Below are 71,476 nucleotides of genomic sequence, written 5' to 3' on the forward strand. Positions count from 1 at the left end.
ATGGGTATATCATTTAGTAGCATACAGTAGTAACCATAGCTGGTGTAGTAATTCCATGTTCATCATAACCATCATTTCATAACACAGTTACTACGATGTTGGAGCTAGCCAAGTTTCTCACTGTCTGGAAGAGACAGCGATTCGAATCGATTTCAACCAGCTAGGAATTTATTCCTAACACAAACCTAGGTAGACCAGATCAACGGTCACCTTAGGTCACCTTTGGTACAACTCAGGTCCACATTTCATTGGTTCGCCTAGCGCTGCACAATCAGGGACAACCAGCTGCTAGGACGTTAAGGCCCAGCCTGCCCTTGGGCTCACGTCTGGCTCCTTGCACATCCTTACTACCATCCAGAGTGCGCACTCTAATAGAATGGGGCTCGGCATGAGTTAAGCTACTCGGCTTCGCTGTCAGAACAAGTTATCTGGCCAGCTAAGTGTGAGGCATGCATTCAATCTTATTAGAAGTGCCAACAATGGTACTGTCCTTAACTGGCACAGATGGAATAACATGAGTCCACCTACACATAGACTCCACCTAGCCTCCATTTACATTACCCCATGGTTCTTTTCTATAATAGCAAATATAGCCAACCGTTCTTCGGTATCCACCTATATCTCGCAGGTGATAGGAAATCACTCGACTTCTACCTGTCTAAGCATGGCTAAGCATATATTCGATCCTAGACCTACATAGGGTTAAAGGTATATGTAACTGGACAAGGTAGTTCTATGCGTTAAGTGTTTCCAATCGACCCTTATAACCTAATGCATCAAACATAACGGACTCAAGTGATATTTTGTAAAACATAGGTGTCGACAAAATATTGTCGGCAGTCCTCCAAGGGGTATCCTACGAAGGTAGATTGATCGGTAGAGGTGCATATAATCAAGAACAAGAAGGCAACAGAGACACAAGAGTTAGACAGGTTTGGGCTGTCAGCACGACGTAATACCCTACTCCTGTGGTTTGTCGGTTTGTATTGGCTATCATATGATATTGCGTGTGTTCAAATTTGTCGTCTAGGGGACTTCTGCCCCTCCTTATATACTCTAGAGGGGTAGAGTTACAAGGAAAATATCCTATTTGGTATTACAATATCTTATTGTAGCCTTGCAATGCACGTCGACCAGTGTCGTGTGTCACACGCCTTGATCTTGTGGGCTAGGCCACCTCTGATGGTGCGGCCCATGTAGTCTATCATGGGTATCCAGGGTTGTATCCACCACAGCTAGTCTCCGAGCGCCTTGTATCCTTTGAGCAGCGCCATCTTGAACAAGTCTGACCAGTTTGACAAGAAGTTGACTAGTTTAACTAGTGATCTGAGCAGTGGAAGTCAAAGCCGACCAGTTTAACTGTTGACTTGGGTGGTGAAAGTCAATGCCGACCAATTTAACTGGTTAGGAGACCACGGAATTAGCTAAGTAAGGCTTGTCAGAAGGATATAAGGGGCTCAAGATAAAATTTGAAAATTCTTCCCCTTAGGAGAAGTGTAGCCACTTAGACCAAATCAATAAGGAGGGTAAATCAAGAAAAGAGCACTTCATTCACCGCTAGGTGAAGTGTAGCCACTTAGTCTCCGAGCCTACTAAAAGATGAAGAATGAATTTTGTAGCAGGGTCAAAGAAAAGAAGTCTGAAAGCTTGCCGACGTCATCTAACATACGCATATCAAGACCCCAAACGTGTTGCCTAAGATCAGCACCCTGATCCAAACAGCATGGAGCAGCTTGATAGCACACCAATGAGATGTAGCAAGATCCGACCGCCAAGGGAGTCCCTAGCTTAGCTGGTGACTCTTACACGAAGAATCCAAACACCAAGGAGTCCCTAGCTTAGCTGGTAAGCCCCTAGCATAGCTGATGATGAAGCCCAAGCAATGAGCCCCCAGCATAGCGGACGATGAAGCGATGAACAGTCTAGCCAACTGGTCAGCGGCGAAGTGAGCATTGAGTAGAAGTGATCGGCAAACAGTCCGATCAACTGGTCGGCGATGAAGTCCAAAAACCTAGAGGTCCGACCAGTTGATCAATGAAGAAGTCTAAGTACCAGGTGGTCCAACCACCTGGATGACAATCCTGCAATACAAATATGTAGAACGGGTAGTACATGATGTAAAAATAAAATATATGAATTTGGTGATGAAGAAAACAGAGCAGAGTAGATAAACATTATGTTTGTATGAAGTGTTGATATTTTAAATATGAGTAACTTCCTACCAGTTGGTTCTGTATCGCATCACTAGCCTCAATTAGCCCATACTCCATAGCGTAGAGTGCTTAGCACCCATTTACGGTATAAGAGCATAGGCGTCACCGAGGAGCCACTGCCGACCACCCATAATGTAGAGGGCTGGCGCTCATGCACGTGTAGGAGTGAGATCGAGAATAGGGTTGTTTTTGGTAACCCAAGTGAGAACATGGCTGGTCGGTGAGTTGATGAAGAATATCTTAAGGATAATTCGTATGGAGAACAAATGGAGATTATTGGAGACATTAATCATGGAGACATATTGGAGAAATAATAATAAGAGAAAACATGGTGAAACTTGGAGAAAATTTTATTAAATTTAGATATAGAAGAGGTACTTATCTTTAGTCAAAATGTTTGGTCAGCGGCGTATGATGTTGTCTGGTCAGGTCTGGAGCTCTTTGGCCTGTCATCATGGCGGCAGTCATGGTTAGCGAGAGGATAGGTGTCTCAAATCTGGTCGACGAATTTGTCCCTTAGGTCATCCTAAGCGATCGGCTTCCGATAGATCAAAACTGGAAGGTGGTCAGTGTCGAACCAGAGTGGTCAGAGCCAATTCCATGAGGGAGAGGAAGTCAACGAGCTTCTGGCTGACTTGATTGATGGATGCAATCAAATCGTCAATGTCGACCTACTTCCTCGAGTAGCGAGGCAGCAGGCGGTGAGTTGGTTTGTTGAAGACAACCTTAGAGACAGTTCTAAGATCGGATCTACCATCGTAGGTATTGGTGTGGTCGGCGCAGAATTGATCTGCACCGGCTTGAAGATCTCTCCATCTCCGTCAGCATTAATGACCTAGGAGATCGATCCGACCGTAAAGATCTAGCCGGACTTTTGAGAGGATAAAGAGCCTAAACAGTGTACCATCTTGTTTGTCATGGAAATAGTATGCACACCCCTACCTAGCATACCAACTATCATCAGAATATCATCAGCAGTCCTCCAAGGGGTATCCCACGAAGGTAGATTGATCGGCAGAGGTGCGCGTAATCAAGAACAAGAAGGCAACAGAGACACAAGAGTTAGACAGGTTTGGGCTATTAGCATGACATAATACTCTACTTCTGTGGTTTGTCAGTTTGTATTGGCTATCGTATGATATTGCACGTGTTCAAATCTATCGTCTAGGGGACCCCTGCCCCGCCTTATATACTCTAAAGGGGTAGGGTTATATGGAAAATGTCCTATTTGGTATTACAATATCTTATTATAGCCTTGTAGTGCATGTCGACCAGTGTCATCTGCCGCACGCCTTGATCCTATGGGCTAGGCCACCTCTAATGGTGCGGCCCATGTAGTCTGTCGTGCGTATCCAGGGTCGTACCCCCCACAATAGGAGACTTAGAATGCTCCGAGACTTGCCTTTGAGGAAAGAGGTTGGCCGGTGATCCAGACACTCAGCGAGGTCCTCGAGAGTTTGCTCCTCTTCTTCTAGAGCTACGGCCTGAGGCGTCTCCTGCCGATCCTCCTCTTCTTCCTCGTTGAACTTCAAAAGAGTTATATCTTCGAACGATCCTATATGCATGAGCATGAAATAAGATATCACAAATACATATATGATGACATGTATAATATGATATGATGTGATGAATGCATTCTCATAAGTGTTTTCAACAGCATTGCATTAAGGGATAACAAGTCATATTTTCTTTTACTGAGTAGGTACATATCTCTTCTCTAGTAACTAAATAAATTCTCATCTAAGCACTTTTCTAGACTTCAAGATAGTAGCCACATATTTTGACCATAACTGGAGTTATACATATCAAAATAATATGGTTTTGGACATTCTAAAAATCTTATGAAATTGCCTATAACTTTCTTTTAATCATCTTAATGTGATTAAGTAGTTATCTTGGTCAAACAAATCAATCCTTCAGATCTATCCAGAGAGCAAGTATTTCTAATAGCAGTCTTCTAACAGCCATAATTCTTAAACCATAAGGCCTATGACTATAAACATTTAACACAAGGTAGATAAGTAAGTTACCTACAACTTTTTTATTAACCATCTTTACAGAAAAGATAATTATCATCGTGAAATCATCACCACAACAAAACTATACATGCAGCCATCTAGTTAAATTATAATTAACTAGTTGCATACAACCAATTACTTCTAAGCTTAACTAATAACATCAACAGACCATATGCATCACAAGCACCACAGAAAACATCATGGTTAAACATAACTAAATTATTTATATCCATTTATTAATTTCCTTAGATAATAAGGTGATTTAAATGATAAATATTTCCAAAGCTCAATAAATCCTGAGAAAATTACAATAGATCACATATGACATTAATAGTCTACTGTACAAATTTCATGCCATTGGTATAAGTATAACTACCTCTACAAAACTAACAAGTTATATAGGCTTATTTTAGCAAAAATAGTTTAGCATAGTGAAAATTTCCAAACAACAAATTTACTATTTTTCTTACATTCCTCCAAGCATAAGAATACTGCGTAAAAATTTACATGATCATATGTTATGTATTTTTACCCCAATTAATTTTACTAGAAACTAGCAATTAATTAGGATTAAATATGAAGACCATATTTCAAGTATGCTTACTATAGGTTTGTATTTTTCCTAGCTAGAGCATGTCAACACAAGACTAGCAAAATTGGAATCATAATTTTATCACCTTTCTAGCTCAAGTTATGCATTTTACAAGATATACACTACTTTAAAAGTACTTATCTTGCTCAATTTAATTCTCCTAGAAAAATACCCTAAACAGTAGATTTCACATTTGTATCAAATACTACACTTCATGAGAAATCCAACAAAATTAGGTTCATCAAAATTGGCTTGCTTGAGATATGAATTTTTGAAACATGTATTTAAATCTGGAAAATAAATCAAAAAATCAAAACATCACACAGGCTGACAGCTGGGGCCCACGGTCAATGAGACCCACCCATCAATGAGACCAAGACAGGGGACAGCGCTGACCAGCGAGAACTCATCGATGGTGAGGTCTCCGACGGTAGCGTCTTCACCATTGCACTCTTCTCACCCCCGCGCATCAACTGGTAGGCTTAGTTAGCTCGGTGGCTCACCGGAGCAAGCTCAACGGTGGCCATGGTGGACTATGGAAGTTGGACAGCGGTACGCTAGCCATCTTCGGCTATGGCACACTCAGATGAGGATGGCTACTCTGTCCTGGTGACATAGCAAAGCTACACGGTGTAGGTGGGGGCTCGAAGTGACGTTGGTGAGCTTGGCCACGTGCATGGTCGTGCGGTAGCGCACGGAGCACAGCGGTGATCTCACTGTTCTGGCTAGACAGCGGCAAAAGATGGGTCTCTGTCATGCCACTAGCTAGGTCTAGGGTTACTCAACCTAAGATGTGAGAGAAAGGAGGGAGACGGTGAACCAACTTGGTGGCGGTGAGCTCGAGTGCCACGGTGGCCATGGCGGACGACACGTGGGGCGACGACTCATTACAACGCAGCTAAGCGGTAACATCACTCCTAGATCTAACCTAAGCATCTAGACTCTAGCATGGTGCTAGACCAGAGAAGATGGAGGCATGCAGTGTGGTGGAACAGCGGGGCCACGATGAGTTGCGAGAGTGGCAGCGCTCCGGTGATGACAGCAGCAACAGCGAGGCTAAATGTCACTATACCTAGGGTCAATAGGTGATGCTGGTGGCTCAAGGAGGTGGAGGTGATGGCATAGTAGCTATGGCTGGGATGAATTGGTTGATGAGGCAACTTCGGTGGTGAGCGGTTGCGACGGAGCTACCGCGGCGCACAGCGAGCTCGGAGTGAAGCTTTGGCGAGGCAGAGCGAGAGGGAGGATGTGAGAGTGGGCGAGTGGAGTGAGCAGCAGGGGCATGGCGCTTATGTTCCCACTCTGGCCTGACCAGCTGGGCCAATGTCAGTGTATGGCTACCACGCAGCGGTCGTGGCCTGTGGCCGGTCGTCCACTACTGTGTGCGCGGACACGGGTTCAGATGCCGCGAAGCCGATTGGCAGCGTGATTTCGACCCCATATATCTCCTAATCCGTTCGTCCATTGCAAAAACTCCATTAATGAAAGTTGTAGAGCTACATGCCATCTACAACTTTGATTTAGGAAGCATCCCCAAATTCACAATGGTTATCCAGTTACAATGCTCCCAAGTGGGGTACATCAAAACTAGAAACAGCATTAGGACTTAGAAAATTTTGCAAGTCTCAAAACACTATTTCCTTGCTACTTGTGAGCCATTTTTTAGCATGCTATGCACTGAATTAGACCTTGACCCAAAAATAAAAGTTGTTACCCTAGTCAAGTACTATAATGTTTATTTAGGTCACACAGTCATACAAACACTCTAAGCTACTGTTCAACTTTGGTCAAACTAGTATCATGAAAATGGCATTTCAAATGAAACTAACACTTGAAGCAAATTTGGCCTATGTCATGAATACAAACATTGTTCCATTTACTATCCTAGATGTGTCTAAGGTGTTTTCATGACCTCACAACCATCTCATACATAGGTCATACATGATTGCAAGCATAAGCATATATATAAATCAACATTTCATGTGACAATGTAAAGAATGAGATGAAATTTCATATGCTCATATTCATGAAGGCTTGGATGATGCTTGTGCTCATGAAATGCATATGCCAAATGCAAAGCTTAACACTAGGGTGTTACAAAGTTAGAGCCATCTATACTTATGGTCTCTACATCATCTACCCCAAATATACATTTGAATCCAAGATCACACAATTGAGCCACAGATAGCAAATTGAAGTTCAAGCTCTCTACTAACAACACATTAGAAATGCCCATATCATTGAATATTGCAATCTTACCAAGCCCTTTGACCTTATCTTTGCCATTGTCACCAAATGTGATACTATCATAACCATCATTTCTATTGGTATTGATTGAGTTGAATATTCTTGCATCACCGATCATGTGTTAAGTGCACTCACTATCAAGTACCCAATGCCTTCCTTCGGCTTTATAATTGACCTACAAAAGAAAATTAATTCTTTTTAGGTACCCAAACTTGCTTGGGTCCTTGAAGGTTAGTGACCAAGCTCTTTGGCACCCAAATGGCTTTCTTCTTTGAGCCCATCCATGGTGCACCAATGAACTTAGCCTTCACACCATTTATACCCTTAGTAAGCACATAGAAAGAATCAAGCTTAATAGAGGATACATTAGCATTCTTGTTCTTGGCCTTACACTCATTCTCTTTATGACTAACTTGATTGCAACTAGTGTAAAACCGACCATTGTTCTTCACAAAACTAGTCTTATGAGGAGCAAAGACCGACTTGCCTTTCTTAGGAGTATAGCCCAATCCCTCTTTATAGAGAGAAGCTCTTTGGCCACCCAAGCATATAAGCAAGCAGTCCTCACCACCATAGGCCCTAGCCAAGGTGTAATTGAGCTCTTTTACCTCCTTCTTGAGTGTCTCATTCTCAACCATTAGTGAGGCATCACAAGTGAAACCATCACTACTAGATGAGGTAGAAGTGAATGTGCTACAAGAAGGGTTAGTGGGAGAAATAGTGATAGGATTATAGAATGATTCATCAATTATATCATAAGTTAAGCCTTTGTCACATGTTACAACAAGCTTCTTCTCATTTTGCCCATCAAGTAGAGAGAAATGAGCTTTTTCAAGCCTCTTGTGAGCCTTGCCAAGCTTCTCATGGGCTTCCCCTAGCCCCTCATGAGATGCATTGATCTCATCAAAGGCTTGCTTAAGGGCTTCTAGTTCCTTTCGCAAGTCTTTGCATTCCCTTCTCTTAATGTCAAAATATTTTTTAGCATCTTCTAACATGTCAATTAGTTCATCTTTAGTGGGTTCATCATCATTATCACTTTCACTTTCACTTTCATTATCATGTTCCTTATCACATCCATCATCATAAGTTTGTACCTTAGTGGCCTTAGCCATGAAGCATGATGGAGTATCGAAGAGAGAAGGCTTCTCATTGATAGCAATGCTTGCAAGAGCCTTCTTCTTGACGGCCTTGTCATCATCACTATCAGCATCATCACTTGAGGAAGCATCACTATTCCAAGTGACCATATATGAACCACCCTTCTTCTTCTTAAAGGTCATCTTGTCCTTCTTTTTTTCCCTCTTGTCCTTCTTCTAGTTCTTCTTATTATCATCATCATTGTCACTATTGTATGGGCATTGAGCAACAAGATGATCCTTGCTTCCATAATTGAAGCACCTTCTTGACTCTTCCTTATTCTTGGATGAAGACTTCTTCCTTCTAGCATTGTAGCCCTTCTTCACCATGAACTTGTCAAATCACTCCTCACTAGAATAGTGACCAATGTGCCAAATCTCAAAGGTAAGCATCTTAAGAACTTATGGGAAAAGTCCTTGTCCTTCACTTCTTCTTCAAGTGCTTTGAGATCATTGACAAGCACTTGAAGCCTATGGAACATCTTCGGCATACTCTCATCATCCTTCATCTTGAAACTAGCAAACTTCTCCTTGAGGATGTATGTTTTGGCACCCTTCATGGCTTGAGTGCCCTCAAATGATTCCTCCAAGTTCTTCCATGCCTCATAAGCTATCTCAATGTTCTTGATTTGCTCAAATGTTCTCTCATCCAAAGCATCATGAATGGCACTAAAAGCAATATCATTGTTTTGGAGTAGCACTTCTTCGACGGCGGTGGGAGCCTCTTCATTGGCAATCTCAATCTTGGTCTCCACCACCTTCCACACCTTTCTATTGATTGACTTGATATATATTGTTATCCTTCCACACCTTTCTATTGATTGACTTGATATATGTTGTTATCTTAGCCTTCCAATAAGGATAGTTGGAGCCATCAAATTAGGGTGGCTTTTTGTTGTTGATTTGAGCCATTTTGATATCAAAGATTGTTAATCCTCAAATCACTGTGACCACTACTCTGATACCACTTGAAAGGTTCTAATGGGTAGAGAGGGGGTGAATAGCCTATTAAAATTTCTACAACAACACTTAACAAATCGGTTAGACAAATATAAGGCGAAGCGAATGTTGCGCTAGCCTACTAGAAATGCAAGCCACCTACCATAATTCTAGTGACTATGATTTCTAAGCACACAAAGGCTATGTCACTACACTAAGTTAGAGTACTCTCAAAGACTAACTAAAGAGCCACACTAACTACTAGACTCGTCACAAGCTTGCTCTCAAAACTAATTACACTTAAGAGCGAAGCAACACTAGAAATGTAAATACAAGAGAGGGGATGTGATGATTATACCATCATGTCAAGGATAGAGCCAATCACAATATGATGGAGCCAATCAATCAAGAAATCCTTGGAACAAGATGACACAAGAATTTTTACTGAGGTTCACTTGCTTGCCGGCAAGCTAGTCCTCATTGTGGTGATTTACTCACTTAGAGGTTCACGCGCTAATTGGCATCATACACTAAACCCTCAATAGGGTGCCACACAACCAACACAAAATGAGGATCACACAAGCCATGAGCAATCCACTAGAGTACCTTTTGGCTCTCCGCTGGGGAAAGGTCAAGAACCCCTCACAATCACCACAATTAGAGCCAGAGACAAGCACCTTCCTCCGCTCGATGATCCTCGCTACACCAAGCCATCTAGGTGGTGGCAACCACCAAGAGTAACAAGCGAATCCCGCAGCAAAACATGAACACCAAGTGCCTCTAGATACAGTCACTCAGGCAATGCACTTGGATTCACTCCCAATCTCACAAAGATGATGACTCTATAATGGAGATGAGTGGGAGAGATTTGGCGAAGCTCACAAGGTTGCTATGTCAATGCCAATGGCCAAGAGAGTGAGCTTGAGCTAGCCAAACACCTTATATAGAGGCTCCATCAAAATAGAGTTGTTAGGCTTTTCACTGTAGCCCAACTCGGGGTGACCGGACGCACCAGCCCCTGCGTCCGATCACTAATCGCCATCCACGTGTCCCCCATGTTCAATGACATCTGCATGAACTCAACGGTCAAGTGACTCAGCACAATGCCTAAGTCACGACCGGATGTGTAGGCAAGCTGGCCGGACGCATCGTGCCCATGTCAGGTCCTCACACGCCTGTGCACCAACACCTAGCGACCGAACACGCCACTAAGTTGACCTGACTCATGCCCAAGCCAAGTCTAGTCACTTCTAGTAAGCATCCAGAGCCGCTTTTTAGCGACCGGACGTGTTCGCTTAGGTATAACCGGACTCAGGCATGAGTCCAGTCCTTCTCCTTTATGCAGCAAACAGTGCGACTGACGTCAGCATACGTCACCACGACCGAACTCATCCTCCTATGTGTTCGGTCGCTTGCTCTCCTCTATGTCCAATCACAGATCGAGAGCAGCGCCACCTCTACACCACTGACCAGACACGTAGGTCTAGCGTCCGATGCTACGTCTGGTTAGTTTTAGTGACTTCCTCAAATTTATAAACTTCACCACCCTCAATCAAATGTGCCAACCACAAAGTGTACCACCTTGTGCACATGTGTTAGCATATTTTTGCAAACATTTTCAAGTGTATTAGCACTTCAATAGATCTAAATGCATATGCAATGAGTTAGAACATCTAGTGGCAATTCGATAACCGCATTTTGATACGAGTTTCACCCCTCTTAATAGTACGACTATCGATCCTAAACGTGATCACACTAGCTAAGTATCTCGATCACTAAACCAAAAAGCTCCTATCAAGTTTTACCTTTGCCTTGAGCTTTTTGTTTTTCTCTTTCTTCTTTTCTAAGTCTAAGCACTTGATCATCATGTCCACACTATCATCATGATCTTCACCATTTGCTTCACCACTTGGAATGTGCTATCTATCTCATAATCACTTTAATAAATTAGGTTAGCATTTAGGGTTTCATCAATTCACCAAAACCAAACTAGAGCTTTCAGAGGGTCTTGTAGCGGTGCGCCATGAACTGTCGCGGTGTCTTGGAGCTAAAGAAGCCTTGGGCATCGTCTGGCTGCTCTCTTCGGACACTCTACGTGTCAGGTGGTGTCAGCTTGGACTGGCCTCACCCGAGTGAGATCTTCTGGAGTCTTCTTGGTGGCGGAGGAGGTCGGCTCCAGGAGCTGACACGTGGGTCCAGAAGCCTACGAGCGCTCAGAGGCCGTGGGAAGCTTTGTCTTCTTATGTCATGCCCTAGACGTGACCCTGTCGAAGGAGCAGTTGGTAGGGCCACGCCTGAGGAGTGGCACCGTGGAGCCCCCAAGCATCGTTAGCTCGGGGCATGTTTTCTTGTGCTTGGGCCTTGGCTAGCTTTGTGAGCCAGGCAGGAGCCAAGGACCAGTCTTGGTCATGTCCTAGATCAGGAGCCCAAGGCTCGGGGAAGCCCCTAAGCCCTAGGAGGAAGTTGTGGTTGAGTCAAGCTCTGTCGAATCTCTTTGCTAGAGGATGCACGTGAGCGTGCCTGATGGGCATAGCCCCTAAGCCCTCGGGCAATCCTGGAGGGGTTGGTCAGGGGGTCTTCTTCATTCAGGAACCATTGGACCCGAGGCTTAACATACCTGTATATTAGGATCTCATCACACACCGAATCACCCACTGAGAACTCTAGCTCGCGGTGATGCTCGTTGTAGTGGCGCTTGGTATACTATTGCGCCTAGAGAAGACGTTCGCGAACCTCCTTAAGGAAGGTGTCATGATCATGAAGCAGTGAGTCCATGGCCTCCGTCTAGGCCACCCCGGTGGTGTGGGGCAGCAAGGGCAGGTACGGTCGACCATAGACAACCTCAAATGGTGTAGCATGAAGTGTCGTATGAAATGATGTGTTATAGCAGTACTCCGCCCATGGGAGCCACTCCACATAGGCCCGCAACCTGTCACCTATAGCACAATGGAGATACATCACAATCACCTTGTTGATGACCTCAGACTAGACATCTGTCTAAGGGTGGAACGCTATGCTCAAGCGAAGCTGCACCCCAACCATCTTGAAAAGGTCATGCCACATGTGACTGGTGAAGACAGGGTCTCAATTGATGACAATGGAGTTGGGGAAGCCGTGTTGATGAACAATAGCCTCGAAGAAGGCGTGGGCAACCGATGCTGCTAAGTACGGATGGCTGAGGGTGATGAAGTACGCATACTTAGAGAAGCAGTCGACGACGGTGTGGATGACAGACTTCCCATGGACCTTAGGAAGGCTATTGATGAAATCCATGGAGATGTCCGCCCACACCTGAGATGGCATGTTGCGAGGCTGCAATAGACCGACTGGTTAGAGTGTTGGCGTCTTGTTGTGCTGGCAAGTGACACAAGCATGGACAAAGTCCTGGATAAGCACATGGTCGCTGGGGATGTAGAAGTCTTCGCATAGGTAGACGAGGGTCTTTTGGATCCCTCATGGCCACTGTGTGAGCTAAGGCGACCACCTGCTGGCATAGGTCCTGCTATGCGGGCACAAATAGGCGCTTGCCATGAAGAAGGAACCCATTGTCGGTGCTCCAGAGTGCCTCAAGGGAGGTGTCCCTCAGCTGCTATAGGAGGTGGTCAGCCTCCATGTCAGTCGCGGTGGCAGCGCAAATGTCATCGAGGAGGCAGAACGACGGGGTAGCTCTGTAGACTTGACGACCATGTCGGCATCATGACGGGAGAGGGCATCGGCCACCGAGTTTAGGTGCCCCGAACGGTACTCAACCATGAAGTCAAACCCAAACAGCTTGCTAATCCACTGATGCTAGGCACAGTGGATAGCCGCTGGTCCAGGAGAAACTTTAGGCTATAGTGGTCGGTCTAGAAGAGGAAGCGGTGCCCCCAGAGATATGGCTTCCAGTGTCGCACAGCCTGAACCAAACTGATCAACTCACACTCATATGCCTCTAGCTTGCGGTGGTAGGCAGCGAAGGGTCAACTAAAGAAGGCCAGGGGGTCGGCCCCCTGGTGAAGCATAGCGCCGAACTCGACTCCCAAGGCATCGCAGTCAATGACAAACTATTGCTTGAAGTCTGGCATTTGCAGCATCAGTCCCAAAGAGAGGGCACGCTTGAGTGCCACGAATGCCTCGACAGCCTCTGGCGTCCTGGTGAACGCCTCCTTGTGCAGGAGGTGGGTCAATGGCGTGGCAATGGTGCCAAAATCCTAGATGAATTTCCTATAGTAGCTGGCCAACCCTAGGAAGCCATGCATGCCCCAAGGTGAGCAGGGCTCTAGGCAAGAAGCGGCGGCATCCACCTTGTCGCTGTCCATCGCGACACCATCGGTGGAGATGACATGGCCGAGGTAGGCGACTGAGGGTGCCCCAAAGGTGCACTTTGACCTCTTGAGGAAGAGGGCATGCGCAAGCAAGGCATCAAAGATGAGGCAGACATGTTGTAGGTGCTCGGACCATGACAAGCTATAGATGAAAATATCATCGAAGAAAACAAGCATGAACCTATGGAGGAAGGGCCGAAGGACATCATTCATGAGCGCCTAGAATGTGGTTGGCGTATTGGAGAGACCAAAAGGCATGACGAGGAACTCGAAGTGTCCGTGGTGAGTACGAAACACCATCTTCTCAATGTCCTCCGGATGCATGCGGACCTGGTGATAGCCAGACCACAAGTCCAGCTTGGTGAAGAACCTGGCACCATGGAGCTCATCCAAGAGTTTGTCAGCCACCAAAATCAGGAACTTGTCCTTTGGTGTCTTTGTCATTTAGCGCCATGTAGTCGATGTAGAAGCGCCAGGACCCATCAGCCTTCTTGACGAGTAGCACTGGCGTCGAAAACGGTGAGGTACTAGGGTGAATGATGCCTTGCTCCAACATGGCGGCGCACTACCGCTCGAGTTCATCCTTTTGAATCTGTGGGTAGTGGTACGGGCAGACAGTCACTGGCAGCGTGCCTGGCAATAAGTGGATCTAATGGTCGTATGGGCGCGCCGGAGGGAGCCCACGGGGCTCATCGAAGATAGCCCCGTACTAGTGAAGGAGCTGATCTAGCAGTGGCCGCTGGTGGCCGCCCATCACCGTGTGGAGGGTTGGTTCCCGGATGTCATTGTGGGGGAGCCCACGCCTTTCCAGAGGACGCACTGATCGCCTCACCTAAAGGACAATCACAGGTCCTCGAAGTCCCACAGAAGGGGTCCGAGGGTACGGAGGTAGTCAACGCCAAGGACGAGGTTAATGCTGAAGTAGCTGATAGAAAAATCCTCCTTGTCGATGCGCATGGCCATGTTACGAGCCACGCTAGAGCAGGCTATGTGATCGCCGTTGGCCACTGTGACCCGCATGTTACTGTCACCTGTCGTTAGCCCAATGCGGCGCATGACGCCAGCGTTGATGAAGTTGTGGGTCGAGCCACTGTCGAGCAGGGCAAGGAGCTTGTGGCCATGGATGTAGACGTGGAGGTGCATTGTCTCCTCCATACGGATGCCATCGACGGCGTAGAGGGAGACGATCAGGGCGATGAGCTGCTCCTCCCACAGAGCCACCTCGGCAACCACATCGTCGGTGGGGTTGTCAACCAGGAAGTCGACAGCCTCGAGGAAGAATAGGCGCTGGCACTGATGGCCCCACACATAGGGCTCATCATAGTTGAAACACAGCCCCTGACAGTGGTGTTCTAGCATCTCGGCGGGCGTCAGGCAGTGGAACGGCCGCTGTGGTGCAGTCTGTGCTGGAGTCGGCTGTTGCTGCTGGCTGGGCACAGCTGCTCTAGGCGTGGCGGCGCTGGGCAGCGCCAACTACTGGTGCTGGGGCCATGCGGGGTGCTACACCAGAGCCTGCTAGATGGCCACGGCACGGCGCTCATATGCCCGAGCCAAGTGCATCACCATCTGCAAGTCCTGGGGCTCCCAAAGTTTGACGTCGACGCGGATGTGCTCCCGGAGCCCCCCCCCCCCCCCCGAACAAGTCCGCCTTCTAGCGCGCCTCCAAGTTGGCGTTGTGGCAGACCAGGGCGTTGAAATGCTCCTAGTAGGCCTCCACCGTATGGTGGAAGGGCAACCGTGCCAACTCGGAGAGGCGGTTGCAACGGACCAGTGGCCCGAAGCGGAGATGACACTGGTCCTTGAAGCGCTCCCAAGTAGGCATGCCCTCATCCTGTTCCAGGGCATAGTACCATGTCTGGGCGGCACCGCGAAGGTGGTATGACATGAGCCAGACGCGATCTGAAGCGAGCGTGCGCTGCCCCCTAAAGAATTGCTCGCAGTGGGTGAGCCAATTCAGGGGGTCCTCCATGCCATCATAGGAAGTGAAATCCAGCTTGCTGAAGCGCGAAATGCCTAGTTCGACAGAAGGCATGGGCGCAAGTGGCGGCACCGGGGCGGTGTAGTGCAGAAACGTCGGCGTGGGTGTCTCTAAAAAATTGGGCAGCGGGGATGGTGAGGGTGGAAACTTAGGAAGGTGGATGGGAACCCCGGAGGATGGGTTGGGGCAGTGGATAGCGTGGTATGCGGAGTGGCAGCGGAAAAGGCAGCGGCGGCGACGGTGGTGGTGGAGTAGGTTGAAAACGCCGACGTGCCATACCCCGGCATCCCGTAGGGAAAGCTCGAGGGCAGGGCGCCCGTAGAAAAAGACGCCCGGTGGCTCTCCACAGTGGCCAGGTGAGATTGCATGGACGCCTACTGTGCGGAGAGGTGCGCCTGCCCAGCGTTGAGGTTGGCCAGCTGCTGGGTGATCTCCGCAAGGGCCTTGGTGATGGCGTCGGGTGCGGGAGGCGGCGCCCCCTGCGTCGCCGGCAGCACGACCGGCTGGATCGACTGGGCGGTGGTCTTGGCGTCCACCGTAGCGGTAGCATCCGAACCTGACATCTCCAACACCAGATTGATAGGATCCTTGATCCTACCGCGGCTGCGAAGAGCGTAGGGATAGGAGACTAGGGGACGAGGACGAGGGACACAGTGAGCAGGAGCCATGGTGGAGGTGAGCGCCGGCGGCGGCAGCACTGCTGCTGTTTGCCCTGGGGCTCACGTGAGAGATAGGGCAGGGAGGCTGGAGAGAGTCACGTAATGGCCCTTGAGGCCAGGCAAATACTTTTGCCTTGCTTAATTAATTCTCAAAGGGTCAAGGGGTATTTATCCCCTCAAACTTACGAGCAAATCAATCTCAAATCCTATAATTATGGAAATAGCAAAAATAACTATAGATGGCATATCTACGAGCGCCTGGGCCTGGGCCTGGGCCGGCGCTGATAGGAGATGCCCGTCGTAACAATGCAAGTATGCAAATATCAAAGAATACAGTTCCTTCTTTCTTTTTTCATTTGCTGTGCTTGGTCGCAGGATCGACATCCAAATTATGCTACACAACTATCTGAATTCTCATTCCTTCTGAGATTTGCACTACAAAAACATCCTATACTTTTCCTAAAAAAACAAAAAGATCCTATAAAGCCAAAGAATGCCATTGAGCAGAACAAACAACCATTTGTTATGTCGTCAATGGGATATCAACATCTAACAATAACAAATGCAAGCCTTGCTGCAAAGAATCACAAGAAAAATACTTGCTAATTCACGCATCATTTGGTGTTCCCTGTACATGCTGTGCTGCAGTTAACATTGGACTCCCTCAGTGTTGCTCTTGCATAATGAGCAAAAAGAATAGCACCAAAGATTTTATACTAAAAATGAGCAGCAAGGAACTGCACTTTTGCAATGCCCAGCTGCATATGGAAAAAATTCATCAAACCGTAACAAACAGTGAAATAATCTACATTATATCTTGGTATTCTGCAACATAACTCAGGTCTCATGCTGGCGTCCGTCAAACAACGTAGATGCTGTTATGGCAACATTGGCAGTTTATGCAGAAAGCATTTCATCCTATTCTCCTTTTGGTATTTGATTGAGCACCGCCTCGTCAGAGGTGTATTTGAGTCATCATAGATACTGCATGCCAGGAGTGATTCTGTTTATCTTCATGATAACCTCATCATTTAAGCAAAGCCCTTGAAGTCTGTGGTTCAAATGCTCAAAAATGAGTGTTGGTGCATTTCATGTCCTATATTAGTCAGTGAATATTGCATTCTGTCAAGAACTTCTCTCCATTAGTCATGTACTTCCTCCAGTAGCTCTTATAATCATGTATCCCCAAGTCAAGCCAAGGTTTCATCACACCATTATAGTGCAGAGTAGCAGCCTTTTCTATATCGACGTGACTAATTCTATAATCATGTCCAAGGCCTGATTGAACCCATGAATCTTCCAAAGGATATACCAGATCTTGAAAGGCAAGTAAACTTGCAGGGAGTGCTTGCAGTCGCTGTGATTTCAGGCTGTCCTTTCGCAACTGCAAAAAAAAGCAAAGTTAATATATGATATGGCAGCTGCCATCTAAAAAAAAGATTTGACCAGGGGGAGAGATGTCCCCCTGATTTTCATCTTAAGAAGCTGGTGCCGTGACTCGAACCCAGGCTGGCTCAGCCAACCACTTCTTTGGCGTGTTGTGCTGACCAGTTGCACCGTGAGAGTGTTGGCAGCTGCCTTCTAGACATAAGAGAATGGCAAAAGGATAGGACTAGAGCTACCACATGTAAAAAAAGGGCAGACCCAGTGCCGGAGGCTCCCACATGAGTGGGTCTAGGGAAGGGAAAAACCGAGGCAAACCTTCCCCCCGCAAAATCTGCAGAGAGGCTGCTTCGAACCCGTGACCTAAACCACAAATTTTCATAAGATAACAATTGATAATTTAATGTGAATGCTGAGTTCTACTGACCTTTTGGAACGATTGATCATACAAACTGGCAATGCTCATGTCCCTCCATTTATCCAATTCAATGACATTCAAGCCAGACAACCACACACATGAATTAGCATTGACATTATGGTCTGCCTTATAAGGTTTCAACTGGCCTAATCTCACTTCACAGAACTGGGCAGCACCGACCACTTTACCACCCATATCGAGGTTCCACAGAGATGATAAGTCTTTCTGGACAATCAAATCATCATCCAGAACAACTACTCTATTCAAGCTAGGAAGAAGGTCGGGCAAGAGGAAATGTGAATGGCCGAAAATAGATATGTACTCAGTTTTCATCTGCCTCTGGGAAGGATCAGAATGATTACGAATTGTGACACGAAATTCCTCTGCAGGCCATAACTGTTGCATCTCAAGGGAATGTATATCCTTAGAGAGCTTCTGGTTGTCCTCAATGTTAGTTACATGAACAGTTGCCTCCAAGTATGAATTTCTATCAAACCAATGCTTCATCGCATAAAAGTTTTGCGCATCAGTGAACAAATGGAAAACAATGTGGTCTGAGTTCTGAAATGTGTTATTGGGCATAAGTTAGTGATCAAGATGAATTCCACACAATAGTTTAGACTATTTGAAAATAATGGTATACCTGGGAGTTCATAACTGCTGAATTGATAGTGGTGGAAGCTGCAAGTACGTTCCTGGAAAATATTACATAGTGATGGAAGGTAGGACTTTCAAGCTCCTGCTCATTTAACTGATCCATATGACTTGATCTGGATTTGAAATATTCTACTGTCAATCTCATGTTCAAGCAATGGTGAGTTTTCGGCGTAGTCTGGACCCCAAGATGATATAGAAATGCACTCTGCCTTGTATGGAAATAAGCTTCATCTTCAGTTATATCAAGTAGCTGCCTAAGTTTCCGTTCAACATTCGAGCATCCTACATCACAAGACTTGGCTCTCTCAATAGTGTGCTCCATCTTCTCCAGCTTCTTTGCAAAACTGAAAAGAGTAACCAGTCATTGCCACCAGAAATATTTTGAGAAATAAAAAAAGACATTGCAGTGCATCATTTTATCGAAATTAAGTCACAAGCATCATAATTGGGTATGCTCATCCTTTATTTCTTGAAGAAATGCAGACACAGAACTAAGACAAGAAGCAAAGTCATGTTAATTGATTGCACTGGCCACATATAATTCATTTATTTAGTGCAAAAGGTTATATGAAAAATAAAGAAACACATATGATTTTAAAGCTAAGGTGAGACTAACAATGGTGGAAGATCAGCATCAGTGATGGTGTCACTCAGCATGCGTTCATGCTCTTGGATGTTTTGCTTCAGTTCACGTGTAAATCTTTCCTGTTGCTTCAATTTTGCAACACTAGGATAATGAGCTCTTGCTATAAAAAGTTGATCTTTAAGCCTCTTGACAATGGTATCCTTCATTGCTTCCCTATGTTCAGTAGACCAGAGGCAGTAACTTCCATATTCATGTTCACAGGACTTGATATTGTCCTCATGCACCGTCTCTTGACCATGGTTCTCTTTCGCATCAACAGTTGTATCCTGTCACAAAACCAATTAAGTTCCCTGTGGTAGAAAAGTAAAAAAAGGATTCTGAAGGATTCACTAGTAAAAACAAAATTGGCAGCCCTGTTCTTAAAGCACAGATCCTCATAAGAGCACATGAGTCATATCCTGCACCAACAACCCGAAAACCGCTGTGGTAATATGTGAACTAATTACACTCGGCCTTCACAACAAGAGGTTTTCTAAAGAACTAATTGCAAATACATGTATGATTATGTCTAACTGATAATATTGTAAAACATTATATGCGACACTAATGTCACCACTAAGGAATACTTGATCATACGTCCTTAGATGTCTGAGTGGTACTATGACCTTGTACATCTCGCAGGACCTAAAAAGCGCAGAGTAGATAAAAAAATTCTTCAGTAACTTTTTTCACCAAGGAATAATGGGTAAATCTTTTTTTTAGATAATGGGTAAATCTTATAGAAGGTGAAAAAACATACAGTATGTTTAAGGGACACAATTGTACATTGCATTGCACCACAATATATATTGTTACCTGATTTAAAGTACTTATAAAGAAAACTATCTTACTAGCAGATGTGAATGTGCAAAATGTAGCCTATCAACTTTATTTGTAAAATCTCACTGAAAGTTGAACCCACAGAAACAACATACAGGATTATTACTGATGCCAGACTGATGGACAACAATAATCCTATCATCACATTTGTGTTTACTGTATATATTCATGAAAATTGTTGACTATGAAGCCCCAGTGATAAATGGTCACGTCAATAGAAGCAAAACAAATTGAGCTCACCATTTTGTGCATGGTAAGCCCTTGAGGCTACTCGCTATTTTTTCAAATATGAAAAATGAAGAGCTGCAGACTACTGAATTCTAAATGTAGGGAAATAAGAGGTTGCAGTTACCTTTGAACTCCAGGACAAGTCCTTCAATTGATACCTTTTGGGGCTACGGGGTCCTGAAATACGACTGACTACAGTAAGATGGATACTAGCAACATCTCACGCTGTTTGTACTCTCCTAACGCTTACCTTTACTTTTGAAGGTGTCATTATTTAGTTCAATTAAAGAGAAAGCACCCTTGAACTTTGCTTTTGATTTGATAGCATGATCCTTGGTAGATTTTGATCTAGTAGATCTCTCAGCCGAAATCCCATTAGATCCAGACACTTTTTTGGAAACATCCTGGATACAGTCAGAAAAAAGAGGAGGTCAGTCAAGATTGAAAAGAAAACATCAGACATTTCAGTGCAGCAGTCTCTTGATGATGGTTTTAGGTGAGCCAGGAAACGTCAATGTGGCAAAGCGATCCATCTAGCTAGATAGTTGTGCAGCAGTTTGCAGATTTGAGCAAAGTTTCATCACCAGCATTGGGCCACACTGCACACAACCCATTGATGTATTTTGATTTCAGTAGTTACTACTGAAAAAAATATATATATTTAGTGAATCACTGCTAACTCAGAGGATATGTAAGAAATAAATATTTCGTGTCCACTCTTCAAATTCAGTTATGGACTGACACAAAGGTGATTACAGAAAATAGATAACAAGGCAAATCAAATTGGGAAGGTACAGCAAGAGGGCATCTTGCCAGCAACAGCAGTTTTGTGTACATTTCATCAGAAGCATGGCATGTCAAGGCACGATGAAAGAAACAATTTTAGGTTGCCACCCACCTACTCCAAGAATAGCAAACTGAGGCATGGGCATGTCAAGGCGTGACGACAGAAACAATTTCGGGTTGCCACCTCCACCTATTCTAAAGAAAGCAACTTGAGAATGGAGACAGAGGCGGTAGGTTGTTAAGCGTCACAGCACGGCAGCACGCACGCAGCGGCGGATGTCCGCACGACACGCGCACACGCACGCGAGCCGCATGAACGCACTAAAATCAGCAGAGGTGGCGAGTAGCTTAATTAATTTCTCCCCGAATGCGGGCCGGCAAAAAAAAAAGAAAGAATTCAACTTGATCACTGTCTCTGACATATAAAACACACAAACAAAATGCTCCACCACTGCACTGCCTCTTGAGCAGTCAGCAGTGTAGCAGGCAGGGATTGTAACCTTGAGCAGCTTGTGCTTCATGGCGCCCCCATTCTCCAGATGCCGCATGCCACGCGCTCCGACGCCGGCCAGCTCCTAGCAACCCCAAGCACAACCAAGGCGTGAGGATTTCAGAAGCTAGGACTCTGCTAAACTTCTTTGAGGACGGTGTAATTAATAAAAAAAAATAAGAAATTTCTGCACGGGGAGAGTGGAGAAGCTTACGTTGCTGATGACCACGGCGGCGCGGTCGTCCGATCCATATCCTGCTGCAAGCAACAACACAACACGGAGCACGCAACGCGACACGCGGAGGGTTAGAAGATCAGCGAGAAAAGGGAGGGGGAGACGACAGATCCGAGGCGCGGACGCACCGGCAGGGCGGTGGAGGACGAGGAGGTAGACGAGCGGGAGCAGAGTGGAGCAGACGACGAGCGCCGGCACGGCCGCCGCCAGCCCGCTGCAGCGGCGCTTGCTGGGCGGCGGCGGCAGCAGCGGAGAGGACGACTGGTGCTGGTGCCCCTTCATGCCGTGGTCGTGGCCGTGCTAGTGGCACTGGCACCTGCTCTGCTCTGCTCCAGTGCTCCTCAACGGAGCGCTGCCGCCAGCCGGGGCCGGAGCCGGGAGGTCAGTGCTGGGTCTGGTGGTGAGGTGGTAATGCAGTTGCTTCCCGCATTAACTGCAAGAAACAAGCTAAAGCTTCCTCGGGCCTCGCGCGTTTAAGCCAGCGGCGTTGTCTGGAACCAACCAGCCAGCCCCCGCGCCGCGCCGCTATGCACCAGGCATCAGTGGAGTGGAGACTGGAGAGCGGGAGACTGGTGGGAAGGAAGGCTGAGGGTGGGGGAGGAGAGCCGGAGAGGAGCGGCCTCAGTGGAGCCCGCCGGCCGACCGTCCAGGGCCCGCGTCTGCCTTTGCAGTTTTGCTTAGGACGCGTTTTGGATGCTTAGGCCCTGTTTATTTTCCAAAAATTTTCACCCTAAAGCGTCATATCAAATCTTACGGCAGATGCATGGAGTACTAAATATAGATGAAAAAAAACTAATTGCACGGTTCTCGGCAAAATCACAAGACGAATCTTTTAAGCCTAAGTAGACCATGAAAAGCCTTAAATGCTACAGTAACCTACATGTACTAATGACCGATTAGTTAGTATCATTAGATTCGTCTCACAGTTTCCTGATGGGTTCTGTAATTTGTTTTTTTATTAGTATTCAAAAACTCCTCCTGATATCCTTCCGACACATCGATGTGACACCCAAAAATTTTCATTTCACGAACTAAACACACCCTTAAACGCAGGTGCTAAAGTTTAAGACGTTACGTTGAATATCACGTGGAGCTGTCACGTAAGTGTTCTGATACTAAGGCCTGGTTTAGTTCCAAAAATTTTCACCCCAAACTATCATATCGAATCTTGTGGCACATGTATGGAGTATTAAATATAGACGAAAAAAATTAATTGCATAGTTTGGTTGGAAATCACGAGACGAATGTTTTAAGACTAATTAGTCCATGATTAGCCATAAGTGCTACAGTAACTAACACGCGCTAATGATTGATTAATTAGGCTTAATAAATTCGTCTCGTAGTTTCCAGGCGAGCTATGTAATTAGTTTTTTTTATTAGTATCCGAAAACCCCTTCCGATATCTCCAAAACATCCGATGTGACATCCAAAAATTTTCATTTCGCGAACTAAACGCAGCCTAAGGTTGTGTTTAGTTCCAAAAAGTTTCCCAAAAAGTGCTACAGTAGCCATCACATCGAATCTTGCGATACGTGCATGGAACATTAAATGTAGATGAAAAAAATAATTGCACAGTTTGGTTGGAAATCGCGAGACGAACATTTTGAGCCTAATTAGTACATGATTGAACACTAATTGCCAAATAAAACGAAAGTACTACAGTAGCCAAATTCTCAAATTTCGCGAACTAAACACAGCTCAATAATAAGGGGTGTTTAGGGGGTGTTTGGTTCAGAGACTAAAGTTTGGTCCCTGTCATACCGGAAGTTAGATGCTAATTAGGAGGACTAAATATGAGTTAATTATAAAATTAATTACACAGACGGAGACTAATTTATAAGATGAATCTATTAAGCCTAATTAATCCATCATTAGCATATATTTACTGTAGCACCATATTGTCAAATCATGGACTAATTAGGCTGGCCCTGTTCGTCTTGGTAAAACTTGACTGAAAAATACTATTCTGGCTGAAATATTATGAGAGAAAAACACTGTTCCGGCTGAAAAAAAAAGTCGAACAAGCCAAATATAAGGTAAGCTGAACAAGGCCTTAATAGATTCGTCTCGCAAATTAGTCTCAATCTGTGCAGTTAGTTTTGTAATTAGTCTATATTTAATACTCTAAATTAGTGTCAAACGTCCGATATGACAAGGACTAAAATTTAGTTCGTGGAACCAAACACCCCCTTAGATTCACCTCCGAAAATTTAGTCGCTGTCCTATCGGATGCTTGACACATGCATGGAGTATTAAATATAGACTAATTATGAAACTAAATGCACAGATTAAGACTATTTTGTGAGACGAATTTTCTAAGTCTAATTAGTCCATGATTTAACAATGTGGTGCTATAGTAAATATGTGCTAATGATGAATTAATTAGGATTAATAAATTCGTCTCGCGGATAACTGACGGATTCTGTAATTTGTTTTTATTAGTATCTGAACACCCCATGCGACGTACCTCATGAACTTTAGTCACTACATCCAAACATCCCCTAAAACAAATTACAGAAGTCCTCATCAATCCGCGAGATGAATTTATTAAGTCTAATTAATTCATCATTAGTACATATTTTCTGTAGCATAACATTGTCAAAATATGAACTAATTAGACTTAAAAAATTTATCTCACAAATTAGTCACAATCTATATAATTAGTTATTCCATACATGTATTCAAATATACAATGTAATAGGGGGCTAATTTTAAGGGAAACTAAACAAGACCATCCCAAATCTCTGCCGTCCTTTTCCATCCTTTGTTTCGTGCCGACGGGAAAAAAATACAGGGACAGCTCGTCAAACTCTCGTTTAAACTTTCTTCTTCTTTTGTTTTGTTTATTGCTCCCTCTTCTCTGTATAATCAGTTTTTGGAGTTATCAGAAACTAAATACTTTTAAAGTTAATTCAATTTATAGAAAAAACATTAAGATCATTAAATTAGCATCATTAGATTAGATATAATATACAATATATTTTCATAATATCATCATTTGGTGCTATAAATATTTATGCTCTTTTCTATAAATTTAATTACACATAAAAATATTCAACTTAAGACAAATATAAAATCGATTTATTTAGATACGAAGGTACACCTCCGTCCAGAAAAGAATATAATTATGGGATCCGTGTCAGTCAAAATAGCTCAAGTTGGACCAAATTTGTATAGAATAGTATTAATATTTATGTCTCCAAATAAATTTATTATAAAAATATATTCTATGACTAATTTAATGATACTAATTTTGTATCAAGAATGTTAGTATTTTTTATATAATTTTGATAAAAAATTAAACCGATTGACTTATCGGGAAGCGAGAATTGTATTTTTTTTTTTTTGAACGGAGCGAGTAGTATCTATCCCTCGTCAAACACAATGGTGCATATTATTCTTCAACAGCATTGATGCGTACACCCTCCGCATCCAAAATAGATGATCTTATGACATTCAAATTTTATCCTATAAAATACTTAATTTTCTCAGCATCGTTGGTACGTACTCCCTCCGCCCATGAAACAGATGATTCTATTGCATTTAAATTTTGTCTCAAAATACTTGACCCTCTCTTTTTCTAATGTACATTCTCTTTTACCAATGGATCTAGGGCCTGTTCGACTGGTATTAAAGTCGGCTGAAGCTGTTTTGTTGTGAGAGAAAAATACTGTAGATTCTAGCTGATAAACCGGCTGATAAGTTCAAGCGAACAGACCCTCTATCTCTATTTCGTGAGGGGTATTTTAGTCTATTGGAAACGTTGATTTTCGTGAGTTATTCTAAAACATCCTTTAATATGGGACGGAGAAGTATGATTGAGCAAGTAATAAAAATTCAATAGGTCAAAGTATGATTCTTCATTCACTATCATGTATAAAAGAAAAGGGAGAAGCGACTTGTAGTATTGAGTCGTGAGCAGCCCAAGTTTAAGGGTTGGTTGCTCTTCTTTTGGGCGGCAGGTGCTTGGTCTCTCCAGCCTTGGCTTTGATAAGTTCGACTAGCACAAACGTCTCATCCCCCCTATATGTTTGTCCTATAAACATAAATTTATTCTTGTGAAATTCATATACCGATATACGAGTTTTATGAAATCGCTGCATTTCAAAGTGCCCAAAAGTCTAAAAATCTATAAGAGGACAACTGTAAACATCTCCATCCAACTAGCATGCTACGGTTTTACTGCGTCTACTGGCTACCGTGATCTTTTTTGGCAGCATTTGTGGATCTACTTGACCTGATTTGCCATTGGATGGTCCTTGTCCACGTGCACATGCCGTGCCGTCTCTCTCTCTCTCCAGTTTCACGGTTTTCAGCCATCACCCATGCAATGCATACGCATTTCCCCATCTACCAACCGTCGACGACCGTGGTCCGTGGATCCCTTTCTCTACTGCAACTACTCACAGGCACAGCACGCCTAGAGCGTCCCCAACAGCAGGGGCAAAACTATGTCAAAGACTTCAAATATTTTTAGAAACGTACGAGATACTCCCTCCGTGGTAAAATAGATCTCACCTTTTGAAACCAGCAAAGGAACCAATTTTGTCGGGCTTTGATAGTTGGGGGCGTCCGTTACCCGTTTTTGTAGTTTAAAACTAAAAAACAGACCAATTATTGAAAATTATACTTTACCTTTAAAATAAACAATGTTAAAAATCCAATTTATAATACTCTCTCCATCGCAACAGATTATAATTCTAGCACAGTGTCATGTTTAGTATGTCAAACTTGACCAATTTACATTAAACAATATAAATAACCATGACATCAAATAAGTATCATTAGATTTGTCATGAAATATGTTTTTATAATATATTTTTTTTGTCATAATCATTAATATTTTTGTTTATATATATTTGGTTAAATTTTGAATGCACGCAGCACTCTTCTCAGGACAGAGGTGGCTTGCAGAAACTAGTACGGCCAGTAGAAGCTCTGCATACACGCACGCATATCATCGTCTATGATTCGCCAGCTTGCCAACATGCTTGGGCCCAGTTTAGATGCAATTTTTTTTGCAAAATGAACAATGTAGCAGTTTTGTTGTTATTTGGCAATTAGTGTCCAATCATAGTCTAATTAGGCTTAAAAGATTCGTCTCGTGGATTTCGTCTAAACTGTGTAATTAGTTTTATTTTTTTATTTATATTTAATGCTTCATGCATGCGTTTTCGTATTCGATGTGACGAGAAATCTTAAAAAATTTAGCGTTTTGGGAGGGAACTAAACAGGGCCTTGATTCAAGGCCAGTGTCTGTCAGTCTGTCGTGTCGACCTGCATCAGACACGAGAGTGTATTACTAAAGGGGTGTTTGGTTTCTACAGGAAAAATTTAGTCCCTGTCCCATCGGATGTTTGGACACATGCATGAAGCATTAAATATAGACAAAAAAATAACTAATTGCACAGATTGTGGCTAATTTACGAGACGAATTTTTTAAGCCTAATTAGTCCATGATTTGACAATATGGTGCTACAGTAAATATGTGCTAATGGCGGATTAATTAGGCTTAATAAATTCGTCTCGTAAATTAGTCCCCATCTATGTAATTAGTTTTATAATTAACTCATATTTAGTTCTCCTAAATAATATCCGAATGTCCGATGTGACATAGACTAAAATTTAGTCCATGGAACCAAACACCCCCTAAATAATATTCAGTCCCCGACACTCTCCGCTCCACCACCGTCCCGTACGTCCTCCGGCGTGGTTTTTTTCGGTGGCTTTTTTTCTCTCGTATGGCCGTGTTTTTTTTCCACACATGGACCTGTTTTTTCTGGGTTTTTTCTGTTTTGTTTTGCGTTGACTGAGTTTCTGTTCCTTATTTGCGTTGACTTTTCACCATTTTTGTCGTGAACTTTTCACATTCCTTTTTTTTTGCATCTCTTTTGCGTGGACTTTTCATGTTCTTTTTTGCATCTTTTTTTTTGCATTTTTCTTGGCAGTGCTCACCCTATATCGTCGTTAAGAACAATGAATTTTTGTTATCAGTATAAAATTGAGATATGCTTTTAATTGTTAATCCCCGTCAAGAATGGCTTTTTATAGTTAAATATAAAATTGTTAACAATAAAATTATCAAATCAAAGTATGTGCAGCATTTTTTATGCTAGTCTAGGATCAAAGCATAAAAGTAAGTTGGTGACAAACATTATTTGTTAACCAAAGTGACTTGGAAATTTGTAAATTTAATACAATTCTAGTGGCTACTTGACTGCTCTTTGTAACATGCCATGTATGAAGAATATACAGCTGCAAGAACCATTATCGGTATCCAGGAGCACCGTGAGGAAGACATGCTGCAGCAGTAGCACTGTATAGGGAGCAGAAGCAGAGCAGGGCACGAAACAGGAAGAACCACCCTACTGAAAAGCACAGGTTAGACAACCCCGAATGTATCCTGCTTGATCAAAACCATTATAAGTAATAATACAATTAGTTAATTAAGTACAAAAATAGCAAACAAAATATAAACAATTCATTGTAGAGCAATCTCCCCCTAATATCTGCTTAAGATTGTGAAAACTACAAATATTTATATATTTTTTCTTTTAGATGAATATGGTAAAAAAGCGTGCTATCCATGGAGAATGTCTTGTCTTTTTCAGAGAGAAGAATATATATACAAAATATCTCTTTCAATTGAGTATATCTTAAATGTGTCATACATGTTATCTCAAATAATCTTCCCTCAGACCTGCAACATGTGTCCCAGCAGCATGCTTGTTTGTACACGTCATGCATATCAATCGGCAAAACATGGTAAATATCTGAATTATATAACTGTATGTGAGAAGCAGTAACATATTTTTATAAGCGAAGTATGGTGATTGTAGCGTGAGCTTCAAAAACTATCAGTCCCTTCTTATTCTGATTCCAAAAGACACCCACTTCACAATTCATGAGAAGGCTACTTACAATCACTGCTACCTTTGTGCTACAATGAACAGCAACCAATTAAAGATCTCTACTGGACAAACTACAATGCTTATAAGCAGCACCAAACGGACCAAGCAATTATCTTTGTCAAATAAATATGAGCAAACAGATTTGGTACACATATAAGCAAACTAAAACTCTTGTGTCAAATAAATATGAGCAAACAGATTTGGTACACATATTTTTATAAGCGAAGTATTTTGAAATATGATATGCCTGTTCGCTTGCTCGTAAACGATCGTAAATTTCCAGCCAGCAACAGTGTTTTTCTCTCACACCAAACCAGCCAGCAGTAAATAATCCACGATCATTTACGGCCTCCCGAACAAGCCGTCGTTGTAAACATTTGACTATGGTGCAGAAATCAATGACTCTATCGTGTATAATGAAAATATAGTCCTAGTCCTAGCTAATGCCTATTGAGTAATGAAAGGAGCAACATATCTGGTACATGGGGCAAAATACAGCATCAACTAACTTGAGATATGCATATTTAAATAGAGTGGGAATATTTGTGATCTAGAGGTAGCGTGAGCATAAAAAACTATCAGAACAATAACGTGTAAGATTTTACCATGGGACGCAAGGAGCTGAAGAAAATGAGTTTATGAAGTTGTTCGATGAAGGTTTTAAAATGCAGTAAAGAGATATGCACATTTTCCATGCAACACATACCTTGCAGAATGACTAAATTAATAGGAACAGTTTCAGTGAAACAAAATCACAAACCAATTTGAGAAAACTGTACCAGCAAAAGGTCAAGTGATGTGATGCAGAAATCAATTTTAGTTATGCGAGTAAAAACCAACAAATACAAGATCCAAGCCGAGTAAAGAACTAGAACACCCAGGCAAATTCGGTAGTACTGGGCACGTACTACTCCATATTGGAGAGAGTTGGACCAAACACCACCATAGGCCACCATGTCAAACAGACAATCATGCTTCCCCAACAAAAACAAAAACATCACTTCTTTGCCTAACAAGCGGTCCCATTGCTGAGCATTGAACGATTTCAAAATAGCTGAAATCAAAATTAGCTAATGCATTTGATGCTTTCATCTCAAAGAGCTATAGGCTATATTGAATTACCTATGTGCTGAACACAATAAAATTAATTTCTCTTGTCAAATCAACAAAAAAAATTAATGAGTATGAATTATCTGATATAGCATAAATACTTTTTCCTGACTTCTAATCCATTGTTGAATACATAGTAAATGAAGGGTACCACATCCACTAACCATTCAAATATGATACGATTCAAGCTGACTTAAATGGGAAATAAGTATGCAAAAATAATTCAGTAAGCACAGGATACATTCTACGTACTATAGAAAAAGGTGAAAGATAAACATAGTCACCGAATTAAAGTATTATACTTATACTCATATAAATGGATCAACTGGAAGTCTGGAACCATCGTTAGTGACATGCAAAAACTTGGAATACACAGGTTTCAAAAGATACTTTACAGTTGCTGAAGTGCAGTGGAACTGACCTCTGCAGTGCACTTAGTCTTCCCTTGTTAGAGTTCTCTGCTTACTGATTTCCTGCCATGCTGAATAAAATATTAGCTATCATGCTAAATCATAGTACAATTTTACAAGCACAAAAATCATGTTTAAAGTTAGTGTCAAAGCATAAAAATCAGGTTTAAAAAGTGATTTGCTAGTGTCAAGGTACCAGGCAAGGTTACTCTAATGGCCTTGCTTTGTTTCCTACTCCATAAGCTCTATTTTTCTGAGGCATATGTGCCTTAGATGAGCTACCACCGCAAGCACACTGCCCATGTATTAGTGATGGGCGAAATGTCATCAGTTTATATTAATGGCTTGCCAAATCTGGACTGAACTATTTATTTATGTGATGTACAAACATACATACAAGGAGTGAAAGCTGGAACTGTAGCTTGCTGACCGATGAAATTTACTAATGCAAAACTGGACCTATGCTCTCTAATACTCACATTGGCCTAGGTAACAGCGATAAGCAGAGACACATAATCCGTATGCACTATTGTGTTTCTAAATTATAGTTTTTATTATTATTTAGTAGGCTAGGATTTCTATGACCACATGTTTTCGGGACCAATCCTAAATTCCTAATATCTGTTTCTAGAAATAAATATTTATGGTGATAGCTAATTGGTTAACCATCAATTGTTTATTGGACCGTCTGCAGCTAATATGTTTTGCCTAACATATCAAGTTGGTGACACTTGGACACTTGAGAACCAAAATAGAAGAGATAGCCTGGCGGTACTACAACAGCTTGATCGAGCTCATGCATTCCTATTCCAAATGTAGTTGAATGCCGAGACATGGTCAATTTGTAAATCTGTATTTTGTGTAATAAAGAGGGGCATGATTCCTGAACCTTGGTGCTTGCACATCCATTATCCGCGGGCCATGAGGATGTAGAAATTTGTGTCAAAAATCAACTTCATGCATGGTTCGTCGGATCTGGCAAAGAAGACCAGCGCAGCCGAGCAACATGCAGATCTGCCCTGCAGCACTAGGAGGATGGGAGAAATTCACAGGTGATCCTGGCGCTGATGTTTCACAGGCGATCTGCACAAAAACAAGCCACTCATATTGTTGCATAATCCTGTTAGGTTCTAATGGAAACAAAAAAGAAAGAAAGAGTCGTAAGCTTGCCTCCGCGATAAAGGATGCAACACACTTCGTATAGATGAATTTGGGAGGGGATCATCCAACTAATCTCCTGGATTTAGGCAAAAAAAAAACCAAAACAAATCATACGATAACAGAAACAGTCGCGGTCCGTGGCGACGGCAAGCTGATTGGGTGAGGTGAAGACGGTGGTGCTGGGTGTGCCCACAGCAGCGGCGAGGCAAGGAACGGAAGGGCGGCGTTGCGAGGAGGATGGCCGCCTTGGGTGGGGCGGCTGCAGATATAACCAGGTGTTGCCGGAGTTTCACCGGCGGAGGCACACGGGCGGTGGGGAAGGATGGACTCCACGGACCACGGGAGCGACGGAGCCGGATGCAACTGATTCTCCCATGACCGGCACGGAGGGGTGGTCGTGGGGGGCTGAGGTCATGTGGTGGCAGCGGAGGGGATGGTGCGTGCTGGCTGCTGCTGGGTCAGCTAAGGACCGGGCCCGTGGAATGGGTGCGCGCGGACGAGCTCAGGTAACATATATATATATATATATATATATATATATATATATATATATATATATATATATATATATATATATATATATATATATGAGTAAAATGCACCCTGGGTACTTAAACTATTAGGGCATTACCATCTAGGTACTCGAACTGAAAAAGCTACTACCTGAGTACTTAAACTATAGGGGCATTACCATCTGGGTACTCGAACTAAAAGACCTCCAACTTGGGTACTTAAACTATTAGGCCATTACCATCTGGGTACCGTCGCCGCCGCTGCAGAGTGACCAGGAGCGCGGGAAAATGAATTTTGATTCTTTTTCTTTTTCTGAAAATGGATGAATAGTGTTGGAATTTGTTATTTTTGTAAAAAAATAATTAGAGCTCTAAACATTCTAAAAAGTTTTGTGTAGCCTCTATATGATGTACTCTACCTAGGAAAAATATGAAACTTGAAAAATGAATAGTTTTTGTATGTTTAAAAATTACCTCTTTTAATTAATAAATGAACTTCCATAAATTTTATAATTAAAATAAATAAATGTCAAAAAGATGCGGCCTAACTGTGTGCGAGCGAGCAGGCGAGCACAGGTATTTATTATTCTACATCAAGCTGTTATACTGAACAAAATTCAGTATTATTCGGTATTTTAGGATACTGGGTGTAGTACTTACTGACGATACTGCTCAGTAGTATTTTTTCTGGTCAGATTTAGCTATTGCGCTGCCGTGTCCAGTATTCCGGCTATGCAGGCAGGCAGAAATGCTTCACTACAAGAAATCTTAGGATCTATGACGACCTGTTATCATCATAAATTCTGATATATTTGTCATAGCAGTTATATTTATGACGGCTGCATGACAAAAAATCATTCGTCAAAGATCATGTGTGGTAAATCATGTTTAATGACGACCGCATGTTTTTTCATCATAATTTATAATGACGATCTAATTAAAGAGTCGTCATTAAATATCCTATGGCCTGGCTAGGCCCATGTACTAAAAAGACTATTACTGGGCCAAATATAATTACGGGCCTAATTTATTATATGTCAAGTCCATTTACAGAAATAAAATTGATACTAATTTCTAGGACAAAATCTATTTTGCAACCTGTATATTTAGTGGGCCAACAACCATCGAGCCCAAACATCAAAAAGGTTATATATTTAGTTACAATGCCACCCATACAATTTTTTCAGCCCACACAATTGAGCCCATATATTTTCAACCCACATATTTCAATCCATATACACTTATAATAATATAGTTACAATACACCTGAAATAAATCATTTATAATAATAATACATATGCATATGTTACTGGCTCTTCTAAATTAAGAACTGTACTTTTGCCATCAGCAAGCATTACATTAAAAAAAAGATCGCAATAAAAGAATGTTTTAATAGAAAATACAATCTTTGGTTATCCATCTTCCCCGTTTATGCAAGGTCTATACTGCAGCATCATGGACAAATCCAGCAGTCCTGTCATCATGAAATAAAAGCACTTATTCAGATGTAAATATGATCGAGGTACTGACTGCTTGCTAAAATTGATAGACATGTATGTAAAAGATTATCTAATCCACCATTTCAGAAATTATCCAAATGCAAACGCTATCAACATAAGATCTGTAGTATACAAAGCTACATCAAAAATCGAATGATAACTGAACACCTATCTTGAGATGTGAATCTCATTACAAGTTATACAAACAGTACTAAAAAATTGCAAGTTAATCAAAGATTTTTTTTTCCATCAACTCACCAAAAGTAGTATATACTATTTACTATATAATGCCCTTTATTTTCACATGGCAGGAACTGTACACGGGACGCCAACAACTATATATCAATGCAGCTAGAACTACACGGGAGGCCAACAACTATACCGATGCAGCTAGAACTACAGCAAGGGCAGGTAGGAGCAGCAGGATAGGAGATTCTAAGGCAACATCTGTAGCATAAAAATGCATGAACCTGCATTATATGGCATGGACAGGAACCTGCAAGGCAAAAACGGTGTAAAGTTTGCAAGGGAAAAGGCAATGTAATCTTTAAATCCAGTACCAGGCTAACAACGACAAAGTAAAATTGTGGCAGTGCATAGACAAAATTTGAAGGTAAACAACGAAAGGGAACGGCCCATCAAGAAGGCAGGCTTCAATTCTCTAAACCTCGTTGCCTGAGCAACATGCTGATACAAAATCAGTTAGACATGGAGGAAATCTATCTGATAGCACATTGGAATCAGTAAATGAGTTTACGTGGCAAACATAGAACAATAGTCATAATGCTTGAATCGCTAATTCATGTGGAACTGTAGACCTGAGAAGCAACAGAAATCTCATGTAGGCAGGCGACCAGGCAATATGAATCAATAGACGCAGGGACTACTGAGACTGACGCAATCTAAGCCATGCAATCATTTTGTACATGCAGGGTCCATTCTGACTGAGCTAATGTAACCATAGTAAGGACACGATGAAGCAGAAGAAAAAAACACAAAAACGTAGATTGGTTTCCACTTTCTAGAGATGAACCTATACTATAGCAGCAGAGGGGGGAGCAGAAAACGTGAAATTTGTACCTAGTAGCACAGATTTGAGGATCAAAGAGGCACTCAAACCACGACTTGAGGAGGAAGCACACAGATCCGGCCTGTGGACTCCTTCGCGTCGGGTAGCTAGCAGCCGAGGAAGAGAGCGACGGCCTTGCTCCATTACCGGAGAGCGGTAGTAGCAAGCGGCGCCGACGTAGATCGAAGGTCGTTCCGCCGAGGGAGAGCGGCAGACGGCGCCGGCGTAGGTCGAAGGTCGAAGGTCGCTCCATGGAGGACCAGGTCGGCCTCTTTGACAAATGTCTTTTGCACAATCTGCATCCACCAATTTGGCATACATGACAAACAAGATCGAGGCAAGCAACGGAAGAGGGGAGAGGGGCACAGCGCAGGGATGGATCCGGGACCTTGGACTTGACGGAGCGCTTGATGAGGAACCACAGCCCAGGCACGGGAAGAACGAAGAGCCCCAACGACGTGTAGTAGCTCGCCTACGAGTACCCTGTCCTACCGCATCGAGCAGGACCGCGGCGTGGTCCAGCGACGCGTGCACCGGAGCACTATGGACTCGCCTCCTTGGCTCGGCTCACCACCGGGGGCGCGCGGAGACTACCACGCCCCACGGCGGCGCCAGCAACCCGCCGCTGTCGCCCGCTCGATCTGGTGTGCCCCCGGCCGGTGACGTGGGCCAACACCCGATCTGGCGAGCCCCTGGCCGGAGATGTGCGCCGGCGCCCGATTTGGCGTGTCTGCGGCTGAAGAGGGAGAGGCATCGCGAGAGAGACCAGGGAGGGAGGGTGGCGCGGTGAGGCTCGAGCACAGCCTTGAGAGGAACGAAGGGGATTCCCTGGAGACTATTATATGCTAGGGTTTTCTGATCGGGATCATTTTTAGCCATCAGATCATGAATCGAGTGGCTGTGGGTGACTGGGCTGATATGGGCCACAGCGAGGTTATTTTATTTTTGTTTTTTACAGAATTAAGAATATTTAGGGATAGCAAATGATTTCAAACAAAAAGGTCACCAACAACGAAGTTATAAAATTCATCCAGATTTACAACTTTTGTATTGGTCATTTTCCCATCCGACTATGTATGAACAATTCAAAATTTAAATTACAAAATAAGAGAATTTTGAATAGAATTATAGGATAGCAAATGATTTCGAATGAAAAAGTCGTCAACAAAAAAATTGTAGAACTAATCGAGGTCTACAACTTTTCTTTTGGTCATATCTTCATCCAATATTGTTTGAACAATTCAAAAGTAGGACTATACATCATTCATTACACATCTCTCACTTAGCCATATAACATTTGAGAGATGTTACATTTGTGAACATCATTCAAATGTGAGAGATGTTACATTTGTTAACAATGTACAGTAGCGCTTTGTTAAAATTACATGAAACTTTTATGCAATGATTAGACACCAAAAATATATTGTCATGCAAGTTTGTAGATTTTTCTAACCAATTTTAGACATTACTACATTCATTTTATGGTAATTCAACAAATAATTACAATAATAACTAAATTTGGTCAGATAATTCTGAAAATTGACACACCAACATATTTTCGGTCAATAAGCATTCCATAAAAATTTCAAGCAATTTCAATAAAGTGGGACTATACATCCTTCACAAATAAAAACATCTCACTTAGTCATATATCTATGTTGAGATGTATCCATTTATGAACAATGTGTAGTATTGTTTTGTTAAAATCGATTGAAATTTTTTATGCAATAATTATACATCAAAGTCATGTTATCACGCAAGTTTGTAGATTTTTAAGCATTGTATAAAAATTTTAAGCAATTTCAATAAAGTGGGACTATACATTCTTCACAAATAGGAACATCTCTCACTTAGTCATTTAACTATATGTGAGATGTATCTATTTGTGAATAATGTGTAGTATATCTTCAAAGAGTTGGGATAATAAATGGTTTCAAATGAAAAAGTCATAAATAAAAAAGTTGTAGAACTCATCGAGACGTATAATTTTTATTTTAGTTATTTCCCATCTGACTTGTTTGAACAATTCAAAATTCGAATTTTAAAATATGAGAGATGTATAACTTTTGTTTTGATCATTTCTACATTGTCCCAGGCTTCTATCAGGATGGATCGATCTCTGGTCACCGGTTCGATGTGTTTTTATAAAAGATTTTTCTTCTCATGTCTTTTATTTTTTATAAGCAAAGGATGGCTAATGATGCCATAAAACATTCATGGAATCACAAAGCTGTGGTTTTGGTTGCCGAGAGAGAATCCTATAAATATAGTATTATTATACAATAAATTATCGAATTCCTTTTGTAGGTCAGTAGTAATGCGTGGCTTTGTGGATGGCTTTAGCCAAGGTTCGATCGCTCATGAGCACACAGCGTGTTTTTTTTTAAATACGGCGCGGCCCGGCTGTTTAAGAGACCCATCTCCTCTTGGGCTTCGGGTGCGGGATATTTTATTGTTCATCTAATTTACGTTCAGGAATAAATTGAATAAAACACTAGCATAGACATGAACACATGATCAGTCTGGTGGTCAAAGCTGTTGGTTGTTAGGTGTGAGGTTGAAGGTTCGATTCTTGAGTGGTGCGGTTTATTTTGGATTTTTTGTGAATTTGTGTGCTCAGGCCTACTGGGGTCAATTTGTGTGCGCAGGCCTATTCTGCTGCCCCCACGGGGACACGAGCCTACCTGTTGGCTTGGGCTATCTTCACCTGGTAGAAAATAGGATATATAGAATAACTTGCATAGAAAATAATTACATGATATCCTGATTCAAATCTTTTCACTGTCTTGTTTTTATTTTATTTTCTAGAGCTTTTAGCTCTACCTTATGAAAATTATATCTTTTTTTATATGACCTAAGAGGAAGATGATTTTTTGTTCTATTTTTCGAAAATAACTTTACATATAGAGCTTTTTCATATGCCGTGAGATGAAGATGATTTTTTTTGTTTATTTCGAAAATAGCTAGAGCCCATTAAAATACAAATGACAATGGGACCAAATATCTAATTTATAGGTAAATAAAATTACAAACCAATATTGTCAATAATTTATGACAACTGCAAGGTAGCATGTTATGACGGAACATAGATCATCATAAACAAACTACTTCTCTTGGTTATGACAATTTTTATTGCGTCTTAATGACGAACACAAAATTTTCGTCAGTAAGTTATTCTCCTCCTGAAAATCGTCATAAAATAGAATGACTTATTGACGAATTGACTCATCGTCATAAAAAAATTGTCATAGATCCTAAGATTTCTTGTAGTGCTTCTAGAAGCAAAACAAAGGGCTTGGGTTTATCACGAGGCACGTAGTTCGTGCCTTTGTTCTCAATGCAAGTTGCTTTTTTAGCTGCACACACTCTTTCTCAAACACTGCTAGTAACATGTCTCGAGCCGTCAGCGTTCTAAGGCTCTGTTTTGGTTCTCTAGTGCATAAACTAAAAGTTTTAGTTTATTTTAGTCCATGAATTAAAAGTGGATTAAAGTGGTGTTCGGTTTTTTAAACTAAAATGGACTAAAGTGGAGAGAGGACAATAAATGAGAGGCATGGGTGACCCCAACACCTTTTAGTCCAGTTTTGTGGACTAAAGAACTAAATGATTTTAGTCTACTTTTAGTCCAAGTATTTGGTTGTTTAGTCCCACTAAAATATAGATTTTAGTCCAAAATGTTTTAATCCATGGGACCAAACACCCCTTAATTTAGTACAGTAGTAGTTTTCTGCTGCTGCATGCATGCATGACAGTGTCAGTTTACGACACAATTAGTTTTAGGTCGTTGCATTGTAATTGTATAATGGTCGGTGATACGGGCCGGTACGCGCTATTCGATTCGAGGCATGCAACTGAACCAACATCCGGCTTGCATCTGCGCTTCAAGCACGTGCATACTTATACAATTCATTCAATGTTCATATGGAGGCCATTTGTTTCCTGCACTTGGAATATTCTCGAAGCAGATTAATCTACGCTGCAGCGAGCGGTAGGTTAGACGCTGATAAACCGGCTGACGATGTTTCATTGCGAGAGAAAAATACTATAACATGACCGATAAACTGGACAGATAAGTCAAACCAATAGGGCGTAGGAGTGAGGTACTCCGTAGGTCTCGCCCACTTGCATTGTATTGGCCGCAAATACAGTGTCCAAAGATCGCACTAGCAACTGGATCATGTTTCACGTGGGCCATGAAGCGACTCGTTTTTGCCCCAGCCCTCCAGTGTTCTTGCTATCAAGATGGGCATGGTTGGAGGTTGGTTGGTGCCAGGACATTCTGAATCAACGAGCATATCACCTCACTACTACCAGTACTGTACCTACGGCCTCAGCTCATTTCTTACTCCGCCCTGTTGTTGAACTCCGTTGCTTTGCATTTGCATGCCTCCCTGTTTAGGCCGCATCTGGAACGCAAGGATTTCCCCGGAATCGTGTAGGAATAATTCCACATGAATCGGTTCGTGTATATATATAAAAAAAGGAAACACGGCGAAAAACTCTCATGTTCAATGAGAGCCTTAAAAAACAGAGCAGAACGCAATTGGCTTGGGATTGCCAACAATCAGGAAACCTGTCTTCGTATTCATGCAGGATTTGAGTTGAGTATAATAATAATAATAAATAATAATTTTGGCATCCACAATTCTGTGGTGACCAACGCGGCCACGGCATTGCAAGCATGTCCTGTCCGTACGTCCAAAACTCCAAATCCAAATTATAGAAATGCCAGATCTGATTCGATGCGCACAAACGTCAGAAACAAACGCTTGCTTTACAGAGGAATCGAATTTGCCGTTGCAGGCCCTCCACTACCACTATATATAGATCTATATATGTATATATGCACTTACGCAGCTTGGGTGGAATGCACATCCCAGTTTCCTCACTTCAGCCTTGCAAAATACCTATGCAAATCATGTATCAACGAAGTCACTCACACATATACATATACATAGCTGGCAACATGGATGCATGGGTACGAATCCACTGTATATGCATGCATGTATGGTGATCTAGTGAAGTGAGCGTGCAAACCACTTCAACTCCTCCCACTACATATGCATGCATGAGGCATGACAACCAGGGTAGTAGGGTTCCACTTCCACCATCACCATCCAAGTGCCAAAACTAGCCATAGGAGGGAATCATACATACATCCAGAGGCCTTCCTTTACGAGAAAAAAAAAGGAGCACCATGTCACCGTATCCAAAGCTCTTCATCAGGCCGGCCTGGGCCCAACAGAAATGCTGCCTTCAAAGTTTCCAAAGCACATAAGAGGGAAAATGCAGGCAAAAGCATCCTGAAAGCAAAGATATGGCCGGGCAGCTGCTTTAGCTTCCCACTTCACTTGTCATCATAGCTATCCACATTGTCCTTTGACACAGGAATACTTTTCTTTAACCTTCGGAAGAGTTGCAGCAACATGATAAATTTGGCTTATGCCGATGCTTATGCTGATACATAGCCAGAGGGCCAGATTATGCCAACAGTCGTTTAGGATCTTCCCAAAAATTTCAGATTAGGGGAGCACACGCTATTTGCTCCATCAGCTAGACATCTACTAAAAGCAAACGTGTACTGAGAGCATGAAGATTGCTAATGCTGCCAGCATCTGGTTTTGGTCAAATCTTATGGCCACGTCAGTGGATCAGTGATGAATCTGGAAGGAGAGTAAACAAGGGAGATGTAATGTCCATCCAGCAGTTCTAAATACATAACTGTAAACTGAAAGACATGGACTGCGTAGTTTACTTTACCTCTTATCATGACTACGCAGAGGCATCTGATTTCTCATCTAAAGGGAAACAGTGATCTTCAAGATTTTCAGATGTTTCCATATTGCTTTCCTTACTGCCATCAGCTGAGAACAGAATAAAAATGTTGTGATTTTTAGTGTCCTAACAAATTAATTGACTTCATGCAACTGAGGGAATGCTCTAAGGATTAAACAATGCTAGTCATATATCCTCATAAAAGAACTAAGTTCAGCATCTGAAGCAAACGGGAATTTTACAGGCATATAGTACATAATGTCTGAAGGAACTTTTCACACGAGGAATGGAAACTAACCAGATGTTTTATCAGTCTCAGTCTTTTTGGATTTGGAACCTTTCTTTCGATCATTTCGAGATGGCTTGTTGTATAAATCCTTGTATTTATCAAGCAAAGCTTTTTTCTCTTCTAGTAATCCAAGCATTTCATATGCATCTTCAACTTTCCGTACAATATCTTTGCTTGGAGGTTTACGACCACAAGCTTCTAGTTCTTTGAAGAGCTAAATCATCAGAAGAGGCAGGTAAAGTAATTCATATAAGGCGCGTTATCAAATGAAAAACATAAAAAAAGGGCGTACCCAGTGCAGAGAGCTCCCGCTCTGTGCGGGGTCTGGGGAAGGGTGTTAGTGGCAAGCCTTACCCTCGCCTGTGCAATGCGAGGAGACCGCGACTCGAACCCGGGACCTTCCAGTCACAGGCGGTAAGACTCTACCGCTTGCACCAGGCCCGCCCTTCATCAAATGAAAAACATAAAAAAGGGCAGACCCAGTGCCGGAGGCTCCCACATGAGTGGGGTCTGGGAAAGGGATAAACCGAGACAAGCCTGGTGCAATGAAAAACATGTAAAAGTAAAATATAAACTGCATCACAAAGTTACAAAGTTTAGGTCCAAACCTTCACGAGCCTGTCTAGCCTATTGTTTCGGTAGTAGATAGCCAACATAAGACGGCAGAAACGCCAAGGAACCGAATGCAGATCATGGCCTATTTTCTTCTGCCAGATTCTATGTGCTTCCTCAGCTCTATTATCCTTCTCAAGTGCACATGCTAATAGCTCATATGTTCTCATTGTATTTCCTTGCCCTTTGCTCAGCATCCATTTGATCACCTGAGTATGTAGTCACAGACATTTACTTCACAGAATCTCAAAAAAAAAAAAAAGACATTTACCTTCACAGTGTAAGTGTATAGACAGATGACAAATAAAAATGAAAGCAGATTACACTATACAATACCTGGACAATTCTATGCCATTGTTCCTCCTTCTCAAGAACTGAAAGTGCTTGCTTTAGTGAAGCCAAAGGAAAATCCTGCTCAAAGGCAACCCAAGCATCAAGGGTGCCATAAACAGCTTCTCTTGAATCTTCGAGGCTAAGAAGCTGCAGTTAGAGAATGCAGTATTTGGTTATTTTGTTGCACTAGGCAAAAGCAGCTAAATGACTGCAATAAATTGAAAAATTTTCAATATGCACAAGTGGTGTAATTTTATCCACACTGAACAAGAATGAAGGTTGTAATATGTGCACTCAGGTGGCCAGCCAGGTCAATACCAGAAGATTAATGCACTGTTTTGTTCTTTTTATACATAATTAGTCATTCAAAGAAGAACCGACAGGTGCTCACATAATCTACTTTCCTAGGTCAACAATTCATCATATAATGAATTAGCTGTTATCACTCTTCTACCGAAATCAAGAAAATCATGTGAAATGTGAACTCACTAATATCTATTATCATGCAGGTGAAATGAAACTGTATATAAAATGTCTTGCACAGTTGCACAATTTGTATCTGGTAATCAGAACATGGAATTATATGAACGCCAGAAAATGCTGTCAGTGTTTCTTTCATTGTCACTAACAATTTCCGAAATATTTGTAAACACGTTATTAGCATGTGTATCGACATCATTTGAAACGTACTAGAATATTTTCCATACAAGGTAAACGAATTATATCAATACTATCTGTACATACAGTGTTGACAAGAAATTTCCTTTTCTCCGCTGAAGACAGATTTTTTCCAACAGGTCCTTCCTCCAATTTTCTTGTGCTCTTTCGTATGCGATCAATTATTACGTCAGTATCCTGTTTATAAGAAAAATAAACTCTTTTATCCCCACCTTATATAATGCCATGGTTCTGAAGCTAAACAAAGCAACCAAACTAAAGAATTATAAATGCTTGTACGGAAGCAACCCAGAAATTTGCAAGAAACTATTCAATGCAATTAGTGCATCCGAAGAATGATGTGTATTTTGAATATCGACTAGGCTATTTGACATGCTGAACATCTTAAAATAATATAGGATTTCTGAATAGTGATCAACCAGAAAGGAAAGACTGGCAACACAAAGTAGTAACGAAGATAAACAGAAATATTAGAAAGCAAAATGTGATACTGTGATAGTGTTGTGGATACCTTCACAGGCGTAGTTGGTTCTAACTCATTCTGCTGATATATTGGATCTCCTGTAACTCTTTTGGAAGTAGAGAAATCTCTGATAGCATGCTTGTTACACGAACCAGATACAGGCTAAACAGATAAGCCAGAGGTGCAACTAGTTTAGGACTAATAAACAGAGTTAAGGAAGAGCAACTTCTTGCTTAGGATGCAGGCGCGTGTACCTCTATGTGTGAATCCCATAACCTGCACAATGTAAGTAAAAGAAAAGTTAATTAAACACTATCTCCTAAAGAGACTATAAACTATGAATGAAGCTAATAAAAGCGAGTACAGAGTTAGGAGCTTGCAATTTATTGTTGACAATCAAATTATACAGAAATGCAATTTCCCACCATCACAATTCACAGATATAGACGCTTGCCAACGGGGAAAAAAAGAACTAGTTTTTATCTATAACCAGAAATACTTTACTCTCCGGAGTTCAGAAAACATAGCTCGGTTTCCTCAAATCCAAGAAAAGAAGGAAAGGGAAACACGGTGATTTGAAGGGATAAAGACTGATGGTAGGGGACTGGGTAACGGAAGAGAAGGAACTCACCGGTGGAAGGGGACGGGGTTGCAGGCAGCGTGGCCGGTGACGGGTAGGCAGTGAATAGCGCGGAGGGATCGCTGGAGATGCCGGAGCATGGTGGCGGCGGACGGCAGCTGAAAGCTCCTCACGGCTGCCTCTCGGTCTCGGATTGGGAGGGAAGCGGCGCGGGCGGTCGGCGAAGGCAGAGCGCCGCCACGACGGCACGAGCGGCGGCGTCGCACTCTGCCTCTGCGGCTCTGCGACTGCGATCCGCCGTGTAGTCAGTGCTGGCCCATGGGCCGTGTCGCAGATACAGGTCCCAGGGTCCCAGCCCATATACAATCAATATCCACGGCAACTCAGCTCAGCCGTGAGCCTGCTAACATGTCCTTTGCTATAGCAGTCTAGCAGATGCTGCTCCTAGTAGATCCCTCCTCAAGGTTTGTACGACCGCACGGAGGCGGGATCGGCGACTCCGCCGCGACGGAAGCGAAGCTGAAGGATAAGAAGAAGAAGGCGAAGCTGCAAAATAGCAGCGGTGCAGTTCTTTTCGTGACGGACTCCGAACTCCTAGGAGGGAGCCTGTCCAGCTTAATGAGTTGTCTAAGCTGAAATTGTCGTGGCTTTGGCAACGCCGCGACACTGAAAGAGCTTCGCAAATTGGCGAGACGTTTTGCCCATTTGTGCTGTGCGTTCAGGGGACCAAGTGCACAAGTCGTGGATGGAAAATTCGAAGAACACCTTAGGTTTTGATCATTCATTTGCTGTAAGCAGTACAGGCCACAGCGGTGGTTTGGGGATTTTTTTTGAATAATAATGTGCGAGTGAAACAGTTACCATACTCACAGTATCACATTGACGTTATTCTTATAGAATGTGATAGAGAACTTTGGAGGCTTACATGTGTGTATGGAGAGGCGCAACTAAGACGTGGAGTCATCCCCAATGTCGTGGGTTTGCATTGGTGATTTTAATGAGGTTACATCAATCGGAGCACATAGACATTCAAAAAAGGAGCAGAGCTTAGATCGAGGGCTTCCGAGAGATGGTCGGCGTATGTGGCCTCAATGACCTCGGCTTTGAGGGCCGCAGTTGGACCTTCGAAAAGAAGATGGCGGGAGGCTCATATTGTCGTGTCCATTTGAACCGCGGTCTCGCCACCGCGGATTGGTGCAGCAGATTTTCTTAGGCAAAAGTTCAGCATTTGGCAGTTGCTGCTTCAGACCATGGGGCGATTCTCCTAGAGTGGAGACCGGCGGTTACTAGGCAACGGCAGGGTAAACGGTTCAGATATGAACAAATTTGGGAGACACACCCGGATTTTTCAGGCACGCTAGCAGACTCCTAGCAACGGGAAGGCGAGGCAAAATCGCTGAGCAAGTTGCAGGAGAAGCTGAAAGGTGTGTCGGGGCACTTGTCTGTTTGGGAGCGCACAACCTTTGGTCAAGTACGACATGAGCTCTGGAAATTAAACAAGAAACTAGAGGAGATGTAGTCTGATCTAGGGCGGTTGGGCCTATCCTAGCAGGAATTGAAGCTGGTTGAGCGAATTCAAGAGTTTAACCACCGTGAGAAATTATGTGGAGTCAGAGATCTCGAGTTTTGTGGTTGACAACCGGAGACAGGAACACTCGGTTCTTCCCTCTAAGGGTGAGCCGAAGAAGAAGCAAAAATAAGATTTCACGACTAAGGAAGTCGGATGGGCAGTTTACCGAGGTTGCTCTTGACCTCCGTGCAATTGTCACCAATTTCTACAGCAATTTGTTTGCTTCTGAGGGACGGATAATATGGAAGAGGTGCTATCACGGTTCCTGTTAAAGGTAACACCTGAAATGAATAGGACCCTACTTGATCCCTACAAGGAGGGGGAGGTAAAGAACGCTTTGTTCCAAATGTTTTCGACAAAAACACCGGGTCCCGATGGTTTTCCGGCGCACTTCTTTCAGTGACATTGGGAGATTTGCGACAAGGAAGTTACAGCCATGGTGCTGAAGCTTCTTAATGGTGAGGAGGAGCCAACGGGCGTCAACGAAACTTTGATCGTTCTTATTTTGAAAGTGGCTAGTCCAGAGGAAATTGGTCAATTTCGACCCATTAGCCTGTGCAATGTTATATATAAAATTGCATCCAAGGTGTTGGCGAATAGGTTGAAGATTTTCTTGTCCGAAATTATTTCTGAGGAGCAATGGGCCTTTGTCCCTGGCCGCCTCATCACAAACAATATCATCTCCGCTTATGAGTGCCTGCATTTTATGAAGTGAAAACGAGCAAGTAATCTGAGATGCTGTGCTGTGAAGCTGGACATGAAGAAGGCATATTATCAAGTCGAATGAAAATAAATCGATGCGATAATGCGGTTTTCATCATCGTTGGGTAGACACAATCATGAGGTTTGTTAGGTCGTTTTCGTTTTCAGTTTCTATTTAATGGTGACACGCCCAAAAAAAAAGAGTAAGAAACGCCCGAGCCGAACCAAGCACCCAGTCCATCCGACTTCTCCCTCCCAGTTCGTCGTCTTCGTCTGTTCTTCACCCACCCGCCACCACCATCGACCAAGAGTTGACCGAGCGAAAGTCGCAGGTCGCCTGCCGCCAATTGTACCCGGAGTTCAACTCATTTTTCGAGTTCTCGGATCTCATCTCTAGCCACTTCCCCGCATCTCTCTACTGGATCAGTCTGCCCTGCCCATCGATTGCCCTGATACGGTACGTGTGTGTGCTTAGCTCCCTTCTTCCCCCCCGTCTCCACTAGCCATTGTTACTAGTTCTTAGCTGGATCCTGTTCTCGGCAGTCGACACCGATGGCCCCGACGTATTGCTTAGTGTCAGCCATTTCGGTTGGCTGGTTCGTTTCGTTGCTGGTTTGTAAAGAAGTACTGTTGGCTGGTTTGTGTGAGAGAAAAATATTGTTCCGGCTGAAAATTTACGATCGTTTACGACAAACCACAGCCAAACGAACAGGCTGAGTACATAGATCTCGTTGTTGTAAAAAAAAAAAAAACTAATGCCGTTGATGCTGTAGCCATCCTGTCTCAGCTTATTTATTTTTTCTAGCGATCCATTTGTTAGAGGCAGCAAGAACCAAGAAGGTATACGTACCTGTAAGCTAAGCTTCTGCTTCTGAACTGTTCCAAACCGACTCAGGGCGTGTTTGGCCGGGCTCCTGCTGTCTCCGGCTCTCACACTGTAGCGCAACTGTAGCGCGCAGGAGCTGGAGGAGAAAAAAAAAACGAGCTTCTCTGGCTCCGGCGCTGTCACGGAGAGAAAAGAAGGAGAGAGAAAAACGGCTCCGATAAACAGTGTCGCTATAGGAGATGAATAGAGAAGGAGCCGGAGCCCAGCCAAACGAGCTCTCAAATCAGGCGACCAAACTAGGCATCTGATACTCTGCCGAAGGTTTTTTTTATATATATTTGATTTGATAAAAAGATCATATTACTAGTGTACCCACGGTTATTGTTATAAGCATCTCATATTACATATCACAAACTTTGAAGATAGACAAAATTTGCTATAGGACACTGACCTCTGTTGGTTAGCGGACATGCAAAATAGAGTAATTTATTGATGTATACTCTCGTTATTGTTAAATTTGCTCTGGAACAGCGACCAATAAATATTCATTTATGGCTTGGAAGAAGAGAGAACAACGGTGAAATGCCCGTTTTGCCCCTTTCTTCTTTCCCTCGCCCTTTCTTTTCTTTCTCACCGGTGCCGCCACCATGGCCGCGAGCTCAGAGCTCAGAGCTCAAAGCTCGCCGTGCCGCCGACTTGCACCTCCTGTGTCTGTCTCCGGCCCCGCTCCCCCGGTTCCCCGCCGCCGCAGCGGTCGCACGCGCGCCAGCCCACGTGAGTGCGCGCTCCACCACGCCGTCGCCGGCCTGGGTCCGCCCATGTCGATTTTGGGCGACGTGCGCCACCCCGCATGCGCTCCGCTCGCGCTCCTCTCGCCCGCGTGCGCTGTTGATTTTCTCCTCGCGCCCACCTACAGCAATAAGCCCGGCTCCATGCAGCGGCGGCAACGGTAGAGGAGGAGGAGGGCACAACTCCAACAGACGCAGCTAGGTGCCTGCGGCGCTGCGCGTGGGCTTCCCACAGCGCAGCCGCATGCCGCATGCCGGCAGGCTCCGCGGCCAAGCGGAGGGTGCCTTCGCCACAGCCGTCGGTGTCCTTCGAGTCCTCCAACGGCTTCCCGCTGGTGCTAGCCCTTCTGGCAGTGAACGAGAGGAGGAAGAGGATGGACGAAGGGCGCTCGGACGGTGGCAGCCCGCATGCGCTCCGCCCGCGATCCCTCGCGCCGACATGCTGCCCTCCTGCCGTTGCTGCTGCTCATAGGCCAAGCCAGGATCTGATGCAGAGGAGAAAGAAAAGGAGATAATCACCGAAACAAATCAGTCTTCTGTATTTGTCACTTAAAAAATTGAATTTTCTTATATAGCATCAAGCTGAAATTTGCTTCTTTAAATAGCACCGCCGTCAATTTTTATAGTTGATCTGTTAGTTGACTAGCTTGACTTGTCAGTTTTGTCTCCCTACGTCCAATGTAGCCCTCTTGCTCGCGCATCTAGGATCCCGCGACCTTCTTCCCCGTGCTACCGTGACCTTCCGCGAAACAAAACTCTAATTGATGGAAGGAGGAGGAGAGGAAGATGGAGCAGAGGATCCCGCGGCCAGGGACGTAGCTGGCGGTGGGGCTAGGGGGAATTCAGCCCCCCTACCCATCCTGAGCACGTGAAGTTTTTGTAAGTCCTCCCTTAAAATTTTATGCATACATATATTAAGTAGAAGGAGCTAAGGTTAATAAAAAATAAAAAAACCTCTATTTTTTGTTTAGCCTCTCCTAAATTTTTTTTCGAGCTTCGTCACTGCCCGCGGCCGGCAGTGCCCAGCACCAGCTACGCACGTCCTCTGGCGGAGCGGCCTCACCCGGCGGAGCCAGGCCGCGGCGCGGCCACGGCGGCGGGGCGAGCTCGCGGGCCGTCGCTCCGGCCAGCCCGCGGTGTGGCGGAGGCAACGTGGCCCCTCCGGCCCGCACGCGGGTTGCTCCCAGCGAGAGGCCGAAGAGAGAAGCCAATGGCAGTCTTGTAGTCGTTGCTCCCAATTGGCTGACTGCATGCTCGTCCCGATTGGCTGCCGACGAGGTGCCCAAATCGCGCATGACGACGACAGAATCGCACCGGACCGCCTCGCCTCCCTGCGAAGCCATCGCTGGAGAACTTCCGGAGGCGGCTCGCTTCTCTCGGCGCGGGAGGACTTCCGGCCGGCGATGGCTCGCTTCTCTTGCCGCGGGCATGGATTTTGCCGGTAGTACCTATCTCTCTCCGCTCGAAGGGATAGATTTGGGATCCATTTTTCTCGTGACTTACGGTGGTTGGGCTATGCGACTAATGTGTACTGTTACCTTAGAATTTGAGATTTATTGATTATTTATTTGCAGTCTCACATTATCAAAATCTCATATTTTAGTTCACAAGTATATTTATGATTTTCTTATTTGACAAACTTTTCTATTTATTTGCAGTCTCACGTTATCAAAATCTCATGTTTTAGTTCACAAGTATATTTATGATATTTAATATTCTTTTCCTACTTGGCACCATGAACTTTTGCTATAAACAAGGATATTCATGTCATTTTGCCATAAAGATTAAATATATTTATGCCACAGTTGCTTCCATAGTATGGTTCATGTAAAACTCCAATCATTCAATCTATTCCTTTACAAAAAGAAAAGAAAAGAAAAAAGAATGAAAGCTTCTGTCTTCATCCACAGTTTTTTGTTAGTATAAGCGTCTCAGGCTATTAGTATCATCAGAGACGGGCAATTTCTACAGGAGTCCATTAATTTCTATTGATTAGATCAGCAACTTCGAAAATATGGCAATTTCAAAGTGTCCAGCCGCAATACCTTTTTTCCACAAAGATTAAATATATTGATGTCAGGGTTACTTGTATAGTATGGTTCATGTAAAACTCCAATCATTCAATGTCTTCCTTTACAAAATAAAAAATGAAATGAAATGAAAGCTTCAGTGTCTTCACTAGTGTTTCGTACACAAATTTACTCACTTGTTCGTTGACACTGGCAGGTTCAAGAGACTTTTATGCTATAAAATCCTTACTGGTGTCCTTTAATGGAACTCCCTGAAAACAAGCTTACCGACTTCATCAAAAGCAGTGAAAAGGCAAAATGGATACCAGTCAACAATCACAATGTAAACAACTTCACAGAAGATGAGATTAAAAGGATAACTAACAATTATAGCACTCCCATTGGCCAAGGTGGCTTTGGACAAGTTTACCAAGGTTCTCTTGATGATGGTGCTATGGTTGCAGTAAAGAAATACACCTTCCAGAATCTGAAAGATGGATTGGCTAAAGAGATAATCGTCCATTGTCAAATCAACCACAGGAATGTAGTCAGGCTCTTGGGCTATTGTTCTGAGGATGATGCGTTAATGATTGTTACCGAGTATGTTCCCGGGGGAAACCTCAAAGATCTCCTTCATGGCAGTGAGGCTCCCATTTCTCTGGATGCAAGGCTGCGTATTGCTATAGAATGTGCAGATGCATTAGGATACATGCATTCATCCATGTACCAACCGATGATTCACGGCGATATCAAACCTGATAACATACTCCTGGACATTAATTTGGGTGCAAAATTGTCTGACTTTGGATTATCGAGGTTGCTTTCCATGCACCAAACTCAATACACCAAGAATGTAATAGGTAGCAGAGGTTACATGGATCCAGAGTATATTGAGACTGGGCTCCTTGATCCAAAGAGTGATGTTTACAGTTTTGGGGTTGTTCTCTTGGAACTAATTACCAGAGCCAAGGCAAGCGAAAATGGGTTTAGTACTGGCCTCAAAAGAAAGTTCACTGGTGCTCTAGCAAAAGGAAAGCAAGAGGCACGAAAGATGTACGATACTGAGATAGCAAACGAGAGACATTGAGATCCTTGGCGAAATCAGAAATCTGGCAGCACAGTGCTTCACAAAGGATATCATGGAACGCCCTGAAATGAAAGAGGTTCTGGTGAGTCTGCATATGCTTAGAAGATCCCTTCGTTGTGACTTGTGAGAAAGCTCAAGAAAAAATAGGTCAACGTTCATCGTCGGGAACAAGCCGTCCTTGGAAAAGCGCCAGAAAATCCGGTCTGGCACTTCCCGCGACAAGTGAACATCAGCTATAATTCCTACGCACAAAACGTTGATCTACTATTTCGATGATAAACTCTAGGACAGTTGGCACACCACGTAGGGAAACTTTGTGCGCAGATTTCTTTCAAGTGTTTTCAGATGGGAATCGTCTTCAACGTTAACGACTGCGACACATTAGCTCTTGGTACCATGATCTCTTTCGGCGGCCTGGACTACATGCAGTAGGAGTCACACCCCCTCTACACATTCCTCGTCGAGCTCGAGGACGCCATGGCCGCTGGTGCACGGACTCGCACGCCACATGGATCTTCATGCCCGGGACTTCTTCGCCGACTTCAGCGGCGAACACGTCTTCTACTGGCATTCCATCTGTAAGTCCTCAATTGATTGGAACCCCATGTGGGGGAATCTCTCCCCTCCCGTTGACATTAAAAACAGCGCCCAAGCCGGACCCAAACTTCGTTCTTCTCCTTCCCAGTCCGTCCTTCGTCGGTTCCTCACCCACCACCACCACCGCCGTCCACCAAGAGTTGACCGAGCGAAGGTCGCAGCCCAGGCAGTCGTGAGCCGGAGCTCACCTCATCTTTAGAGTTCTCGGATCTCATGTCTAGCCACTTCCCCGAAGGAGGAAGGATCAGTCTGCCTCTGCCCTGCCCATCGACGATTGCCGTGGTACGGTACGTGTGTGCTTACCTCCCTTCCTTCCCCCCCCCCCCCCCCCCCCCCCCCCACCCACTAGCCATTGTTGCTTAGGTATAGATCTCAAATTGATGTCATTGGTTCTGCAGCCATCATGTCTCGGCTATTTACCTTCTTAGCGATCCATGTTTGTTATAGGCAGCATGAACCTACCTGTAAGCTAGCTTTTGCTTCTGAGCTGTTCCAATCTGACTCAAATCAGACGAGCAAACTAGGCATCTGATACTCTGCCGAAGGGTTTTTATTAGATAATAAAAATAATAAAGACAATGTTACTAGTTCACCCACAGTTTTTGCTAGTATAAGCGTCTCAGCCTATTATTATTTATTAGTATCATCAGAGACTGGTATTTTTTACAGGAGTCCATTAATTTGTGTCGATGAGATCAGCAACTTTGAAAATATGGCAATTTCAAAGTGTACAATCGCAATACCTTTTTTTTGTTGGAACCGGTGGTGACCACCGAGTTCACGATCTTGGAGCTGGCTTGTAGCCGGCCCGGCTCGTTACAACGAGCCTGCGCTCCCACAGGTCACAGGTCCACCGAAGCTACAACACTCCCACAGGTCACAGGTCCACCGAAGCTACAACATATAAGGCCTTGGGCCTTCTCAACCCAAAAGACTAGCCTGATAGGTGGGGGTTCTCCCGCCTTATATGTTATGCTCCCCCACCATCGCTACACGATGTGGGACTAAACCCCAACAATCTCCCTCTTAGTCACACATCGGGGTGCCCCTGCCATATGTATGTGACGCTCGAGATTTTTTTATTGGGTTTAGCTTTTCTGACCATGGGCTCCGATACCAATTGTTGGAACCGGTGGTGACCACCGAGTTCACGATCTTGGAGCTGGCTTGTAGCCGGCCCGGCTCGTTACAACGAGCCTGCGCTCCCACAGGTCACAGGTCCACCGAAGCTACAACATATAAGGCCTTGGGCCTTCTCAACCCAAAAAACTAGCCTGATAGGTGGGGGTTCTCCCGCCTTATATGTTATGCTCCCCCACCATCGCTACACGATGTGGGACTAAACCCCAACATTTTTTACATAAAGATTAAATATATTGATGCCACAGTTACTTGTATAGTGTGGTTCATGTAAGGCTCCAATCATTCATTGTCTTCCTTTACAAAAAAAAAAGAAAAAGAAAAAAGAAAGCTTCACTGCTTCCGTGTCTTCATTCTTCAACGCACAAATTTACTTGCATATTCGTTTACACTGGCAGGTTCAAGAGACTTTTATGCTATAAAATATCCTTATTGGGCTCTTTAATGGAACTCCCTGAAAACAAGCTTACTGACTTCATCAAATTCAGTGAAAAGGCAAAATGGATACCAGTCAACAATCACAATGTGAACAACTTCACAGAAGATGACATTAAAAGGATAACTAACAATTATAGCACTCCCATTGGCCAAGGTGGCTTTGGACAAGTTTACCGAGGCTCTCTTGATGATGGTACTACTGTTGCAGTAAAGAAATACATCTGCCAGAATGTGAAAGATGGATTTGCTAAGGAGGTAATCATCCATTGTCAAATCAACCACAAGAATGTGTTAAAACCCTTGAATCATCTAGCAGTCGGTCTAGAGGGTAGACATCAAGTGCAGTAGACAACGGCAACGATGTAGACCTAGAATGCTATCTAGAGGAAGGAGAAAGTGTCGAACCTGAGATCTCAGAGGGAGTGGATCCAGAGGCCTCCATCAGCTTCGTCGGTGAAGTCTGCTCACGGGCAGCGATGGTTGGAGTAGAGGTTGCACGGACGTCGATGCAGTGCGGTCGGGGCGTAGCAGTGACGACGGCGAGGATCAGCAGAGCTTCCCGTCGCTGGCTGCGCGCCCTCTTAGATCGGTCTAGGGTTTGTCGGTGGGGTTTGCGGCTCACGGCGAACCTCGTGCTTTGAGCCGCCGGCCCCCACCTCTTTATATAGCGCAGTGCGACGGGGGCCCACCAACCATGTAGGGTTGGGCGCCCCCGATCAGGGCGCGTGACCAAGGCCCAATAAGCCGTTGGGCTTATTGGTTAGGAGATAATCTAACAGAATGTAGTCAGGCTCTTAGGCTATTGTTCTGAGGATAACGCGTTAATGGTAGTCACTGAGTATGTTCCCGGGGGGAAACCTCAAAGATCTCCTTCATGGCAGTGATGCTCCCATTTCTCTGGATGCAAGGTTGCGTATTGCTATAGAATGTGCAGATGCATTAGGATACATGCATTCATCCATGTACCAACCGATGATTCACGGCGATATCAAACCTGATAACATACTTCTCGACAATAATTTGTGTGCAAAATTGTCTGACTTTGGATTGTCGAGGTTGCTTTCCATGCACCAAACTCAATACACCAAGACTGTAACAGGCAGCATAGGTTACATGGATCCAGAATATTTTGAGACTGGGCTCGTTGACCCAAAGAGTGATGTTTACAGTTTTGGGGTTGTTCTTTTGGAGCTAATTACCAGAACCAAGGCAAGTGAAAATGGTTTTAGCACTGGCCTCAAAAGAAACTTCTCTGGTGCTCTAGTAAAAGGAAAGCAAGAGGCACGAGAGATGTTTGATACTGAGATAGCAAATGAGAGACATTAAGATTCTTGAGGAAATCGGAAATCTGGCAGCACATTGTTTCACGAAGGATATCAAGGAACGCCCTGAAATGAAAGAGGTTTTGGGGAGTCTGCAGATGCTTAGAAGATCCCTTCGTTGTGCGCAAGCTCAAGAAAAAGTAGGTCAACGCTCATCGTCGGGAACACAGGCGATAACTCAAAGGGTCAACGATCATGGCTTAAGCGTTCCCAGTTCCAGCTCCATCTCAAGTGTAAATTACAAGTTCAGCATCCTCGACATCTTCAGTAGGAAATCACGAGGGTATCGGAGGTTGCAGTGAACATAAAGGTTTATTAGTGGGAACTTGCAACATAAATGTTTTCACGTTAACAGAACTCAAAAGGATTACCCGCAACTATTCAGATGTAATTAGCCAGGATCATACTGTTAGATTGATCTTCACCGACAGTTAATTGGACCATTGGATCCGCGTCCTGATCGGGGGCGCCCAACCGCTCTATGGTTGGTGGGCCCCGTCGCACACCGCCATGAAAAGGGAGGTGGAGGCCGGGGCACAAGGCACGAGGTTCACCTAAGCCGCCAGACGCCCCACCTACATCTCAAACCCTAACCGATCTAGAGAGGGGCACTGCCAGCGATATTTTGAGACTGGGCTCGTTGGCCCAAAGAGTGATGTTTATAGTTTTGGGGTTGTTCTTTTGTAATGGAAACGATATTGCTGTATTGCTGAAACTCTGTAATATCAAGACTGCCATTACCCAATGATTTCTCCAGGCTCTTTTCTTCGTTTTCTTCCGAGACTGATTTTGCACTGTGCTGATTTTACAGGCACTGCTGTTGATCGCTAGTTTAACCGTTGGTACAGTAAGTTACAGTACATATGCCACGCCACACCTGTTGTTGCAGGGTGGTCCGGACTGAGTTGGGCCAGTGGAGTGGGAGTGGGGGCCCAGGCCCATTAATATCGCTGTGCCTGCCCTCTGTTGCAGAGGAAACGTTTGTTGACCACAGTTTAACCGACGCTCCACAGTTTGGTTGGCTGATTCGTATCGTCGCTGGTTCATGAAGAAGTATTACTGGTACTAAGCCACAGCCAAACGAATAGTCTGACAACAGAAGCAATTGTTCAGCGCAGGCTTCAAGTTTTCAACTCCACTGTCTATTTACCATCACAAGTAACTTTAGCAGATCAATCGTGTTCCTCCTTAATTAGCCCTTGTGTGTTTATCAGCTGATGAAACCGTTGTCCTATATATGTTTGGTTGTTCTTTACTGGAATACAGCAGAAGCAGCAGCATTGACCATCTGGAACCCTGACCGCGGTATGGCTGTTGCGCTTCGTCGAGGTTCTAGCTCCCTGTTGCTCATCGGCCTCGTGGTCACCGTCGCCGGCCTTGCCGTCGATTGCCGATGCCCTGAGGTGAGTCCCTTCCCTCCCTCCTCCGGCCAGGTCCTACCTGGCTCACCATGGGGGACAGTGTCCACGGCCAGACGTGGGTGGTGCAGCCGCTGGCGAGCTGTCAGCACGCCGCTTCCTCTACGAATGGGTGGCCTGCTGCTCCTCCGTGTCCTTCTGCTGTGTCGGCGTCGTTGTTGCCGTGCGGTGGGTGGTTTATCTCGGCGGGGATTCAGATGCCTGGGCACTGCACCTGCCTACCTCGTATGCGCCCACCAGGTGTTCGTCAATATGCCTCAGCCACCCGACACACCCGTGCAGCCCTACGCCGAGTGTCGCTGGGCCTTCGTCGACCATGTCCTCCGGTGCGATACAAGGCGCTTATCTGCTGTGCTGCTTCTTCGAGGCTTGTAGTTCTTGTTAGGGTGGATTCCATGTGTCGATCCTTGGATGCTGATTGGTCGTCTCTGCAGAGGTGCTTGTCTGAGTCCGGTGTTGCTAACTTCGTATCTCCGACTCAAACTTCCAACCTCCAGAGCTACAATGCACAAGGGAATTTATTTGGAGAACATATTCAAATTTACTTGCTTAGCTTCTGCTCTTGGGATGCAGTCTCTTAAAGCAGGCATAGCTCTCTTCTGCGCCGCTCAGTGGTTTTCACCATGTAATTGGGAATTTATTTCCCAAATCTATGTATTCTGGTTCTAATGTTTTAATATATGTGAATTTTCAACAACAAAAAAAACTTGTTAGCAACAGGTGTGAGGACGAGGCCAACTCAAAACCTACTGCATGCATATAGCAGTATACGTACTACTCTGCTCCTGTCTGCATTGCACTGCAGGGTTTCCCATCGGAATCGGAAAACCAAAAAGAAAGAAACAAGTGCATGCTGCGTGCACGGAGCTCGAGTTGCCGATCGCCGTCCCATCGTACCGAAAGGGCGCGTGAGCTGTTCGCCCTTTCCCCGTCAGGTCTCCCCCTCCATTCACTCGCGGACACATCACTCTCACAGTCACTGCACCAGATTCTCTCTTTTCTCCCACGCCCGGCCTTTTCTGTTGCCCTAAAATTCGGCAAACGGGAACAGACCTCCACCACCAGCGACAACATTTTTCACAACTTGCCATGCAAGCCATTCAGTTGAATGATTAATGATATTTCATGAAATGAAATGTATCCTAAAATTACCGTCAAGCCCTTGTATACTCCTTCCGTTTACAAAAGAATGCAATTGTCGCTTTCCGAGAAGTCAATCTTTCTTAACTTTGACCAAAATTATATAAAAAATACTAACATTTCTGATGCAAAATTAGTATCATAACATTTCTGATGCAAAATTATTATCTAACGAGGATCTAGCCATCTAGGCCAGCATCGTCCTCCATGGCCAAACCTCCCTCCACTGGGGCTGTTTGGACGGGTGGTTTAGGGGCTCGCCAGATTCCCATAATGCAGCCTCTTGGTGTTTGGATGCCTATCTAGCTGCTAAGTCAAGCTCCAGGAAGACAAAAGAGGGGTTTGGAGCTAGCTAGCTAGAAACGCCCGGTGGGATCGTTTTCAGGAAGCCAGGCTTAGCTTGGCTACGCACGCATCATCTCACCGCCTCGTCCACTCACCTCCGCCAGCGGTTGTCTCCCGCGCCAGCTCCGTTGCCTCTTCCGCGTGACCTCTGTCAGTGCTCGTCTCCCCCGTGAGCTTCGCCAGGCCTCCGCGCGTGCTACGACAAGACTCGTGTGTGCTCCGCCAGAGCCTCCGTGCGATGTTCGCCGAGACCATCGCATGCTCCGTCGAGGCCTTCGCACGACGTCTGCCAGGACCTGCACGAGCTTCGTCGGGCGTCTGCGCGTTCTCCACCGAGACCTACACGACCTCCACCTAGGCTTCCGCGCGTGTCGTGGAAGAGGTAGACGAGGCCAAGCGAGGATGAAGACGGAGCTCACCACGCTGCCACTGGCCACGCGCTGCCATCGAGGGACGTGCCAGAGCTCTAGGGGCGATGCACGCCATCGTGTTCGATGGAATGTTCCAACGGGGAGTAAACTGAGGGGTGATTCTATTCGACGAAAACCAGCCAACCGAATATACAATTTCTTATCCAGACTTGGACAGTCACTCCAACCAAACAATGGCCTATTGGCTCGAGCCAAGCAGGTTAGACTTGCCCTGGCTTAAAAGCTAGCCAGGCTAGGAATAGAAGGAGAACCAAACAGCCCCTATATTGCCTACCTGCATTTTTCTTTCATCTTGAGAAGGTCTTCTTCTTAAGCACAATGCCCAGAGCCGTCATACCCTCCCATGGGTCGAGTTTTTTTTTCCTTCGCCTCCTCTCTCCGTATTCAACTCCACTCTATGAAGCCTCCCCGCTCTGCTCCCCCGCTTAGCACTCATGAATGTTTTGATGACGCGAATAGATTGTAACTCGGTGGGTTAGGTTTCCCATGCTGTAACCGGTCCACCTAGGTTTAATTTCTCGACTTTGATACGGGTGCTTGCATTTTTCTAAATATAACGTCGCTATTCTTTTAGTGGTAGATAATGTGTCTATCGACACCAAGGCCCATGTGGTGACTTTGTTATTCTCGATATTTGCGGGTCCTTAGGAGGTGCTTGTAGAGGTGTGTGTGCGCGTGCGTGTTCATAAGTATCAAGGAACGCTTATGTATGTAGCATGTGCCTCTATCATGGGATCCAAAAAAGATTTTTTTTATGACTGCATTGTATTTCCAAACTAGCAACCCCATCGACAACACACCCATTGGTGTCCCATTACCTCTTGGTGCCTGTCGTTGTTCATCACCGCCACCCTCGGGCTACCGATTTGCCAAAAGCATCCCTAAAAGGGGAGTGTCACCAAATCTTAAACCTTAACTTTACCGAGCAGGTCCCTATTATTGATGATTATGGATCTCCAACAAAATCATGCAGCTATTAATTTTGTAAATTGATTTTTTTTTAAACTTGACGCATATGTAGTCCATCCATACATGAGCCCACACCAAAAAGTTGAGATGCAAAATCATTTTTGAAAAAATTCTTGCAGGTGTGTTTCAATCGTTGGCTTGGCCTTAGTGCACACTTGGCAAAGTTCCTTCTTGAACTGTCTCTTCCATGTACTGAGATCAGCATGTTCATTATCAAAGATGATTGCATTTCCATATGAAAATAAAAAAATTCAGGTGCAAGAATACTAGAAGACAAAATCGAGAAATGTGTCTTGTAGTGCACATACAAGTGAAATTTGTGATTTTTGTATATATTCTTCAAAAATAAGTTACATCCCAACTTTTGCTTGTGGGTATAGGAGTAGATGCACTATATATGTTTTCAAATTACAAAAAGTACTTTTTAAACTAGTTTCCATGTTTCCATTTGTAGGTGGTTTTCACCCTATATTTTTCCCAGATTAAAACGGTTGGCTTTAGACAACCACGAGACATCACATCTTTGTAACCTGAGCCAGCATTCTCAAGATGTTCTTGCATTCTTTACTGCCTTACCTAGTAACACATTTTCTATTTGCCTTTGTACCAAAGCTTGCAAGATTAGAGGTACACTCATGTTGCAATGTTGCAGTGTACACTCATGAGGTCCAAAAAAAAATCATATAGCGTTGCACGAACACTTCCCAGATCTTGTGTACCCCTTTTTATTGGTTGTGAATCAAAGCAGATTTCAACCATGAACTTTAGAATCAGTAGTTCAGAACAAGTAGTTCTATTAAAGTAAATCTAAATCAAACCTAGCACCTTCAGTATCTTAGATTCGACCAACTTTATAGAAAAAGACAACATGCATGGCACCAAATAAGGGGGTGTTTGGTTGTCCCTCCTAAATTTTAGGCGTTGTCCCATCGGATGTTTGGACACATACATGGAGTATCAAATATAGACTAATTACATAGTTTGCGACTAATTTACGAGACGAATCTTTTGAGCCTAATTAGTCCATGATTTGACAATGTTTTGCTACAGTAACCATGTGCTAATTGTTGTGAAACGACACCTATACGCGAACGGACGTCTACAAACGAACAGGCGTCTCTTCACGAGTGATCTCATCCATCAAGCACAGGATTAGTGGATAGGATTAGACAATTAGTTGTAGTCCCAAAGGGCATATCTTTTGGGAACAGTCGTGACTCTTCGTGACACCCCTTCACTTGTATAAATATATTTCAGAGATCAATGAAAGGAACAGTTCTTCCACATCTTGTTCATTTACATTCACTTCTAACACGTTATCAGCACCGGAATGCTCTCCCTCTTCGCTTGAAAGGGACGAACAGAAAACGCTTGGACGCAAGAACAAGAAGAAGAAGAACAGAGCGCGGAGTTGGCTTCTTTGTCTCCGTTGATTCCAGCGGAGGCTATCCGGTGTTGCCGGCAACGACAACAACTCCGATGCGCATCAGCTTCCACGACACCAACGCTCGCTACAGAATCATCACTGCCATGCTGATGGCCATCGGAGATGCCAACCCAAGCATTAGGCCTAGCATAAAATGCTAGTCTTCATCGCGGAACAGTAAGAAATCATGGTTATTTATTGATCTATACGATATTCTTACCTTTCCGAGAAACGGCGACGACAACGACCTCGCCCAAATCGACAACAGCGGCCTCGGCTTCACCAAACCCAACGGCGGCAGGCCCTGCGCTCGCCCCTCACGCCCGGCAGCCTTCGCGCTCCCGTGGCCGGACAGCCCAAATCGGCAGCCCCTAGCCCGCGGCAGGGTGCCCCGCACGACCGGCATTTGCCGCCAGCGGTAGCCGACTTTGTCAAGGCCATGCGGCCGGGCGGCTCGCGCAAGTGGCTCCTGTCCCTGCGGCGTCGAGCCAGTGGCAGGAGGCCCCGCACGTCTCCTTCTGTGCTTGCGGCTAGCGCCCGCATGCGACGGTGCCTACGGCTCTCGCGGCCAGGCACGCGTGCGGCTTCATCTCCACAGCGGTCAGGTCTTCCCTGGCGGCGTCATCTCCCCAACGATGGGGAATCCTCCTCGACGTGACGCACACCAGGCCGGCAACAGCGGCGCCCGCACATGTCAGGCCAACAAGCGGCGGCCGCCGCTCCTAGTCACGGACTCCTTGGCGGGAGCAGCGGCGGTGCCTGCTCGGCCTGGTTTTCGATGTAACTGTCCAAGCGTGAGGAATCGTCCGCTCGATGGTTGTCTCCCTAGGAAAGGATAAGGATGTGCGTTTTTGCATAAAATCCTTCTTTCTCCTATGAATTACATGATAATCCTAATAGATTATTGATGTATTCCAGATTTATGTTTATGCCCTCAGGTTTTAACATATTGCGGTGTACTATATTTACCCCACGTAAATGCTTATTTTACACCTTAGAGTTAAATGCATTATGATGCATAATATTTACCTCCTGTAAATAAGTATTTTTAAGACCCATGTGTCATCAAGAATTGCATCATGACATGTACTGCTGCAGATGAATTTACCACTGTAAATTCGCTTTCCAGATCCTATGTTTTCTAGAATTTTTTAGTACTGCTCAAAGCGTTTGTCCAAATTAGCAAACCCAATAAATATGTGCTATTAACATTACATGTTCAAAGTGTTTGTTCAAATTGACAAACCTAATAAACATGTAGTATAATTATTATATTGTTCAAAGTGTTTGTCTAAAATGGCAAACCCAATAAACATATAGTATTACTATCATGACCTTAATATTGTAATTACTTTGTTATTTGTAATTTTCATTTCATGTTAAGCCCTTTTATGCTTTATTATTTAAAGCTTATAGTGCTTACATTTTTAATGCAAAATCCATTAAGTGTATTACCTCATTATTTGTATATAACATAAATATTTTACATTGTATGTTGGTCATACACAAGGTAGCGTCATAGTTGCTACTGTAGGATCTACACTAAGTTCTTAGTGACTATCCTCAACGTGCGTACCCAACATCACAAATTGGAACATATGGTCTACATCTTTTTACAAGATGACTACCATTAATCAGCATTTCTATTGGCCATACACAAGGTAACACCATAGTTGCTACTGCGGGATCTACACTAAGTCCACAACTTAGTGATTATCCTCAACGTGCGTACCCAATTCGTTTGCGGATTAACTAAGGTCTACATCAATCTTTTGATGATTACCTTAAAATATGTTTATACAAATTGCATACACCACTTGGCATCTACTGTTCAACAAACTATGTCCATATTATTAGAGTTCTACATCTTTATGATGACTACCTCTAATGTGTTAGCATAAATGAGGTTTACACTATTAGTGAGATAGATCTTGTCTCCTATTTATTTTGCATTAATTAATACAGCATCACTATAGCAATTTTAAATTTACCCTTAGCGTAAATTCAGAAAATCTATGGTTTAAACCTTGTTAGAATAATAGCCAGCAAAGAGTTTGATCTCTTGCTCTTGATGGTCACTATTATCTAGCATGGTCAATGGACGTAATGTTAAACCTGATGTTCTATGGATTCATATCAATATTTGATGCTCCTCATAAGAGAGCATCACCACTTATGATCAATTTAAATATGGAGTTTTATTGAAATAAAGCACCATATACATCCAGATCACACGTATGTGTATCTCAATGGATGCAAATCGAAGCACTATATGGCTAGCTCTTAATGGATGATATGAACAACACAATGCAGTCATTCTGCCCAATGTCGACTAAGTTTGGCCACAACTTCATCTCTAGGATCTTAAGTCCACTTGAGAATAGAATTATGTTGTTCCCAAATATCCTCTATATTGTGTTTTGCGATTCCCACGACTTACCATATGTATTCTAGATTAATTCCTACATTACTTCAGGTCTAAGTGTATGATAAACTCTTATCGAGGAATCATCATTAGCATTATAGTGATGCTCTATCATCTGAAGTACATTGAATTTTCAGAATCATAACAAGTTTGATGCCATGTAATAATGTCATCCATAGAACTTTAATGGTAAGATTTAACGCAAAAAGAAGTAGTAGCCCTGTGCATTCTTTAGGGTCAAGGCATTTCCCAAATATGACATAACCATATTTTGTTCCAATTGTGTATGTTACAGCCACACAACTTGGAAATGTCATGCCTTGAAACATTTAATTGATCGGTATTACAAATCCATTGAACATAAATATCCGGCTCAATAATAAAGATATGAAGCACACTTCTATCTTCAACCTGACACCACCAGGAAGGCCAGTTGTTCACAATAAGTTTTATGAAAAAACCAAGTAGCAACCAAACACTTAATTAATAAGTGGGTCTTATGAGCATGCAGAGCACGATCATCAAATTTACTTCGCTTGATCCATTTTGGAGACCAAATTTGTCTTCCATTTACAAAGATACCTAGTATCTACGTCCCATTTTGGTGTTGTAATATAAAATGTTGCCATCAATTTCAATGAATATCATAATAATGTGCCATCACATTTGATATTCCATTAATTAACTTGTATGTAATCTATATATCTGCAAAGAACGTCATTATATTCTTCATGCTATATATAGACTTATACTAGAGTCAATCCAAATGCAAAGAGGAATTTTGCTTAGTGGATAGTTGCATCACAAACTCTATACGTAGGGAAGCAAAATATTCCTAAACTCTTACATAGAGACAAGGAAATATTTTGTTAATCGCTTGACGCGATGTCATGATAGTGGGCTTTGGTTGTCCTACTATCATACTCCCTATTGGTACTCAAATAATAATCATGAATCCATTCTTGTATTCTGATTCTAAAATGTACCCAATTAAAATTATAGAGATATCCGTCAATGTGGTTTTCATATGGAAACCCCAAGTTGACAACTAAGAGTATTTTTCTCTTAACAACGGATATGGCAATACTTAAACAAAACATCCTCAGTTGGATTTGACTACATATACATAACCTATATCCAATGTTGCGTACAAATAATTCTCTCTCTTGATATCAACATGACTTGGCACATTTGCCTTAGTTATTCAACTATAAAGATAACTTGAGAATTATTATCAATTCTATTGGTCATAACATCAATATGAGCCACTACATTTCTTGAAGAAATTCAAGAACATACATGTGACTCTATTTACCATTTTATGGACCATAAAGATACTATGTAATGCACATTTATGCATCCATCATATAGTCCTAGGTGTGTCTCTTAGTCATGAGAACCATCACTATACCAAACTCATTGCTCGAAATCTTTAATTTAGAGCAAATTATCCTAGATGTGGGATCAAATCCATTTTATATGGAACAGTTTGGTTTTTGGGTACTATATATCAAGTACCTTATGTCCATACCAATAATGGTTTTATTAAGTCTCTTATTGAGAATCAAATTGTATAACATATTAAAATAGAATTGTAATTTATCAAAACTAAGTTGTTTTCATGCGGCCTTACACACCGCATCGTTAATTCAAATTCATCAAGCTACACTTATACAACTCCCTCTGTTGCAGTATGCACGTGAAACTTTGGCCGTAGCCAAACATTTCCCATCTACGCATCGAGTATGTTTTCACATACCCATATCACCACCCCAACATACCAATGGGCATTAGAGATCCCAAGAGGTAACTCTACAGGGGATTTATAAATTGCCCGTATGTTGATCATATTTGAGGAATAATTCCTAGGCATTAGAGGGAGATTTATACCACATTAAGAATGTTAGGAATCAAAAGAGCAATCCTCACATCCACGTACCAAAAATTCTAAACCTAATCGTTTAGAATATCTTATATTTGCATCATATTGCAAAGAATATGCTAGAAACATTTACTGATAATAAGGGTGTCACAAAATCCTCTTATCCTACGTATAATGCGTCCTAAAGAATGGATGTACCAATTAAAACCATTCAACTCCCACTTCCAAAGAAGAGGGGAGAAGTACGGCCACTCCTAAGGATAATGCTCCAAGTAAGCGTCCGAGGATACCGAGGATAATATCCTCCAAATCAGTAAATCCAAGCCAACCGTCAAGTTGGTAGACACCCAAAATGGATGAACATCCAAAACCCAGATCAACGGTGCACCCAAATTCTGATCCTAGGACATTGGAGCACCCTGACTCCATTTGGGAAATGACTCGGAGTCCAAAAGGGTTAACATTTTCACATACTATATTGATTTCAAGAACTGAATCAATCATTTAAAGACTACAAATTGCCGCGGCATATACTCCTCAAAGATTGCTTTTTTACCTTATTGGATCTAGACCAAAAGTCCTAGGCAAAATGTCTTCACACTCAAATATGGTCAAACTAAAAGGTCACAATTAAGGAGATTGCTCTTGTTCAATGATGAGAAGTATTACCACAGTAATATCTTCCCTCATAGAGTTTCTTTTCAGAAGCAAGGTGGTAAACAATAAAAGCTTGTAGCATATGGTTTCACACAGAGACCTAGCATAGCATACCCCATGGTATGTGTGAAAATGAAGTTTTCCCGATTTAATAATTGGCATATCAAATGAATTTGGTAGATTCGGACGTATAAGTCCCAATGGACTTCATATTCTGAATCCAAATACAAATCGCAACATACATTTTTTATAATTAAGCATTATTTTGATATCATCATGATACAGAAATAATCATGCAATCATTTGAGATACAATTTTTATCATGTGGATTCGAGATAGAGGATTTGGGTAAGACCAAATATTACCTAGGCTTACAACTTGAGCACCGTCCTTCAGGGATTTTAGTGCATCAATGAGCCTATATCCAGAAAATATTGAAAAAAAGATATTGGGACCAATGTTACATATCTTACTGTCATTGGAGCACTTATGTATCTTGCAAATTGCATCATGCCTAATATCACATTTACAGTGAATATACTAGTTAGACATAGTGCAAATCCAACTCACCATCATTAGACGGGAGCGAAGCATATCCTCAGATATCTTAGTGGCACAAAGGATCTTGGTTTATTCTTTAAGAGAAATCATGATCCCAATATGATTGGATACACGGATGCTGGTTACTTATCTGGTCCCCATCCCAAACTGAATTTGTATTCTTACAAGGAGGTACAGCTATTTCATGAAGTCTTCTAAACAGACTCTGACAGCGACCTCTACTAATCATTCTGAAATTATTGCTCTATACGAGGCATCACGAGAATGTGTATGGCTTCGCAGAATGATTAACCACATACAATAGTCATGTAGTATTGGTTCAATTGAATCACTTACAATTATCTGTGAAGATAATTCCGCTTGTGTTACACAGATGCAAACAGGTTACATAAAGAGCAATATCACTAAGCATATTGTTTCAGAATCAGGGGAAGACATCTCCTAAATGTTGACATGTACCAGCATCATATTATACTCTTTTCTTTCACAAATTTTACTTACAAGGTTTCTTGTTAAAGTTTTTAATGAGGTAATATTAACATAAACATGTGTCATATTTCCTATTTTCCCCACTAGGGTTTTTGTGGAAAATATCAAAGACACATATTGCCCTCACAACTCATCCATAGTGTTTTCCTGAAAAGATTTTTCATGTAAGTTATCCAAGAGGCAATACCAATAATATATTGTCACATTTTCTCCTAATTTTTCCACTGGGTTTTTACAGGAGTTTTAACGACATATCACTTTATATTACTCATATTTTTCCTGAAAGGTTTTTGGGGAGTTATCTTTATGTCGTATCTCCAATATTTTTCCCCATTAGGGTTTTTAATAAGATACCAATGACATAGTGGTTTATTTAAATCACAAATAAATATGCTATTTTCTCCTTATTTTCCAATAAGGTTTAAAGGAGTTTTTATGGCATATCATATATTCCTCAGATTTTTTCCAGAGGATTTTTCGAAGAATTTCTGCTTACAACTGCATTGATCTCAAGGAAGATTCGATCAAGGAGGAGTGTTGTGAAACGACACCTATACACGAACAGACGTCTACAGACGAACAAGCGTCTCTTCACGAGTGATCTCATCCATAAAGCACAGGATTAGTGGATAGAATTAGACAGTTAGTTGTAGTCCCAAAAGGCATGTCTTTTGGGAACAGTCGTAACTCTTCGTGACACCCCTTCCCTTGTATAAATATATTTCAGAGATCAATGAAAGGAACAGTTCTTCCACATCTTGTTCATTTACATTCGCTTCTAACACTAATGACAGATTAATTAGTTTTAAAAAATTCATCTCGTGAAGTATCGACGGATTATGTAATTTGTTTTTTTATTAGTATCCGAACACCCCATGCAACATCCTCCCAACATACTTCCTAAATTTTAGTAGCTAAATCCAAACACCCCCTAAGCCAAATAAATCAATTCCTAATATCCGTGAAAGTTGAACTATCTTAAATACATCTATAAACTCTAGAAATCTATTTATTCAAGGACAAAGAGATTATAAGAATACGTATTTCATTATATATCTAATAATACTAATTTGATTTCATAAATTTTAGTGCTCTTTTCTATAAATTTAGTCAAACTTAAAATAGTTTTGAGTTAAGAAACTATAAAAGCTAATTTAAATTGGAACACAATGAGTAATAAGAACCAAGCAAAATATAAAGCATGGACCAAGAATCCAAAATAAATGACTGATAATTACTTTTCCATTTCTTTGTCTACTACCTCCTGCTGTTTTATACGAGTACTACAAGGGTGAAAAGAAGAGCAAAAGGTGGATGCACAGACCCAAGGACAAGGAGTACTGGATGCAAACATGACAAGAGGATGGGCAAAGTAGTACACGGGTGAGAAGGGTCTCTGCTGAATTGCTCATGGAGGTGAAGGTGATTCTCTGCGCCCGTGAGTGCTCTGGTCCCAGCACTACCCCCGTCTCGTCTCATCACTTTTCCTTGTGTAGCTGCAGCAGCAACACCATGTCTGTCTGGCCTGGCTTTTGTCCACTCCCCTACTACCCTCTGTTTCCTTTGGATGTCTGTATGCAGCAATGTCACTTCACTACAACAAGCTGCCAGGACTAGTTGTCTAGTTACTAGTACTACACCATCTACGGTTTTAATTACCTGTATCAAACTGAGATCCATACTAGCATTCGAGGTGGGTTTTAATTACCTGTATCAAACTGAGATCCATACTAGCATTCGAGATGGACCAGTAATTTGATCTTGTTCTTGAATCTTGATACCGGCAGGAGCTACTAAACGACTACTATTATTTATATAGGATATAGGACTACTATCATATCATATACTTAGGCCTAGAGCTAAAACAACCTAGACTTGTCTTTTTTTTTGTTGCTGTTGTCCAGTATTTGTTAATTAAAAGCTTTCTACTCTTCCCTCCACTTGATGTGGTCATTGATAGTCCCTGCAGGTAACAACATAAATAAACAATGACACAACCATCAGGTGGGGGGGCTAATTTTATATGCGTCATGATTAAGCAGCCGATTGGTACTTACTCCCAGATTAGAGGAAAGGAGGTGCTCTGTATTCACAGCCCAATGGCTTCATGCCCAGGAGAAAACCTGAAGAAAAACAGTTTCTTACTATCTACTGCAAACAACTGTGCTATTATAAAAAGAAACTGTAAACAGCTGTGCTGCTACCAACAATACATACATCCTACTGTAAACAGCAATGGAGAGAAGTGGCTGAATTTCTACCTGGGCGCCTGAAAGAAGCAGGAGTTGTATGGGGGCAGCTCAATGGTGGATGCAGGTGGGAAGAGGGATGAAGCCACATGGTAAGGGCTGCCATTGCTGATGTTCCCATTTTGAGCTGCTGGAGCTGTATCAGTGGAGGCCTTGGTGGGGGATGCAAAGGGGTTGTCAGGCAAAATGTGCTCCACCACGCCACTGCAATCCAAGCAAAACAAGGAACATTCAATCCTGGAAAGATCAAGACCAAACCCAAAAGAAAGGGAACAAGTTGCACCAAGATACAGCTTAACAATAGCCATTAGCTGCGGCAGTCACTTGTTTCTTTTCTCCTTTCCCCTACCTTTTGCCATCGCATTCCTTTTCCCCCTTTTTGTTGGTTCAATCAAGATTCAAAACTACCAATGAACGATCAGCACAGCCTATGTACCTAACCGACTCTTATACAATTGCTTATCGAGGCAAATTAGGTCTAAGCCGGACGATAACAATAGCATATTGACAACAAACACGCTGGATTTGCCATCTGATCGTCACACATCTTTGCCAAACTTATAAACCAATTACCTACCCAACCATGATGAACCAGCAAAACATGCCCAGAGAAAGAAAGGGAAAGTCTGCCTTTCCTCCCATGCCTTTCCCCTAAAAGAAATTTTAAATCCTAGCCTGTGACCTCAGTGCCCATTTGGCAGATGGACCTTTCTTGGAATCCACAAGCAACAATGGGCGTAGCAGTGACAGGGCCAGATTCCGTCTTCTCCTCTTCCCCAGGGTTGACTGCCTGCTTGGGACTGCCACCCCCATCCCCGTCCTCTTCTCCCTGCTGCTCCTCGTGCTCGCCTCCTGCAACGGCTGCACACACAGCAGCAGCTGCTGCTGCAGGCGCACTCATGGCAAGGCTGTTACTGTTCATCATCTTGGTAGGAGTATCTGCTGCAGCCACAAACCATGGATTCCATACGGATGTCACAACCTCTGAACCATGGATTCACCATTCAAAGCACCTCAAGAACTTTGTCAGGGTCAAGAACAAGAAGCAGACCTCGGATGTTGACATCCTCCAGCTGGACGGCATTGCCATTGCCTTTGCCGCCCTCACCTTGCCCCATAGCGGTCATGGCGGCGGGGGAGGAGCCGAGGTGGTGACCCCCGCTCTTGAGGTCGAGTAGGTGCAGCCCCATGAAGCGGCGCCCCTCCAACTCGATGGCCTGCTGCAGCTCGGCCGCCTGCTGCTGCTCCTCGAGCTTCCTCCTCAGGAACGCCTCGTGGTTGGCAATGTTCCCGTACATCATCCTTGGTCCTAGCAATTGCCAAACAAACATGTCAAACACTCAAACTCCATCTGCAACAGAAGAAATGCTGCAAGAAAAGAAAAATGGAATGAGTGCATGCAAATGCAATGCAATCCAGAGAGTAGAGCAGTTACTACTCACCAATCTGCGGCTGTTGCAGGTCGAAGGGGTCTCTGGAATCCAGCAATCCGGTGGGCGACGTACAGCCGGCGAAGTCGCCGTGGTGCGGGTGCTGCAGCTTCCTGCGCAACCAAACAAAAAATTAGAAAACAACACAACAAGAAAGATGACGCTTCCGTTGCTACGAACAGAAACTGTCAAAACAAGCAATGTGCAATGCATGAGGGTCGAGGGAGGAAGAGAAGAAAGGCGAGGAGGGCGACGGACCTGAACCTGTCGGGGACCTTGCCCTTCTCCTTGTAGGGCTTGACGAGCACGCGCGCGTCGCACACGAAGTGCGGGTTGCCCTTGGCCAGGATGATATTCACCGTCTCGGCGTAGACGAAGGTGACGAAGCCGAACATGCGCTTCTGCTGGTACGGGATGCGCACGTCCTGCACCGGCCCGTACATGCTGCCAAACAAACGGGGCGCGTCGCCATCGATGGATCAATCAGCCGAGTTGGTTTCTTTCGTTCGCCCATTATTGGACTGGAATGGACTGGACTATTAGGAGAGAGGCAAGGGAGACAGTAGTCGAAACAAAACAGGACCCCCAATAATGGCGGCGTGCCCGGTACCTGAAGTAGTTGGAGACGTCCTCCTCGCTGAAGGTGGAGTCGGCCGGGAAGGTGAGGTAGATCTGCCGCGCGGCGGGGCTGGACATGAGCTCGCCGCGGTCCATCCGGGGCGACCGCACCGGGAACCTGCTGTGCATGTCGTCGCCGCCCTGAAGCGGCATGGCCACCGCGGCCGCAGCCGCCGCGCTGAAGCAGCGAGCGAAAGACTACTAGATCAGCAAGGCCGGCCGGCACAAGAGACTGGAACAAAAATGCAATCTTTGATGGTGGCGAGGAAATAAAAATGGCACCTTTGGGGCTCGCTCTGCTGCTGCTGCTGCTGGTGACGGTGGAGCAGGAAGTTGAGGTTGACGCCCTTGGGCGGCGACGGCGAGAAGGGGAACGCGGACGCCATGAGCTGCTGCTGCTGGGAGCGCGCGGCGGCGAGGGCTTTGGCGCGCATGACGACCATCTGCCGCTCCGCGGCGGCGTCGTCGTCCTCGGGCAAGCCGTGGAGGAAGCGGCAGGAGGAGCCGTTCTTGCAGAACCCGCGCGCGAAGTACATGCAGGGCCTCCACGCGCCGCCGGCGGCCTCGGCGTCGCTGAGCGAGAAGCTGCGGCGGTCGCCGGTGGCGCCGGCCGGGGACCAGCAGTCGTAGTCATCGGGGAAGAACGCGTCGGCGGGGGCGGCGGCACCGTCGTATTCGTACCCGAGCGCGTGGTCGGCGGCGGCGAAGGGGGACTGGTGCTGGTGGTGGTGGTCGGAGGCCGTTGGGCCCCAGGGCGAGGCGGGCTGGTGGAGTGGGCCGAGCACGGGCGACGGCGGGGAGGCGGGCTTGGCCGCGAGGTCGGCGCGCGCGGCGGCGACGAAGGCGTGGAGGAGGTGGTCGGGGCCGAAGGCGAGGCGGATGAGCTCCTTGTCGCTGTTGTCCTGGATGAGCAGCAGGCCCATGATCTTGGACGCGTTGTCCGGGTCCAGTGCCCGCACCCGGTCGAACACCGCCTTGGTGGCCTCCCAGGCGTCCATGGCGTCGCGGCGGGGAGCGGGCAGGCGCGTCCGGACTCCGGCCCCTTCTTATCAGGGGTGGTGTGGTGGTTTCCTTCTCCCTTCTTGAAAGAAAGCAAGAGGGGAGGGGAAGAAGGCTGCCTGGGAGAAGGGAAGGGGAAAAGGGAGCGAGGAGAGGAGCGGGGTGTGGGGGCACGGTTGGAGTAAAAAGCAGAGTGTGGTGAATTAAATAGGGTGCTTGGGTTGGACACCAAAAATCGGGCCGTTCCAGTTCCCTCCATCAATGTTTTGGGGGAAATTTCGGTGGGGGATTTGAATTCGGCGGTTGTTTTGGCTTTCCTTGCGTGCAAAGGAGTCAACAACCCAAGAAGTGCTACTATTGCTAATTTTTTATTTGAATTTTGAAGGTCGAAATGACAGAGTGAGTAATCAAGAGAAGGCCTTGTTTAGATGCCATCTAAATTTCAAGTTTTTTCACTCTCTCTCCATCACATCAATTTTTAGCCGCTTGCATGGAGTATTAAATATAGGTAAAAAAATAACTAATTACACAGTTTAGTTGGAAATCACGAGATGAATCTTTTGAGCCTAGTTGGTCCACGATTAGACAATATTTGCCAAATAAGACGAAAATGATACTATTCATCGGGTTCATTTTTTTTTCAAAGTGAACGAGGCCGAAGTTCAAGTTTTGGGCATTGCATGCCAAATTTGATTTTTGGTCGAGTTTCACGGCAGTAGATTTTGATATGTAAATATAAAGAATAAACTCGCATATGGGGCTATTTGGTTGGAGCATCTGTAGCTGAATATCATCTCTACTCAAAGCC

The 71,476-nt window shown here is 43.8% G+C and overlaps 3 protein-coding genes, 1 long non-coding RNA gene and 1 pseudogene across 8 annotated transcripts; 1 reads left to right on the forward strand and 4 right to left on the reverse strand.

The window, feature by feature from the left end:
- Positions 1 to 16,582: 16,582 nt before the first annotated feature.
- LOC136504951 (probable galacturonosyltransferase 7) lies at positions 16,583 to 22,363 on the reverse strand. Of its 2 annotated transcripts, none has more exons than XM_066500003.1 (9): positions 21,877 to 22,363; positions 21,728 to 21,768; positions 21,524 to 21,598; positions 20,488 to 20,641; positions 20,362 to 20,414; positions 19,161 to 19,456; positions 18,531 to 18,888; positions 17,897 to 18,448; positions 16,583 to 17,470 (listed from the first exon to the last, which is right to left on the reverse strand). In XM_066500003.1, the coding sequence occupies exons 1-9, from the start codon at positions 22,028 to 22,030 to the stop codon at positions 17,192 to 17,194; spliced, it is 1,962 nt and encodes a 653-aa protein (XP_066356100.1). In that variant the 5' UTR covers positions 22,031 to 22,363; the 3' UTR covers positions 16,583 to 17,191. The 2 variants fall into 2 exon arrangements, with proteins under 2 accessions (XP_066356100.1, XP_066356099.1); XM_066500002.1 differs by having other exon boundaries at positions 21,728 to 21,771.
- A 5,527-nt stretch (positions 22,364 to 27,890) lies between these two features.
- On the reverse strand, positions 27,891 to 31,745 carry LOC136505853 (uncharacterized). Its single transcript, XR_010771337.1, has 4 exons — positions 31,350 to 31,745; positions 31,069 to 31,262; positions 30,191 to 30,242; positions 27,891 to 28,151 (listed from the first exon to the last, which is right to left on the reverse strand). It is a non-coding gene; the product is annotated as an uncharacterized lncRNA (long non-coding RNA).
- A 7,365-nt stretch (positions 31,746 to 39,110) lies between these two features.
- Positions 39,111 to 43,460, reverse strand: LOC136505160 (pentatricopeptide repeat-containing protein At4g18975, chloroplastic-like). Its single transcript, XM_066500273.1, has 9 exons — positions 43,202 to 43,460; positions 42,825 to 42,846; positions 42,619 to 42,732; positions 42,174 to 42,284; positions 41,433 to 41,576; positions 41,093 to 41,305; positions 40,494 to 40,698; positions 40,181 to 40,284; positions 39,111 to 40,083 (listed from the first exon to the last, which is right to left on the reverse strand). The coding sequence occupies exons 1-8, from the start codon at positions 43,288 to 43,290 to the stop codon at positions 40,193 to 40,195; spliced, it is 990 nt and encodes a 329-aa protein (XP_066356370.1). The 5' UTR covers positions 43,291 to 43,460; the 3' UTR covers positions 39,111 to 40,083; positions 40,181 to 40,192.
- Positions 43,461 to 49,269: 5,809 nt separating this feature from the next.
- Positions 49,270 to 55,959, forward strand: LOC136503019 (uncharacterized; annotated as a pseudogene).
- A 10,630-nt stretch (positions 55,960 to 66,589) lies between these two features.
- LOC136504389 (zinc finger CCCH domain-containing protein 22-like) lies at positions 66,590 to 70,831 on the reverse strand. 4 transcript variants are annotated; one of them, XM_066499307.1, is made up of 9 exons: positions 69,952 to 70,831; positions 69,662 to 69,847; positions 69,310 to 69,495; positions 69,064 to 69,164; positions 68,673 to 68,930; positions 68,329 to 68,560; positions 67,634 to 67,825; positions 67,430 to 67,495; positions 66,590 to 67,335 (listed from the first exon to the last, which is right to left on the reverse strand). In XM_066499307.1, exons 1-8 carry the CDS (start codon positions 70,665 to 70,667, stop codon positions 67,462 to 67,464), a joined length of 1,905 nt encoding a protein of 634 aa, XP_066355404.1. In that variant the 5' UTR covers positions 70,668 to 70,831; the 3' UTR covers positions 66,590 to 67,335; positions 67,430 to 67,461. The 4 variants fall into 4 exon arrangements, 2 of the variants coding, with proteins under 2 accessions (XP_066355404.1, XP_066355403.1); XM_066499306.1 differs by having other exon boundaries at positions 68,329 to 68,563; XR_010770870.1 differs by lacking the exons at positions 66,590 to 67,335; positions 67,430 to 67,495 and having other exon boundaries at positions 67,691 to 67,825; positions 67,971 to 68,563.
- Between the last annotated feature and the right edge of the window lie 645 nt (positions 70,832 to 71,476).

This window comes from Miscanthus floridulus, chromosome 14 (assembly GCF_019320115.1).
Source record: "Miscanthus floridulus cultivar M001 chromosome 14, ASM1932011v1, whole genome shotgun sequence".
In the NCBI taxonomy this organism is placed as follows: domain Eukaryota; kingdom Viridiplantae; phylum Streptophyta; class Magnoliopsida; order Poales; family Poaceae; genus Miscanthus; species Miscanthus floridulus.

Bases quoted from the DNA above. Each gene is read 5' to 3' on its own strand.
- LOC136504389 (XM_066499306.1), bottom strand. From the start codon at position 70,667: ATGGACGCCTGGGAGGCCACCAAGGCGGTGTTCGACCGGGTGCGGGCA. The intron at 69,496-69,661 runs GTACCGGGCACG...TTTGTTTGGCAG, and splicing joins GACGTCTCCAACTACTTCAG to CATGTACGGGCCGGTGCAGG. The intron at 67,496-67,633 runs GTAGAAATTCAG...GTTTTTCTTCAG, and splicing joins TGCTTCTTTCAGGCGCCCAG to GTTTTCTCCTGGGCATGAAG.
- LOC136505160 (XM_066500273.1), bottom strand. From the start codon at position 43,290: ATGCTCCGGCATCTCCAGCGATCCCTCCGCGCTATTCACTGCCTACCC. The intron at 42,847-43,201 runs GTGAGTTCCTTC...TACATTGTGCAG, and splicing joins AACCCCGTCCCCTTCCACCG to GTTATGGGATTCACACATAG. The intron at 41,577-42,173 runs GTATGTACAGAT...CTCTAACTGCAG, and splicing joins GGAAATTTCTTGTCAACACT to CTTCTTAGCCTCGAAGATTC.
- LOC136504951 (XM_066500002.1), bottom strand. From the start codon at position 22,030: ATGAAGGGGCACCAGCACCAGTCGTCCTCTCCGCTGCTGCCGCCGCCG. The intron at 20,415-20,487 runs GTAAGCGTTAGG...GTCGTATTTCAG, and splicing joins TGACACCTTCAAAAGTAAAG to GACCCCGTAGCCCCAAAAGG. The intron at 18,889-19,160 runs GTTAGTCTCACC...TACTCTTTTCAG, and splicing joins GATGCTGATCTTCCACCATT to TTTTGCAAAGAAGCTGGAGA.